General features: G+C 38.3%; 1 protein-coding gene across 1 annotated transcript; it reads left to right on the top strand.

Annotated features, from left to right (window-relative positions):
• Positions 1-18,719: 18,719 nt before the first annotated feature.
• On the top strand, positions 18,720-57,807 carry NOX3 (NADPH oxidase 3). The gene is made up of 13 exons (XM_041423888.1): positions 18,720-18,764; positions 19,433-19,528; positions 19,731-19,841; positions 21,684-21,768; positions 30,295-30,440; positions 33,478-33,659; positions 36,397-36,526; positions 39,673-39,765; positions 40,821-41,074; positions 44,540-44,702; positions 51,818-51,964; positions 55,293-55,417; positions 57,681-57,807. Exons 1-13 carry the CDS (start codon positions 18,720-18,722, stop codon positions 57,805-57,807), a joined length of 1,704 nt encoding a protein of 567 aa, XP_041279822.1.
• The last annotated feature ends 14,282 nt before the right edge of the window (positions 57,808-72,089 follow it).

The raw sequence follows: 72,089 nt of genomic DNA, 5'->3' as shown, positions 1-72,089 counted from the left end.
GCAAGCAGACTCAAGCTGTTTCACAAAAATACTCTTTGCCATAGAAGTGAAACTGCATACTCCAGTCTCTTTTTTTTTTTTTTTTTTTTTCCTAGAGATGGGATTCTGTAACCAGTTGCCCTTTAAACAAATAGACTTAAAGTTTGTAGCAGACACATTATCAGCAAAATTAACCATTTAATTCCACTTCACATAGACTTATTCAAAAGGGCAGATTATCATAACAAATATTAACTTTTGCAGTTAGTGGAAGTGTGCATCTTCCAACAACAGTGATATACCCTTGGGATTCCTTCTCCTTTGGGTATGATGTACCACAGCTTGCTGCCTCCATCACAGGCTGTAGCTACAACCCAGAGGAAGCACAATTCTGGAGGAGTGGTGCTGGATAGAAGTTTCTTCTCCTGATCTGAACCTTTTGAGCAGCATTAGTAATTTATGAGAAACTCTGAGCAGTTCTACCAGCCAATGCAGTCTGTGTGTGCTCCTTTTCTTACCTCATTCTGTTACCACTGCTAATAATTTCTCAAAAGTGCTGATTTCACTTAGAGTGAACAGCTAAAGGCAGAAAGGTTGATGAAAAGCAAAGCAGATGCCTCTCAGCATTTTGTACCTTCTTTTCTGTCAGTATGTAGTTTCTCTGTAAAATGGTTTCACTTTCATGAGGGAAAACATCTTGGAGGTACCCACATAAAACATTTATTTCTAGATCTCAAACACACCATGGCATCTAACTCACAAACTAAAGCTGAGGAGCCCATTTTAACAGAGTCATACAATAGTTTAGGTTGGAAATGAACTTAAAAGGTCTTTCAGAAAAATCTGTTACTTTACAGCAAAGCCCCAGTTTGAAACTTATTTCCTTCTCAAAGTGGCGAACTCTGTTCTGCCAGCAACAGTCCTAAATTGTTATCCTTCCTCCTCTTTTCCCTCCACAAGATGGGAAGCACATCTGAACCTCACTATAGCTTCCCCCAACCATTCCAGAGAGCACAATCAGCACCTGCAGAGCCGATTGTGCTCCTCAAGAACCACATATCCCACCTATTTCCCAGAGAGAGCAGTGTCCCTGTGGAAATTCCCAAAGTGATTCTGCTATTGGAAAACACTTACATCATATTTTTAAATATTGGGACAGCAAAAAAAAGCCATCCTAAACAAATTCTATCAAGTTCCCACTGCTCAGTTCCCGTGAGTTGACATGACAACAACTGGTATGCCCATTCAGACAAATAGCCTAATAGAATTAAGGCTATTAATAATAATAGCCTTAACAGAATAAGGCTATTATAGAATTAATTTAAACATTTGAATATTATCCTAACTGATTTAGATACAGTTAGATGTTTATATTGATTAATATGTTGAAAATATCTAACAAAAAAAGCATACAAAATGCAAAAGTGTTCAGTAACAAGCTCAGTATTGTTGCAATCAATGTTTCCATGCTGCATTAAAGGCAGAATTATAGCTAGAAAAATATCTTTGATTGTTTTGGGTGTCGTAAACAATATTTGTTTTATTTATCTCAGGAGAACATAATTTAATCTAATGATACACTCCCCTTTGGAATACCAGAAATGCCAGACCCAAAGTATAACATGACACACAGTATGAAGCAGAAAGAACATAGGCAGAACCTTATCTACCAGATTTATTCTGTGAAAAAGAATGCAATTTAATTACTTGACTATCAGATTCCAGGAGATGGTCTCAAGTACATTTTAATCTTACTAATGTTACCTATTTTCTTGAAAGAATTTACAATTTGGAAATTAAGAGGCTTAAAAACATTGCTTCTTACATTTTTCTTTTCCTTTATTGCCATTTTTTATAATGGGTAGTGAAATAGTTGCTGTTTTGTATGCAATTTCTTCATTAGTTTTATGTAATTTGATTTTCTCTTAAAGCCCCGATACCTTCATGGCAAGTTGAAAACCACTGCATGATAACTTTGCTCTGCTTGAGTCAATGATAAAGGGAACAGAATTTCAATCCCTGTGCGTAAGGGCATGCTTTTATATTCAATGTTTATACTTAGTAGCTCTCAGAACTACTAGCTAGGTATATAAATCACAGTGATAGAAATTTAATATTACACGTGTCAACGCAGAGTGTGTCTTGAAGGCCCAATTACACATCTAAATTGCTGAAAGGTTGTGAGACAAATTTATGTTCTTTTATACTGATAGAAATAACTTCGAAACTCCAGCTTCAAGTAAATACTTTCTCTTTTCCTATGTGAAAGCTGATTAACTGGAATAGTTGTGTTAGACTAACAATTTGAATCATGTATTTAGACCTTGGTTAATTACAAATCTTTCTCTTACCACTTCATAATGAAGCTAAATCATGAAATAAAGGTATTCTTTTGTTCTTGTATTTCAAAAGTCTCTGAGTTTGAAGCTAACATAGTGAAGTAGGTTTTTGAGTAATTCAGTACCCAAACCACATGAAATTCTGACTGGAAAATGGAGTGCTAAACTGTGCAAATGGTACCAGAAATCAGCCAAGCCAGTAGTGAATACTTGTAGCTTGACTTTGCATCTTGTATATTGTTAGTTCATTAGGGAATTTACCATGAGCTTTTTACCCCAGTGTACAAAGACAGAGAGATCCTTCAATGATTACAAAATCAGATATCACTGGACCAAACCCTTGAAGTTACATATACAGTGTGTGTTCTTTCATATCTGATTTTAGACATCAGAGAATTACATGTTGGTTTCACAGAGATGTTGTGGTGCAGGATTCATTTGGTGTGTTCTGTTGCCCCCTAAAGCTATAATGGTTCGGTCCTGGGATCCCCCTCTCCCCCTCCCCTGGAACCTCTCTCTCTGAGAGTGTCAATTCGTTCTCTCCTCCCCTGTTTCCCTGGTTACCTTCTGTCAATCCCTCCCCAAGTTCCTGTCCATCACCCACTGTCTCCTTCCCATATTCCAGAAAGTTCTCCTTTCTTCGGTGGGTGATTGGATCGGGAACAAGGGTCCCTCCCTGTCACATTCCCTACTGGCTAGCTGGCATGTTTCTCACGAGTTTGTTCACTCCCCAGTTCGCCCTCATTGGTCAATGTGTCGTGTTCCCACCCCCTTTATAAGCTGCTGTATTCCTGACTCGTGGTCCCTGCCCGGCTGGTGCACTTGGAGTAATAAAAGGCTCTGGATTTTACCCCCGGGGAGGGTCCCTCTCTTCATTCTTCTACTTCGCCTGACTGCTGCTCCCTGCTGCCCCTTGCTGAGGCGCTCCCGGGACGCCCCGGCATATCTAGGGAGTGCCCCCCCCGGCTGTCGGCTGCCGTGCCTTCAGCTCAGCCGGCGAAACCTCCTCCCCTGCCTGAGGTAGTAGAGAAACTCGGACAGCAGCACAGCACAGAGAGAGAAATATCTTTGTATTTCTGAATTTTGAATTTATATTACAGAGATTAAAGACCACTTTGAGTGATTTAGCTCAGATAAAGTCAGTCCTGTGCCTATTGTATGACTGACTTCAGAGCTGTCAGCAGCCGAAAAAAAAGCACTGTGGAGAGAAACCTCTTGTGGACATCTTACAGATCCAATGGACTGTTGTGTGGAGTACCAAGACATTCTGTAAGATGTCTTGCGGAATTTTAATATTCCAGGCTTTATTTTGTTTCAGCTGCTGTACAGGACAAAAACTGCCTCAGTAGTACCAAATATTAGTATCATATCAAGGACTAAATTTTCTACTTCCATTTTGTAGACTCTTAGAAAATTGGATGAAATTATTTCATTTATGAGTTCACCAAACATATCCTGTCAAGGTTCTTTTCTGATAAAAACAATATATGAGGTCATATATTACCTATAGATATTTTAAACTGGGCTAAAGCTGAAGAATGGGTTACAAAGATGCCCATTATTACTCACTTGAATATAAAAAGATTACATATTGTCCTTTTAGAAAGAAATCACCAAATTAAAGTCCTTTTATCGCTAACCTAATTGCAAAATGTAATTACGCTTTGTTTTAGATATAATTAATAATCATATAAAAACCTTTAGTTATTTCTATAGTAAGTGGAACTAAGCGAATCAATGTTCTCTTTAGAATTCATTAAAAATAAGAGCTCCTGTACTGTTCTTAAGTGCTGAGAGTTCTGTAATATTTTTCCCTAATACAGAAAAGTTCATTTAATAGTCTTAATCCATCTTTTTTTAAGTTACATCAGCACACTAGGGAGCAGCTCTGACACCTTTCCACCTTCCAGCATACAAGCGATTCCTTGCAAGGAAATAATTTCAGCTCCAGTTGCTGTTATCAAATGGGGCGCACCCTGAGAAGTATCCATGGGCTGTCATCTCCCTCAGGAACATTATGGGGAGAAAGGAGTGACACAGCAGACATTTGCAGCAGTTCAAGGAGCTGATGCAGCTCAGTTTCATCAGTTACAGTGCAGCTGGAATCATCACGCACCTTTGTCTGTGCTTTTGGATGAAGCTCAGGTGAATTTTCTTCTCTCCTCACTTTCTTTACTCCTTTCCCCTGTACATCAAAGAGTTGGAAGCAGGGTACAGTTGTAATCAGTTGTTCCAAAAAAAGGGATGAGTTAAAATGAGTAGCATTGTTCTAGAGCAAACACAGGAAGGGGTCCAGGTTCGTGTCCTGTTGGCAGAGATGCACTCCAGGGCAACTGTTCCTTGCTAGGATTACAAGGCTGGTTTCCCCTCTTTTCTGGAGATGACTTTCAAAGACAGTCAGAGGATAAGCCCTCACTGTGTACTTCTGCCTTAAGTATATTCACTCTATGGAGTCATACATCTTCAATCTTCAAATTAAACTTCTTGATTAGTCTGTTAGTCTTTAAGTCTATGATATGAATTTCATACTCTAAAAGAAATAAGGATTTACTCTTCTGAAGTTAACATAATAGACCATAAATCCGTAAATAACACAAAATATTTTTTTTAATTAAAATTTTTAAACAGAAAAATGCTGACATTCCCTATCTGTATCACTCTGGTGATCTTTCCAAGGTGCCACTTGATATTATGCAGCCAAATTATTTCCAATTGCTCTTACTTCAGAGTTTTGGAGCCTGGAAATAAACTTGAAGAGGGCTCTCTTGTCATTAGCATTCTTGGGTTGTTTTTTTGGGGTTTTTTTTTGGTTTTTTAAAAATATCTTTCTTAGGATGTGCCACTTATTTATGGTGTGCTCTAGTCTTCAGACTTTCTCAAAGACAGATGAAATTTCTGCTATGATCAAAACTTCACCATGTCTGTGATAGTTAGGGAGTGTTCTATTGATTCAGCTTTCATTTCTAATCAATGGAAGTTCACTGGAGAAGTTGTGCCAAACCAGTGTTAATTCCCCCATCATGCACACTGTCAGAAGGTGACGTTTACACTTTGTCCCCTAATTGTGCCTTCAGGCTGCCCCTGCAGCAGCCCTGAGGGTGGGCTGGCAGAGAAATCACACAGGAGCTTGGGTGGAGAGGAGAAGGAGCAGTTCTTTAAAATGCCACTGCTGAATGTACCAGCGAGCAGAATCCTTGCCAAGTCAAAGTCAGGAGGGTTACATGAAGCTAGAAGTATTTGGTCTAGCCCTCTTTCTAAAGTCTTAGAAATCTTCACAGTGAAATGTTTTCTGAATTTGTTTCTTTCTTGTGTGTCTCAGGCTATGAATAAGGATCTTGCTGTTTAGGATAAGAATGTAAAAACCCCCAAAACCAAACCAACCCTTGTAACAGGGGAAAAGAATTGGAAAATAACCTGACTAGTTAGGAGTCTCCATTTTGCTAGTTGTTATTAAAGAAACAGATATAAAATAACCAGAAATGCCTGGGTCCACTCAGACAAGAAAATTATTATATATGGACTTAATTAATTGCCTTTACAGATTGCATGAGAATACTAAAAATATATCACAGGAAAATATACACAAAACATAACTCTGTTTTTCCACCCAGCATGGGTAGTTTTGCAAAACTACTATTTTACCCACCTTTAGATGTAAGACAAAATTTAATTGCAATAGCATCTTGGTAAGTAGAGCAAGATTTTCTGAAAAGACCACAACAATATTAATGTGGGACAGGCTATCAATTTTTCTGCATTATACTATGCTGGTTGCAGCTAAATTAGGAGAGAGCTTTAAAAGCATGATTATTGTATTAAGAGCTTTGTGGAAGCCATTAGAAAAACTATTTTCCAAAAGTAGCAAGTAATATTTTCAGGGTATATTTTCCCTACTTGTTTTTATTTAAAATGAAATACTCCTATGAAAATTTCTGTTGCTTAGGAGTACATTTGTTCCACAGGGATTTTTATTTCAAGTCAGAAAAAAGCAGCACCAGATGATAAATTCCTATGTGCATATTTTTATGCAAATATATCTCGTAATCAATAGGGAAAATGTCATAAAAAAACATATATGCTCTAGAAACAGAATTATTTCTATAGAAAATGTTTCCAGAATTTCCCATGAGAAGACAGTAGTTTTAAAAAGTAAGTTGCAAATGCCATTTTTAATCTGAAAAAAAAAAACAAACCCTATGGCAAGTTTTTCACAATGTATTTATGAAAGGCATAGAAGTAAAGATTAAAGGGTGCAGTCACTGTCAACCTTGGAAACAGTACCCATTAATTAAATATATGCACCATTCTAGCTATTACAATGAAAGCATTCCTTTGTAGGAGAATCTGGCTTAGCACTCCCTGTCAACCAGTTGCCATCAGGGAGAGCAGCTTCTCCATCACTCAAATATTTCAAACTTCAAGAACTTCAACAGAGGCCAAATGCTGTCCATGTTTTACTGCCCCTGCTCATTCTGGGGCTGTTGATGTGCTGGTTAAGGGCCTCTGTGGAGCTTGCCCTCAGGAGACACTTTGTCCCCTTGCTTTGTTCCTAACACATAGTTGTTTTATCACTCTCCACTGTAATACAAATTTGTCCTTTCCCATTACTCCTGTCAAACCCGTGAGCTGACTGATTTCCACTTCAGATCTCTTGAAAGCATGCTATAAACACAGAGAAAATAGAGAAATGAAGATACAGGTAGATACAGATGCACCACAGATTGCCATAATAGATTATATTTGCTTGCATCGTTACTTTTGACTCAGAAAGATAAAGCTGACAGGTCATTCAAAAACAAACCCACCAGCAAGCAGCATAACTTAGGCCATTTTAGCCTTCTCAATTTATCCATTCATATTTTAAAATACGTGTAGGAAATTCATGGTTTTTCTGTCCTGTCTTTGAAGAGAGCTGCACCTTAATACAAACAAAACAAAGATCAAGCTCTTCCTGCATGGCCTGTTCTCCAACTTACTCCATCACCTCGGGACTATTTTTCAAAGTGTTGCATTTAGTTCAACCCAGTCCCTTTGAGGCACCATTTTTGGCCAGATACAAACAGACATCCTTCCATTGCAGGGAGTCAATGAGATGCTTCCAATTTTCTCTAAGGCTTGATGGAGCACTCAGCTCATGGTGGATATTCAGATAGGTGTCTTCATTTGCACAACAAATTTAGGCCCATCAGCTGCATGGTTTTTTGCTCAATTACAAGGCAATCTTGAACCTAAGGTATTCTTCTCTGGCCAAAGAGTAATGGAAGTCAAAATAATTGCATGTAAAAATGAAAGTGGAAGTGCCCCTCCTTTACACAAACACATTTCTTTTGCCACTGCACTTCCCCTGCAGTCTGACTCCAGGCCCCATTGTACTACAGCAGGTAGGTGCTGGGTAAGAAGGATGGTAACGAAAATTCATAAAAGTTGAGCTCCTCCTCTCACAATGACATTTTGGCTCACAGAAGACCTGTGCAGACTAACAGCTCTTAACCTAGGTACCAGATGGCTGTATCTTTCTGATCTTAATTCTTCAGGACAGAAAACTGGTTTTATGTTCAAGTAAAAATGTTGAAAAATTCTTAGCATCAGCCTTAACTCCTAAACTGTTTTTGCAGTTTATCCCAGCAGGCAGCTAAACACCACACAGTCATATGATCACTCCCTCTCAGTAGGATGGGGGAGAGAATTGAAGAAAAGATAAAACCAGTGGGTAGAGATAAAGACAATTTATTAGGACACAAAAAGAAAGAGAAAATAATAATAATAATAATATTAAAAGAATATACAAAACGTTGCTCACCACCTGCTGGCTGATGCCCAGCTAGTCCATGGCCAGTAGGTTTCCACCCCTCCACAGCCAGCTCCCTCCCAGTTTTACTATTCAGCATGACCCCATATGCTGTGGAATATCCATCCCGATGGTCAGCTGGGATCAGCTGTCCTGGCTATGTCCCCTCACAGCTTCTTGTGCCCCTCCCAGCCTAATTGCTGGCAAGGCACTTATGAGAAGCTGGAAAGTCCTAGACTTAGTGCAAGCACTGCTCAGAACCAGCTCAAAGACCACTGTGTTATTTTCATCCTAAATCAAAAACACAGCACTGCCCCAGCTACTAGGAAGAAAATCAACTCCATCCCAGAAAAAAACAGGACATTTCATAGACAGGTTCCTTAAACCATTAAGGAACTTAACCCTGTCCAAGCAGGACACTGATCAGGTCAGGGTGAGGTCAGATTCTCATCCTTCACTGCCAGTTGGGCAAGGAGTAGATAAAGTACAAATCCTCAGCCCATTCTTTTGAAAGAAATCAAATTTTAGACACAAAGTCTAAAGTCAGTTCAATATCAACAGGCAAACAATCAACACCAGACACAAATAACCACCTATCTTCTTGAATGTATTTTTCAAATTACAAAAATCATCAAAATATTTGTAAAATTCATGGATAAAAGCCAAAACTAATAAACAAAAATAGAGTCTCAATTACGAAATCTTTATCAGGCAGATAACTATAGGTGCCACACAGTTTTTAGTGAGAAGCATCATATTTATCAATCATATCAAATAATCAGTTTTCTTTGTATATAAACAGCAGTGCAAAAAAATTCAGACTGTGAAATGTTTAATATTCAAAATGGTGTGAAGAAACAATTTTCCTGAAACTCATCTCCAAAGATTCTTAAGACAGTTAAACTACTTTAATTATACAAAATACAAGCATCTGGGTTTGACAATTTTAATGTAATTCCCGATAGTTTTCTTTTCAAAGAGGAAAATAAAAATGGAAAATTCAAAAAATATAAAACTTTGGTTGGTTTTGAATATAAAATATCAGTGTGAACAAATATTGCCAAACATAATGCCATAATTTTAACCAATACAGATTGGACCAAATATTATTCTCTGGTGGAAAATTGACAATCAATAAATTTTCTAATGGCTTTGAGAACCAAATTTTGGATGAAAGAGAACGAAATAGAAAAAAACAGGTACCATTTAGCATTCAGTGGACATTCAGATAGTGAAATTTACATGTATAGGAGACAGAGGGAAGTCATTAAAGGAAAAGCAAATTATGGGCTGGTGTAAGTCAAAATCTGTTCCTTTAGAACTTTAATTATCTACCCTCATCATTGCTTTTCTCTTCTGCTCCATCTCACTCAATTTACACCAGTCTGGTTCAGCACCTACATTCAGGGATAAATTACATGTGTTAATACTGAGTCCATTCTCTGACAGGCTCACTTGACAGCCTGCCACTCTGTGATGTCACTAAACTTAAGCCAACTGTAATGGAAGATTCACTCACTACCACAGCCCTGACAAATCCATCTTGAAAGCACGATCTGAGGAAAGCTACTTAGGATTTTAGAAATACAGTAAGAATTTTATTCCAAACATTTATTTTTAAGGATTTTCTATTAGATTAAATATAGCAGTACATACTGTTGTGCACAGCATGATTTATATGGTGCGTCTGAAATTACATTTATTGCGTATTGTCCATGCAGTTTCAGTTTCCAATGTACCATAGGCTGTCATTTCTGTGTTTGATAGCTCATTCATATGTGTAGGACACTTCATGTTCTTCAGCAGTCATCCCGTGATGTCTTTAAGGTCTGGAAACCATCACTAGATCAGTTTACTCTTGATTTATATTTTCAAGGCTGTCATCACAACAAGGTCTGGGATGTGGTTCATTTATTTGTCAACTGAAAGCTGACATTCTTGAACACTGTTCCTGGGAAAAAGGTGAAAAAATATTTACAAGTGAAGTTTTTCAAAGGATGGCATTATCTTCAGCCCTGATCTTTGTGGCCATCTTCTCTACTGTTACCAATTTTTCTACATGATTTTTGACTACTGGTTCTGGTGCATTTTTCTCTACTGATTTTACCAATGCTATAAAGCAAGTCATATTCCTACTCCTACTCAGGACTCCCACAACCATTTAGCCATTGTCCTGCCCACTGTAATAGGAACTCAGAATGAGTCAGTTTTCTGCTCAAAACCACAAACTTTTCTCAAGTCTCTGCATGCCAGGAAACAAAGCTTCATGCTGCGCATAGAGTTTTATTCTTACATATATAAACAGACATTCAGAGTGCATTTTGTTTGAAATGGCCCAGGCTGCAGGATTAAACAGCGTGTGAATGTGTCTGGGGTTTCCTCCCCAGGCTGGGCAGGGGATGGACACGCTCCCTACACAGCACATTCTGTCCCAGCCAAAGTTCCCACTCTCCAAAGCCAGTATCAGCCATAATGTCAGGACAGGGAAGCTGAAGCAGCTCTCACAAGCCATGGTAGCAGTTTCTCATTTAAAAAGTATTAATACTACATGGGCTTAAAAATCTTTAGAAGACAAATAATAAATTAAGCAATAAGTCTCTTGTCATCTTCCTTTTTGTTTCTTGCTGTCATTCTTTCAAGTGATCTATCTAATCACATTAAAAACATTTGGGCCTAGTAATAACATATTACCATTTTCTTTACTATAATAACAATTGAGAGTGGAGTTTTTATGTCGCATATGAAAAATGGTTCAGCTTTTTCAAAACAGCATACAAATAGCAAAAAGACTTATGAACTGCTCATGAGTCACAACCTGTTCATAGTTGCTGTTACTCTTCAAAAAGTCACTTAATCTCCCCTTCTGATTTTTCTTTCAATAATAACACATTTTTGTCTTACAGAGTTTGATATTAAGACTAAATAGAAATATTTGAACAGCACTTTAAGCATGGCAAGCGCCACCAAAAATGACTGTATGTTTTGAATGAAAAATACATTATTGTATAATAAAATTATATTGTTATAGGAATTAAAAATATATAATAAAGTACAAAGATTTCAAATAAAATTAAGTGAATATTGAAGTAAATGAAACAGAACTCTTAAACCAAACTGCTGTTAAAACAATTAAAAAATTAGCATGATTTGTAAATAGGCTTCCCTCAAGGTTATATTTCTATAAAATACATTATAAAAATGTTGCTCAACTTTTAAATTAGTAGCAGTTTACTTATAGTCCTTTAAGTGTCTTTTAATTTTTTTATTCTCAAACCACAGGCAGTTGTTAGAACCTTTACAAGATCTGAAATGAGCAATAGCTGAATATAAACCAACTTTAATCTCTTCTGGTTTAAAGCACTATGTTGGGAAAGCCTTTAAAGAAATTGAATTCATTAGCTCAAGTTGCAACCACAGTATAAACAGGCATAGATTAAATACTATAATCACCACGTCCTTGCCATTACCTTTATGTTCATACTTACAATAAGGCAAATTTACAGTTCCACAGAAATTGCAGAGCTTGAAGAACTTGCAACGTTAGTCTAAATTAGGAGCAAAGTGATGTAAGGGGTGACTTCCCGGAATGCTGGTGAGGGGCGATGCCTGTGGAGAGCAGCAGTGGGTGGGGAGAGGTCCTGGGGCCAGGGCAGTGGGGTGGTGCTGGTGGAGGTGCTGCATCAGCAAGGACGCTGCCAGTCACTGACCGGCTGGAGGAGATGGGAGCGGATTCTGCTGCTTGTGTGCTTTCTTAATAAAGCATGGCAGGGGGCCAGCCTGCGTAGGCTGTGGGTAGCGGGAAGAAGTCCCCACACCACACCCAAAGGAGATGGGAGGTGAAAAATGAGCCTGAGCTGGTCCGCTGCTTCGTTTTCCATGCTTAGCCTTATGCCCCCACTGCTCAGGAATTACTCCATTACAGGTGCAAATGAATGAAATCAGGCTCTCATTAGAAGGAGCCACTCACAATTTAAATGCAAGGACCAAATAATGAGATGATTTAAACACGTGCAGCCACTAAGGCTTTTAACCTAAAATTTCATTTGTTTCTTTGTCCACAGCAAGTGAAGTCAAATATACCACAAATTGCAAGGCTTCTTACCTACTTGGCACATTGGCATGAGACATTGGAGAAGTCTGGCATAGGACTAATTATTTTTAGTTGCAAAACCACTGCTTTTAGAATAGATTTAGGATAGGGGAGAAATATGTGGGGAGAAAATGTTGAAAGGAGAAAGGCATCAATTGGAAATCTTTTTTCACAAGAGCCCTGTTGCTTAAACTATGAAAATACTTTTTAAATATGTCATCATCCCATTTTTTCTTTATTCATTGTTTCTTCACCTCTTCTTCATGTATTCAATCCTCATTAGTCACCCCTGCCTATGCCTCTTCATGGCTTCTTCCCACAACTGAGATACTTTATAGACAGTGCCACCGACTTATTTGAATTTCAGGTAATAGAGGCAAATAACATTTTACTGGTAGAGAAATAAGTCCAGAACACTTACAGCTTATGCTTTTATATATTGCTATACTGCAGTGTTAAAAGTGATGGGCTGTAATTACTTTAAAATACAATTTCCACTTTGAACATCCTAGAAAAATGCTTTCAACTAGGTGAACTCTTAGCTCTTGACCTCTGTTCTGTGCACACTTGTGAACAGCCATCTGGAAAGGTTGGACATATTGTTACTCTTCCTGCATGTGCATATGATTACTGACACCAAGGACTACATAGCAGTGACCTTTTAATGCTCCTGTGCTGGGCAACCTGTATTTCATTTTTAATTTAACTTGAAATAGCGTTTAATAATAATCTCAGAATGAATTTAGGAAAAAATATAAAGTCTAAATGAGGAGAAATCATTCACTGAAAACCACCCAGATAACATACCATTTTATCAACTCTGGTAATTTTACTACTATGCAAATAAGGAATTTGCATGATGATGTGTTTTTTTAAAAATTATTTGTAGCACACAGTGATAAAAACACACCTCTACGCAAGTCCTTATATTAATTCAATTGAAGTCTTTATTTGTATCATTGCTATTCATTTTAAAGGTATATGAAGTCTCTTAAATACCTATGTGTCCTTCTTACTATTTTTGGTGTGTCCAGTGAAAAATTTAACAACTAAAATTGCCATAAAATATTCCACTGAAAATACTCAATCTAGCACTCCAAAACATATCCTCCTCATAAAAACGGACGCTAATGAGATCACAAAGTTCTGAATTAGAGCCAGAAATAAAATCAGACTAATCTAATAACTGCTTCATGAAAATTTTAACGAAAGACAAATTAATTTAGTTAAATTAAATATGCACACAGTCTAGGGTAAGAAGGTTCAGAACGCTCCCTTCACTTTGTTCCGGTAAACTAAATGGAAAATTCAGACATCCAAAATGTCTGACATTGAAAGGGACCACTGGAAACCTGTTCAACCCTGTTCACCCTCTCCCCTCAGAGTTCAGAGCTGGGTCCTCTACACCAGTTTGCTTGGGGCTGTGTTCAGATGGTTTTTGAGTATCTCCAAGGAGGGGAAATCCATAACCTCTTTGGGCAATCTGTGCCAGTTACCATCACATTTAGAGTTTCTTGATGTTCAGACAAAACTTCCAGTGTTCTGGTTTGAGCCCATTGCCTCCAGTCCTGAGTATCTCTGAGAACAGTCTGCCTTCCTTTTGTTTGGACCCTCCCATCAGGTATTTATGCATACTAACAAGATCCCCCTGAGTCTGCTGCTCTTTCTCCAGGCTGAACAGTCTCTCAGCTTTTCCCCTCATGAAGGGTTCTCCAGGCTTTTAATAATCTTTGTGGCCCTGAGCGGACTCATTCCAGGAAGTGCGCATCTTTCACACACTGGCTAGCCCAGCTTGTTGTAAAGTCATGCTGACTGTTCCCATCTTGTCTCAAAATGGCTTCCAGGTAGATTCAGACCATCGTCTTCGTCGGGACTGAGCTGAAGCTGCCACTTCAGGTTCTCCAGATGCTCCTTCTCGCAGGAGCAAGTGGTATTTGCTCTCTTCCAGCCCTCAGGAGCTCTGAGGTTTTGACCTTTCAGAGGTGATGGAGAGTGCTCTCACAGTGACACCAGCCAGGTCAGCACTCCTGGAATTCAGATTCAGAATCTAATGGAACACACAGGCCAGTGTGTTCCATTAGCTTCTGAAGACTTGCATATGCCCAGTCAGCTCAGATGTTCCCTAACCTGATTCTCCTCCACCAAAAGTACACCGTCTATACTCTAGAATTTCCAGCTTGCTTCAGGGGCCTGGAATGAAGGAAAATCAGTTTTACCAGTAAAAACTAAAGTGAAAAAGGGTCTGAACTCCTCAGCTTTGCCATGTCCTTTGTCACCAGGCCTCATCTTTAATCTGACCAATGCTGGAGAGCATGTAGAGGATTAGATATGGGCAGTAGTATTAAGAAATTGGTTGTGTGCTGATGTGGAACCTGAACAACCCTTTTATACACATATGGAGTCTCTCTCAATAATTTCTCCATTGTGTTGGTGATGCCCTTGCTCTGGGGGAGGTAAGTTATGGATGCTACTTATCCCTTTTTCCTCCTGCTCCTTGTTCTTCCCTTTTCTACATTCATTCTTAAACTGTTTTCCACAGTATGCTGCCTACAAAATAGCTAAGAGGAAAATTCTTCTGAGTAAGCTGTGGACACATCTATTTGTACAAGATTTCAGCTGCTTTGAAGGATTGTTTCCTGTTATTAAGGTGTAAAACTGCTCTTGTGGGAAAACTAGAATTTTGCACATGTAATTAGGAAAGTATAATACTTTATTTATGGAGATCCACAGTCAAGAGCTGGGAGATTTTGGCGCTTACTGAAACAAACAGCTTTTGAACACCTGAAATTGCTCCTGAATATATTTTTATTACAGTGTGAGCATGGCAATAAAATAGTCCCTTGAGAGAGAAAATATTTGGATTCAAATATATATATTTTTTTTTTTTTTGCTGGGAACTGGTTATCTCCCAAGACAGAACTGTCATGTTTCTCATTGATAAACCTTTCCATTGGCTTGAGGAAAGCACCAGAGTCTGCAAACGTTGCTGAGCCCTGTTTTAGGCAGAAACAATAGTTGGTCCCACACTGGTCAGTGACAAACTCCCTTGTAGCCTCCAACATGATTTTCATCCCAGACCCTTTGCATTTTTGCTATGCTATTGACTCCTACTCTTGACTCTGAAGGCATCACCAGCATCCACTGTGATTCCAAATCCTGGCACTGCCCATCAGGTGAGATATCCCTAATACCAGTACCAGGTCTGCTGACAGAGGGACAGGAGCTCTTTTATTGCACTGGCTTATGGAGTTCAAGAGGAGCTGGATCTACAACCAGGACTCTTTCCTTCTTCTTTTTAATGGGGTTATGAAACTTTGTTCTGCTTTTCTGGTTAGAAACAGGAGTTTTTCTCTCAATTTTGTGCCTTTTGACAAATGACTGAGTTTGTGGATATAGTCAATACTTGCAATACTCTTGATAATTCTGCCAGCTGCATCACAAGTGTTTTGGTAACCGCATTTTTTTTGTTGTTGCTCAAGCCCATGCTTAGGGCCAAGACTTTTAATATTTTATTAAAAAATAAACACACTGTTACTGACAAAAGCTGTAAATGGGAAGCCAGATGCCCTTGAAGTCTCAGTACTGTCCCCCAAACTGCAGGCTCTCTATTTTTTACTTTTATAAATTTTAGATAATTTTGATGATTTTTGAATCTCTGGCACTGACAAGGCTGGAATTACATTAGTCTTTTAGAGCTTTGGGGATTTTATTAATGTTCTCAAACTGCAAAACAGTTCCCCCAACCATAATGTGAGCGCAGTTTATAAAAGAAAAAAAATCCATTAACATTAATGAGGCAGTTAAATATAAAAAATAAAGCCCCGCTATGAGAAAATCTCTAAAAATTATATAGCTGGTTTTTAATGCTACTAGTCACTCAGCCACTGTTTACGGAAAATCAGTGTTCTTTTGTAAAGCTAGAATGAGAGCACTACAGAATAACCAAAGATGAACCTTGGCCTCTGTTCCCTCAAAGTTGTCTTCATAGGGAAAACAAACAAAAGCCGAAAAAACCCCAGCTACACAAACCCCAAACAAAACAAAACAAAAAAAAATAAAATAAATAAAAGGAAAGGGTTTGATCTCTAATTAACTTCAGCAGTTTCTCTATTTACAAAAGTGAATGTTTTATCCAATATATTGCTCATCTTCTTCATTCATCAAAGACAAATCTGCCTTTTGTTTCTTGAACATTTTTAGGAAATATTAAGCCAAGATAATGTAAAAATCAGAAAACACAGCAGTGCCACCACTTTGTACAGACTAACACAAAGCATATTCTCTGATACAGTCAGCAATTAAATGGCTTCAGCTGGTCTGCAAACTCTGAGTCTCAGGATCACTTGTTTACCTAAATCCATCTCTGTAAGTAGCAGAGTGGAGCTTGTAAAGTTCATCCAGGTTACCAACAGACATAAAGTCAAGTGCACAGGAAAACTATGAAAGGGCTAGGGGCAGAGTTCAGAGCCCACTGAAATGATTTTGCCTTTGAGAAACAAGGCAGGCATATCTAATAGTAAAAATAGGATAGCCTAGCAAAATGAAATATGTATAGGTATGTGTGTGCAGTCTCATGCTAACAATTAGTCTTGCAAAGGGTAAGCACTGTTCAAAGTACTTTGAAAAAATTACCAACAATCTTAGATAGAGGTTGCTGTCAAACAGAATAGAACTAACAGTGATTGAGGTCTGTAGCAGTAATTGATACAAACATTGACATTAATGCTGAGATACTTACATGGAGCAATTCAGCACCTCATAAACCTCTTTCCATGCAAAAACTGACCTTTTAAGCTAATGACAGAGTTGTTTGTCTCTTGCATGGGAACTCAGCATGGCCAGCACTGATTTCTATCCCCGTGCTGGAATGAACCCTTTTTAATCCTTTTTCTAGGTCTTTTTTAGGACAGTTGTAGCTCATAATGATAAAACAATAACAAAATGGAATACTGTTACATCTTTAATCAATAAAGTGTCCTTTCCTGAGTTTTGTCTGAATAGTTTGTGCTAGAAATTGGCACAGATCACTGCAAATCAGTATAATAAAATTATGTTGACCAGTTCTTTTGTACAAAATAAAGCAATAAAGAGCTTTTCTGTTAACTTTATGTTTTTATTGAGAGATGCCATACTCAAGACCACACACATTACCATTACATATGAGAAAAGCATAGCTGTTTCAACAGACAAAAGTTAAAGTGCAGTTGATTCATTGTCTCCTTTAAGAGGACTGGCATCTGGAGCACATGCACTTCAAAGTCAAATGCTGTACTGAGATGTGCTGCTTTGAAGTACAGCTGCTGATCCAGACAAATTTTGGAGCCTAAACCAGCATATGAATCTGCTGTACTCTGAAAAAAAAAAAAAAATCTATTTCAGATGCCAGTTTTAACTCAGTTTAGAAAATTGCTGTCTGGATCGGCTGAACTTCAAAGCCGAACATCGCAGTGCTGCATTTCCCTTTGAAGTACAGCTAATCCAGATAGTGGATTTTCTCTCCCTCCTTTTTTTTTTTTTTTTTAAGGTAGTTAAAATTGGCATCTGACCTTACTAGTATTTCTCCTTACCATCTGCACATTCTTCTTCCCTTCTCCCTTATTTCCTCATCTTTTGACCTCTGAAAAACACAGCAAGATTCACTAGCTCGTTAGCCCCTGCACTACCAAAGCTACTCTAAAGGGGGTGGTTGTGGGGACAGCCTATATCGAGTTACATAATGGGCAGTGGCCAATTACTGCACATGGCTTGCCATAAAGTTTGTTAAATAATACTTAATTTTACCATCCAAGGAAAATAAAGCTCAAAGCAAATTCCTTGTAAATGTTTGCATTCAAAGCATTTGTAACAACACTCTCATGGTTCTGCTAACTCATATTAACGGCCATTAGCACTGGTTTAAAAAGTAGCTGAGCTTGATAGCATTTCAGCTTTCAGAAATTTTCAGTTACTTTGTCACAGAAGGGTCTCCTTCACAGGCAAGTCAGGAAAGCCTTAAGGAAATGGTTTTACTAGAGAAAGAACGAGATTACTGCAGGCAGAATTTGCACAGCTTCTGGCAAGGGGAAGCAAGGGTAAACGCAGTGCCCTCACCAGGACACAGTCTCATATTATGCACACATCAGGGATGCTGCTGTTTGCTACTGAATTAAAAGATAAATCACAAAGAAATGTCGCACCCTGTTAGAAGACAAAAAGCAAGAAACCCCCACCCAAATACATGCTAGTACAAGAAGACAATTTAATGACAGCATCTCTCATTTGCTGAGAAATAACTCTGGAGAGAAAAAGGGCTGGACAATGACCAGCATTTTATTTACACAGATCATGAGACAAGTCACTCGAGTGATCTGTTCTTGTCAGGCAGTCTTTAATTAGAAAATTCCTAGAGAGAACTCATGCTCCCACTAGGTGCTTATTAAAAACTAAAGACAAAAGGAGTCAGTAGAAAAACCCAAGGAATGGACAGAGAACTCAGGTTACAGTGAAAGGCAAGCTGCTGCTAGCATAGGGAGAGACACTCAGGATGGGATGCTGGATTTTGAATGAAAAACTCTCAGTGCTGTTATTAGTGAGTATTTTTAGCATTAAAAAGTCTAATTGGATATATATAAATATTTTAAGCTTGTTTAAAAGACATTTTATGGTTTGCTTACAGTAATACTCCCAAGCTTAATGTAAAACTTGCTATAAAATATTCAGCAGCCTTTTTATAACTAGTCTTAAAAACAATTTAAAGTCTTAGTGTTTTATTTTTAATTATTTTTAAGTCAATGTACTTTAATCCTCAGATAAAGGGAGCAGAGGTTTGCAATTATAATTGACATTATAATCTGATTTATTTTCAGACACTTTGGTGATTTGTATATGGGGAGCAGAGAAAGGAATTTCCTTAGCTCTTAATTCCCTCAATTTCTGTAATTTTTCAATTTTGGCATTTATTTCCTTTTTAGAGACCAGGTTAAGGCCTGTGCTTAAAAGCAAGTTTACCATGACACAGTAAACATAATTTATATCCTTTACTCAAGATCTGGGGGTAGGATATAACCCTGAATTTTCTAAAATGTAGCCTCATTCCAGCAGGCATTTTTGATTTCTATCATCTGTGATCAAGAATTGCATTGCACTCTTATTTTGAAACATCTCTCAGATTCTTTTAAAACTATGACCATAACCAGTTTTTTATGCATTTAAAAAAGACTATAAATGTTACTAATCTGTAGCCTCTCTGCTTTGTAGCTGGTGTGGCTGGGACTGAACTTCTATTTGTTTATTGATACCTTCCACTGGTATGAAGATGACAAAGCTTACATTTATACACGGATTATGCTGGGAGTAAGTATGAGTTTGATTGTTGAAGAGCTTCACAAGAAGAATGTATTCATAGTCTGATTTTATTTACATCCTTCATAAAACTTTTGATGTTTCAACAGTAATTTTCCCATATAAGAGCATTATATTAATATAGTATTTTCTTTCTTTTGCTCTTCCTATACCAAGCTTGTAATTTAATTTCTTTATGCTGTTATATATACAGTCAACCCTGGCTTGGGCAAGAGCTTCTGCAACGTGCCTTAATTTTAACTGCATGCTAATCCTGTTACCAGTCTGTAGAAACCTTATTTCATTCTTAAGAGGAGCAAGCATTGTAAGTACCATTTCTCAAATAGCCATATTATTCTCTCTTTTTTTATTTCTGTAGTTCAGCGGTATTATCCCTATCAAACATTTTCCAAGGAATTTTAATTTTTGATAGAGAAGCCTGTACACTATTTCCTAGTTATTACCATTTAAATTGTCAGTATTCATGACTGAAGAGAAACAAATGACTTGTTTAACACAGTGCTCTAAATGCAACACTGATTTTGGCAGCTGCTGCATAGCATGGTGTCATGAAGAGAAAAGTGAGAAGCCACAAAAGAGGGACATAATAATGTCACTTGGCCAAATGGAGAAAATTCATATCCATCATGTGTATTCTCTGTAGCTGCAAAGTGAAAATCAGAGAAATAAAATGTTCAGATAGAAAAGAATGTTCTAAGGATAATAATGAACATGTTTAAATGCTTCTGTCTGAGTGGCCACCATTCAGGTCTTCATTTGTGGTAAATGAAATTTTGTAACAGGCGTTCACACAAACCCTGGAATCACACATAGGAAGTACTTAAGGCTTTAGCTCTACTAGCTTTAACTTCAACTTGCATTGAATTATTACAGTCAGAGCAATCCCAATGACACATGTTTGGGTAAAAAAATCACTGATCACTTCATGACTCCAGGAACAACAGGAATTTAGAAATGGTAAGATACAGTTATTTTATAGTAAGCTGGTTCTTATCTCAGTTCTGCCATTTTTTGTTTCTGTGATTGTTAGGCTTAGATATTAAGCAGTCTTTAGGCTGGGAATCAATGCTTATATTATTGTTTGAGTTCAGAAGTTGAACATTCACAAAAAAAAAAAAAAAAAAAAAAAAAAAAAAAAAAAAAAAAAAAAAAAAAAAAAGAGAGAGAGAAAAGATGTCCCGGCCTTCTGAATCAGTTTGTGAATCAGCACAGAACATATGCATGCCCACTTAGATGCTGAGTAAGAATTCAGAGGACTGGAACTCTTCTCACAGATAATATTTGGCTATTCTGGACAATATTCTGCTCTTGAGGAGCATGTTACAGAGCAACTTGACTGCTCCAGCATGGCCAGCACTGGGCTGGATCCAGTGCCTCTCCAAGGAGGTGCTGTGTATTGACATCACACCCTGTGGTGCTCCAGATTTTTGGAAGACTTATTAGCTGGGAAACAAAATGGATACATGCCAGGATCTTTGGCATGGTGCCATGCCAGGTCATGTGAGCAATCCAGACACCCACACCACCACTCAGAGACTGAATTCTGCCCATGAGTGCTGTCTGGGTTCCAGCAGAGTGTTAGTTTTGGCTCAGTGCAGCCGGCCCCCAGCCCGAGGCTGGCTCCACACCGGGGCACCCAGCTGGCTGTGAGCACACCACTGCCGAGCCCTTGCAGGGATGGCAGCACGGCTCAGTAACACATCAGCATGCAGCCACCTGAGGTCTAGACAGCCTCACCCTCCTGGGGTGTGCATTTCCTGAAAGCAGAGAAAAGGTTTTCATTGCAGGCTGGCTTTGCCAGCACTTCAGCTCTGTTATGCTGAGCTCACAAAGCAGTGGTGGCCCAGCCTGGTGTCCCTACACCTGCAAGTGAGTTAATGACAGCTCAGATAAACCACTCACAAATCACAGCTAAGTGTAGCAGAGCTTTATCAAACCCTTTTTGAGCCCCTATATAGGATTATTAGCTTCAGAAACCCTGGCGTGCCACTCAAGAAAGTTACTTGAGTCCTAAAACTAACTCAAAACTTCCACTGAATTCCTTCAGCATTCCATTTACAAATGTACTGAACTCTTCTCCTTTCCAAAATGTGAGATGTAAACACCAATAGGAATGACATAAAACAAGTTCTGCTTTTTCACCAAGTACTGTGGAGGAGCGCTGAGGAGACAGCTTGGCAAAAACATCACATTTCACAAGATGGTTGCCTATGGAATAGCGTTAAATGCAAGTAAGCTTTTTTGGTTTTATTTTTTTCTTCTTTGCCTTTGAACTATTTTGAATTTCATAGTGATTCTGCCTAATGCTGTAATCCCCATCAGCTCTGAGATGTGATATTTTAGTGCAATCATTTGTTGACTGCAGCTTTAAATGTGTGTAGGAGTCCCATCTGATTAACCATTTGTAGTCTTTTTTGCTTGAGAAGAGTTTGACTGTTAAGGAAAAAAATGTTCAATCCGAATAGTAAACACCAGTTGCCACTTAGTTAATCTGAACAACTTGTGTGCCCTTAAAATTTAGTGTAAATAACTTTTTTTGAATCCCTGAGGGTAGATGTTTGGGGAGATGACATAACATCACTGTCTGATTCTGTAAGGAAATTATGCTTATGAGTCATACCACAAATCTGCCCACCAATACATCTTCACTAATTTTTCAACCAGGTAATAAATTTAATCTGAATTTGAGAGAGGCCGGTGTCTCAAAAAGAATGGATTTCTAGATATTTATTTTTAGCAGGTGATCCACGAAACTAATGGCCCCCTTGAATAGAAAACAGCAACTTGAGATCAAAATTTTTCTATTCTGCTGGTCCTAGTGACATACTGAGGTGCTTGTTCACCTGGTTGGGAAAAAGACATGTCACCTTCCTGTTCTCTTAGTAAAAGGACCCGGAGAAGTTTGAATTCCTATTCAAAGGACATGAGGGGAACCGGAGTTAGCTTGAGAAAAAAGGATGTACAGAGAGGAATGAACAAAAGCCAGTGTGAAGAAGGACAAGAGCACACAGAGATGGAGAGGTATCTATGATAGATAGATAGATTAGATAGATAGATAGATAGATAGATAGATAGATAGATAGATAGATCTCTTAGAAAATGGGAAGGAGACAGAGGAATTAATCAGGGCTATTTGCAAGCATGAGATATTGCAGGGTAACTGTTCTACCCCCAGGCTGTCAGGATGGATTCTGGTCAAAATATCTTTTTTCAGGCTGCATGAGGGAGCTGCTTTTGTGTGTCTAGGCTGTTAATGTCCTCAAGCCGTGAGACAAGAATTTGAAGTTAGGATTGCCAACAGGAACCAATAGCTAAAGTTTGTCTTGTGTATGTCATGCTAAAGAATTCCAAGGGGAAGCCTATGGGATATAAACATTCATCTTACAGTGTATTATGATTAATTACTTATCTGTCATGTCCATTCATTCAGAGTTCAGTTTCACTACAGAACACATTCCTACAGAGTGCAACATTGCTTCTTTAATTAATAAATCAACCCAGGAATATAAATTAACCAACTTGAGTTGGTGTATAATAGGTCATGTTCCAAAAAGAAAGCAAAACTTCACAATCAAACCTCTTATGTTCTTGGTTTTTACACTAATATTAAAATGTTTGCTAGTGCATTAATGTGGACAGTTTGTAAAGTGCAAGTCTATCAGAAAAGTGACTACTTTAATGGTTTCACTGATTTCAAAGAAAAAGACACAGAAGCCAATGTGAAATGACAGAAAGCATGATCATATAATTCTCATTTAAATCACTCTCTAGGAAGAAATCAAAGGTTCATTTTTGGGTTCATATTTAGGTTGATTGGGGATTTTTTTCCTAAATACAAAATGGAAAAATAGTTAATGAGATATTTGAGAAAGAAAACAGAACACAAGGAAGTCTAATAAACAAAGCATGACAACCTATGAATTCCTGCTTCCTTAACAGTCAAGTGAGAAACATTTATCATATTTGCAAAAACACTACATCACTGAATAGTGTTAGACTTGTGTAAAGAATGGCCAGAAACTCAATTTCCTGAAATTCAGTTTTAAGTTCATAGAAAAATAAAGTCTACAGAACACATTGTGACAGAAAAGCAACATTTCAGAGTGGTACCCACAAGTACACTGAATCCTTTTCAATAAAATCTAACAGTGTTAAAATGATGTGTAAATAGATGCCATTTTCCTCTCAACTGACACATTATTTATCCTAGCACTACCTATATTGCCTTTTATTACACAAAAACATAGTCAACTCCTATTAGTCTATTGCAATTTAGTAATTCTCTGTTAAATGGATGTACAATCTTATATGATCAATTGACTAAATGTGGTAGCAAGAAGTTAAACCAATTTGAAGATGAGATCAGTAAGCTTAGCCTCACAATATAAAATTGCAAACACCTTTATTATGAAAGTAACATTATTCATCTTGGCTTGCCAGGTGGTGTTATTCCAGCATATTTATTTAATAGTGTGCTAAAATTAGTCAGTGCAACATTAGTATTGTCTGGCTTCTAACAGGCAGCTAGCTCAGCTGAGGTGTGCCTGGCCATGAAAAGAGTACATCTGTACCTTTAATTTTTCATCATCTCTAATACAAATTCAAGAGCAGGCTTTAATTGGTCAGGTCATAAAGGAATATAATTAGAGACTAGTGGAAGAGGGAAGTTGGAGGAAAGAGAGAGAGTAAACAATGCTATCTATAATCAAGGGCATCATTGAAAATTCAGTAAAGGGAATTCTGCTTAGTTTGGCTTCCTGCATTCTGCATGCCTGTCTGTGATAAGAGCTGTCTGGGAGTTATTCAGCCACTAATAAATCTTCCTTATAGACCAGTAACTCTGCTAGAATAAAATCAGAGTTTCATGCACTCTCAGTTTGATCAGTGCAAATAATTCTGTGCTTTGTACTGGAAAGAGACTTCAGTTGAGACACAGTGACCTGAAACTTAAAGGCACCACAAGAGATAGTAATAACATTTTCTACAAAATCTACTTCTTACTGTACTGTTTTTACCCTCTCAGAAAAGAATATTCATACATTTTCTGAAGTGGGGAGTGTTGGGGGCATTTTTCTTTCTTTACTTTGCTATATTTGGCTTATCTTAAAGAAGAAATTACTTGCATTTTTTTGGTGTTTGCAGAAAGGTCATATGGATATTTTGCTCCATCAATCTTTGAATTATAATATTAATAAAGTTTAAGCAATTAAGGGAAAATAGCCAAAAGACAGAAAGGTTGTTTGGAGTTAGGCTGCTTGAAATAATGATTCCTGCTCCTTAAAAATTCCAGCAATGTGTTCTTCTTTAAAAACAGGCAAAGTGCAGAAAGAGGTATAGTGGTGCCATGTGTGTTTGCCTTCTGACAAGCACCAAAAAATCTATAGCTAAAAATACTAGGAAACCTTTCCATTTTCAACCACTTTTTGGTAAACTATTTGAAGGCTTTTGGTGACCTGAGTCCCATTTTTGTGTAAATTATTAAGTTTTCAGGGAAGCAGATGCCTATCTTCAGAAGAGGTCTAGCTGATACCTCAGTGCTGCACTTCCAGAAATTACAGAAAATCAAACTTCCATTAAATGTCTCTTTTTGTTTTTTTTTAGTCAGATTGCTTAAATCTAGACTTAGTGCAAGTACTAGGATGGAAACAATATTAAATTGAAGACTGTAAGCTTCCAGCTAAGATAAAAAATGGTCCAAGTCATGTTCTTCTTTGATGTGTATAACCATTCTTAAAAACAAAATAAAGTGCAAGCGCGTGTGTGGTCACTATTTTAATTTTTATACAGCCTGCACCTTTTTAGTCCACAAAGGCATCATGAAGTTGAATTAGGGATTCTGAATAACTAGGAATGGCACAATGGGTGGCAATAAAAAACCCAGTCTTGGTCAGGGGCAGAATTCTTCACGCCTGGGTTATCTGCCTGTAGAGCTGCTCTGTTTGTTGTGGGCAGAAAGGCCAGGATTTGACCCTTTGACTTTATCATGATAGACTGGTTAATCAAAGTGTTTAACTGCTAGCAGCAAACTCCAATTTGATTATTATCCTGTACAGGCATGCAGAAAAAGAGAGAGTTAAATCTTGTCCTCAGATAAACACATGAAATTTCTGTTTAGTTCAATGAGAGTTGTGCATGCTTCACTGAAGGCACAATTGGCTGAATAAGAATAACTAAATTGACCATACTTTCAAGATAATTTAATTATATCTCTTTGTATTTAAAGATACGTACAGTAAACACCATGATCTAATAGCAACCCTTTTCCTCCCTTTCTCCTTCCAATAAAGCCTTTTATTTGATCTCAGAGGTGGACTAGAAGAACATCTCAGGGTCAAATACAAATTAATGTATGTTAAGTGCTTCAGAGGTTCTAGATGTCATTAAAAACAACAAAAATCCTTCATTCTGCATAAACTGTTACAAAAAGAGTTTCGTTTAACAGATTGGGTGATTTATTCCATATGTTATATTTGGACATGCAGAATGAGGAGAAAATTGAACCAAAAATTCTGAGATGTGGTCTCTTAAACTTTGTCCTCATGGGTAACTCAGATAAGTGGTGCAGAGGAAAGAAGTACCAATTGTGGAAAGCTCAGATTTCAGAAATCTGCATATGTAATTTTGGAATTGCTTACTACATTCTATACACTGCAGAAGCAAAGGCCTTCAGAAAATGCACTTTAGGGATATAAAATATTTTAGTTAATGGCAATGCATTCCGTGCCAGAATTTTTATTCTGCTACAACTATCATACATTAAATGAACCACACTGAAAATGGAATTAGATCTTTGCATTACTGTTACCATCCAGCTATAATTCACTTTTAGATTGCATCAATTTTTGCTAGAAGCACACAAAAAACCCCATCAGAAGTATTAATCTAATAATACTCCAGGCAATATCTAAGATCATAGGAGACTCAGGTAAACCAACATATTTAGTACATCATTAGTTTGAATGAGTTATTTTTCAATGTATCCTTATTGTCTCTCCATTAACATCTACCACAGAATAGCTTACAGAATATAAAATCAACAAAACTCTCCTGTTCATTCTGGAAGTCTTCTACACTTGTAATATCCTCTACCTATCAGATGAAAGCTGGAGAGAATGTCACCCAGAAGGGAAGGTGTGGTAGATCCCAAAGAATCCATGATGATGTTTCCATTGACAAAAACACAGGGAAACAGAACAATGTGCAGATGGAAAAGACAGTGTCCTCTGGTAGCCTGCAGAAGAACCTTCCTAGGCTAGGTTGCCAGAACTGGATCTCTTCTTCCAGGGGAAAGTTGCAACATGAGTATTCCTCATCAGCTATAGTCTCAAGACCTTCTTGAGGATCTGTATCCATTCAACCCATTTTTCTTCTGTCCAAGACTAGAAATGCTCTGTTAGGAGATGTGGACCTCTGTCTGTCTGGAGAAAACTAGCACATCATCTCACTCTCAACACTCAGCATTTACCAGATAGCATTAGATATCCTGTCACTGCTGACATGACATTGTGCAAATAATGTAGAATCCTGCACTTTGGGGAAAGTACTAGACTTTGTAACTTTCTAAACAACAGAAATGTCATCATTTCATGTGAATATTTTACAGTCTGCAGTATCACTTTAAAAAAATCTATTGTTTTGAAGGTGAAAGGAGAAAGTGCCTTTTGCTATGAACACAGATTCAAACTTCCACAATTAGTCAATGTCACAATTCTAAATGAGCAAAGATAATCCAAAACCTGCAGCTGACAGACTGCAGGCAAGCTCTGGTAAAACAGCACTATGGATCCTAACTGTGTGAAACTCTCCCAGTCCCTAGGCTATGGGGACTATTACATCATACCAGAGTCATAAAGAGCATCCTATATATAGAGGGCAAGAGGCCCAAGTTACAGTAATCACTCAGAGATGCCAAAATAAAACTGCTTAGTACAAGTCCGCTTAGAGACTCACTGTCAGGATTTTCCATCCTTTGAAAGTTTTCTTTCCTCTTTTCCTTAGCCCATACCAGACAATGTGCAGCATGTAACTCCACAACTTACCAAAGACAGAAATCTGTTACCCCACACTCCTGTCCTGCGAGTGAGCTCTTTCAGCTGCCAAAGAAATCAGGTCCTCATCAAGCAGCGACTTGGCTCCCTTCCAGCTGGATCAGATAACATCCTTACCAGGCCAACACATCTGTTCTGAAAGGAGCCCCTTGTAGGAACAGTTCCCCCCTTCCTACTCAGCACTTAAATGTGCTGTTACACTTAAAGATATAAACAGCATTTATTTACTGCTTATGCATCAGTTGTACACTGGGGAACAGATTGTCACAGCCCCCACACAGGTGCCACCTAAACAACCCAGCTCAGAGCTTGGACTCTTGGGTTTTGACAGTCTAAATCCACACATCTCATTCGCTGCTTGTGGTCCAGTGTCACCTTCCTTCCAGGGCTCCCAGCACTGCTGGGGTGCTGGGAGCACACTCTCATGCAGAGGCTCCAGGAAGCATCTTTCACCTGATGCTGGCAAGGCTGTTTCGCATGCAGCACCTAACCCATAACAACATGTGCAGGACACGCCAGGCCACTGAGTCCAGCACCCTCTGATGCTCACAGTCGTGTCATGCACACCATTTCATAAAGTGACCAACCTTTGGCTGAAAGCTGCTTAGATTGCTTGATCCTAATATCCCATTTATTAAAAGGTTATTTTAGAGTCTCATTCCTTTGATGACTTGAATCTGTCTTCTAATTTCCAGGCTCCCTTTATCTCTCTGCAGTTCATACCCATTTGGATTCGGTCTCCATCCTGCAAAGCTATTCCAGCTAGTATAAATAATTTATTATTCATTGGGCCAAAGATTCAGGAGAAATGGGAGGTTGATTTTGCAGTTTGGGTGCTCAGGATATTCACTTGGGATGCCTGTGTCAAGAAATACTGGATTATTTTTATTAAGGGCTTCATCAAGAGACAGCTCAAAAGAGAATAACCAGTCAACCCAACTAGGACGTGTGATTTGGTTTAAAGCCTTACTTTAAATTTAATGTAACAAGGATTTTTAAATAGATCTTTCATGTCCCAGTGAATATCTAAGCATGAGGCAATGAGGTGTCAAGAAGTGGTGGGGGGAGCCCCTAAGTTAACATTACATTTTGAACAAAGTGCATCCTGACAATCAACCAACCACAGTATATCTACTGCTCTAGAAGGATCACCTGAGAAGTACAGAGTGAAAATAGCCTCTCTCCAGTGTGGACACAAGGGATAACTTACTGTTGGGTGGAATGTTTTACCTTCTTGCACTGGCAGCTTTAACCATTTCCATGGCCAGCATCTTACTTTAACTCATGCTCCCATGGACACAGCCGTCCCCAGGTGGACTCCAGCATGTGGAGTGAGTGAACCCACTAAGTGGTTAGGCGCAAAAATGTCCAACAATACCAAATATGCATTTAATCTTGTGTTTACACCTATGATGAAACAGTGACTAGTATAGCAAAACATTATTTTCATCCACATAGTTACAACTTTAAAAAAGGGGAGAAAGAGGAAAGAAGAGGAAAGAAGGAAAAGGAGAGGAGAGGAGAGGAGAGGAGAGGAGAGGAGAGGAGAGGAGAGAAGAGAAGAGAAGAGAAGAGAAGAGAAGAGAAGAGAAGAGAAGAGAAGAGAAGAGAAGAGAAGAGAAGAGAAGAGAAGAGAAGAGAAGAGAAGATTTTTTTGAGACTATTTTTCAGGGAAGAAGATCATATTTGGTTTTCTACAAATACTGCCTTTTTGAATGGTTTTTTAAATGGTCAGGGACAGAAACAGATAACCACTGAAGGAGAGATGATAACAGGAAGCTAATTATAAAAACTAGAAATAGCTGTGCTGTAAACATATAATTATCTTTCATTGTCATTTTTTCATCCTTTGGCATTTAATATGTTGCATTAATTACAACTTGCATGTAATGGATTTGAGAGTCTCTCATATTGAAAAATGAAACTCTGCACCTAGCTTGATTACAACTTTATCTATGCAAGCCAGGAATAAAACAAAGTCCTTCCTTTTCCACTCTTGAAATTATACTATTTCCACCCAAGAAAATAGTTACAGGGGATTTTTTACTTCAATCTAAGGTATTTTGCTAAACTGACCATTTCATATACCTTCTGGGGGCAAGCCAGAAGTAGAGGCAATATATGATACTCTGGACAAATCAGATCTAACACTGTGATTTGCTCTTCTCCCTTTAAATCATTGTTCTTGTGGCTTCTCCAGGCTCCACTTGCTTAAAGTAATGCTACAGCTATTTGTTAATAGGAGACAGATTTTGAAAGCATCTCTAGTGTATGTTGCAAACTGGTCCATGCCTAAACCAGTCAACTTAGTGTCCTTTATAGCAAGGGCAAACCATAACACATCCGAGTACATTAACTAAAAATAGGAATTTTAATGAGTTTACCTAATTTTGAACAATTTAAAGTCAGAGGCATACACTTTATATCAACTCTCAAGATGTCCTCCTTTGATGACACTGGAGACTGCAGGGCACTTGACTGTAAACCTGGGAGGTGAGCCTGCTGCTGTTCCTATCCTCTCTACCGTGAAGCAGTCACTTCATATTAGACATGCAGTTGATAAAATTCTCTTTTTATTGTCAGCTTAATCCATGCAAAACTCTCAATTTACGCCTGAGCTTTTCAAATAGTTCACAGTGTGCATAACGAAGTTCCTTCTGGCACATACAAGTGTGCCTGTAATTTCACACCACTCTTTCTCTCCTGCAGCCATCCACATTGTTGCCCACTCCATCAACATCGAGCGGTATCATTCCAGCCAGTCAAAAGAAGCTGGCGAGTTACGGAATAAACTTTCTGGTCTTGGCAAGAGCCCAAATGAAAGCTACTTGAACCCAATCAGGACCTATGAAACAGTAAGATGTCACTTTTTAGGTTTTCTCATCTAAAAAGGTTTCCTCTGTGGATTCTATTGCCGGTAAAACTGTATTTCAAAGCCTTTTAACCAGAGCGAGAAGGTGCTGCCAAAGGTTAACCTCAATTTCAGCTGAAAACACTTACTCAGAGCTGCAATTTTCAGGTTTCTAAGCTCAAAGAAATGTCTATAGTATTTTAATTAGTTTGTCAGGAGACAGCTGGTGGGGGGAGGCTAAGGAGTGTTGTGAAGAGTAGGCAATTAAATAAACCTGCAAAGAATTTTAAAAACCCCCAAAACTAAACTATCAATACATGGAACAAGCACAACTTCTTTTCAGAAAGAAAAATAACCAAAGAACAATAGCACATCACAGTATTTCTTTCTCATTTGCTATTTGTTTCTCCCCATGGTGGTGCAGCACCTTCCTGATCTGGGGCTGATCCTGCCTTGTTACATGTGGAGTGTGGCTGCTCAGGGAAGAGCACCTTTGAAACCATCCAGGGGGTTGCTACACACAGGAAGCAGTGCAGGGGGAATCTAGAGCTGCTGTGTGCTCTTCAGAGACCAGCAGAGATATAGGATCCTCAACCCATAAAAGGTTCTGCTTGTTTTGGGGAAAAAAGTGACTGTGCCCCCTGCCCACTTTCTTGGATAAGCCACAACATCATCATAAACTCTCCCTTATAATATTCATAACATAAAGAAAAGCTGAGCATGCAGAGAAGGCAGGCAAACCATGCAAAAGTTAATCAGCTTTTTCCCCCTGTATTCCATTATACCACACATCACATTTATGCTAGAGGTTTCCTTGTATATCCTGCTTCAGAGTTACATATGCCAGGGCTGAAATGGCCTTGGTGAGACTCCTATGCATATTATTCTACTCTTTAGAAAATGCCCACACAGTCAGCATGAAATAAGGACTGCCTGAACACCATGGATTGGTGCTCTTTTGAACAGTGATGTGCTCCACTGAAACAAGAACCCAAGTGAGAAGATGGCTGGACAACCATTGATAGGATCCAACAGTGCTTGTCCTGCTTTTCCTTCCTTCCTTTCCAGTTTAGATAGCATGGGGTTTTCATTTTTCAAAATAAACAAGTTTGAAGAAAATCAAGCAAATTGATGCAGTCAGTGGTACGAATGCAAAAGTCTTCATGTTGCTGTTGACAAAGCAGTCAGGTTTATCAGAACAGGACAGCAAGCCAAGGGCTCAGCTTCCCAGTCTTTCAGTACACCCAGTGACCACTTCCATTGCATGGCCATGAGGTGATCCCCTGGAGCAGAACAAAGCTCCCAGCTCTGAATAGAAACTTACCATTATTCAGTAAGCATTTTTTTTTTCTCCACTAAGCATTGCCATAGTAATATAAATGTGAGGTAGGCCTCTAATTAGCATTAAGATCCTAAATACCCTTGAGGAAGAAGGTTAGAATATTTTGAGATTCTTTCTCAGATTTCTCACAGCCATACACTCCACAATTACCTTTCAATTTGCAGCCTAGATTTTACTCTAACCTCTAATATTTATATGTCTTTTATCACTCACTTATGTCTCAGTAGCTAAACTCAGAATTAATAAATTATGAAGGAAAGCAAACAAAAGATTGTTTCTAACTTCAGAGAAGAAAGTTCTGAGATCAACAATTCAGGCTTTCTTTTCAGTGTTGTCCTACTGCCATTGAAGCAATGTACTGTCTTTGACATTTTGCCGTTTTTCATCTCAATATCCAAACTAGCCACTGTAGTGGAAATGTTCAAAATATCACCTAGATAAATCCTGTTAATATGTAACAGGATCTGAACATGCTCTTCACAGGTACCCATTTGAAAATATACTGTTTGCTGTCAAGTGTGAGCATTTGAAAGGATGATTTTACTGTAAAAAGTGACTGTAAAAATGGCATTGTGCAATTTTATCACCTCTAGGATTTCCATATCAAATGAGTGCATTTTACAAATACAATAGAGGGTTGGTTTTTTTCTCCTAGTGTATTAAGCTGTAGAACAAAATCAGGATCCAGAAGATGTGCTGAGCTCTTCATTCCTGTGCATTAGCACTGGGAAAACAGATACACATGCTTTGTAGGCCAAATGGGTACTTCATTTACACTCTGATGGCATATTTAGCTTGATTCTCATCTTGTGTGTGAGATTTTTACTGCTGTTCTTCATGATTTGCACTTTACAACTGCAATCAACATCTGACAGTTGTGTTCAAAATACATCTTCATTCTCAATTCAGTTTATTTTGGTGGGTTTAGACAGATATACCAGACCTGTGCTGACATCTGTGAGTCATGAACAAGAAGGAACATGTTTCAGCCCAGTATATTAATGTTTCTTCATTGACAAGTATAAAAATGTTAATATAAATATGTATTTTTAAAAATAAACCCAAGTAACCCAAGCAACTAAATAAATGTAAGGACCAGGTAAGCAAAATATATTTTTTAGGTAAATGAGAGTATGCCATCCTTGTGTACCATTTCAGGGCTTCTACAGCCCCACAAACTTTGAAGTAAAGTAAGCACAAAAGAGTTCCACACCTTTACAGTTGCAGGTGTCTTTGCACCTCACATTATCACTTCACAAAAATAAGATGGTCTCTAGTGCTGTTTTCTTTATTAGACTTCTAGGTTTAATCTTCTCATTTCTCTAATAATTTTTCTTTATTTGCGACACACTTTCATTAAGTGTGTAAGTAAGTAAAATTGATCAAAGCGCAAATGAGACTGTCTAATTTCTTCCTTTCAATTTCTGAAACAAGTAAGCGGCAGCAAATATTTAAATATCTGTTTGGAATATGCCTGAGTAGAAATGGAGCAGAAGGATGACTTTCATTGCTGTTCTGTGGTAAAATGAAGGATTGCCTTGCCTCCATGTCTTGTTCTGGTTTGGTTCCTGTGCTGAGGATTTTGGCTTCATGTATAATAGCAGAAACAGTAACAATAATAAAAGTAACAGAAATAGTAACAAAAATAACAGTTATAACAACAGTATATATTAATACTAACAATGTATTCTTATTCTAGAACACAACAGGACAAGTACTAACCACAGTAGCTGGAATAACTGGAGTTGTGATAACTGTGGCTTTAATTCTGATCATGACTTCATCCACTGAGCTCATCAGAAGGTCATGCTATGAGGTTTTCTGGTACACCCACCACCTCTTTGTGGTTTTCTTCACTGGTTTAATAATGCATGGTATGGGGTAAGTGTTTGTGTAAACTACATGGGGTATATGTACACAGTTAGACATTAAACACCATCCAAATCTACAATCCCATGCTTTTCTACTAACAAGCTGCTGGGATCTTTGGTGAGATTACAAAATTAAAACATTCTGAAATTAAAATACATTACTTTTCTGAGGAATTAAAGCATCCTTCTGTTTATTCAGCCACATCTTACAACCTGCACCTTATCAATGAATGAACTTTCATGCTTGGGAACTGGGGACATTACAGATCAGGAATCAAAACCTTGTGGTTTCTAATTAGTAAGGGATGGACCTTACGCTCATAGCTCTTGTAAGGCATTTTTTAAGAGACCTTGTAGAAGCTTGAGAAGCTTTCTGCATGTCACCTACCCTGTGGTAGGTGTCTCTGTGGCCATTCTCCTCTGCATTCGTAAATGTAAAGTGATTTTGACCTTTCTCTGCAAGGACCAGAACCCCAAATTTCCTCACCATACCGACATACTGTGTAGTAGTTCTAGGTACTTTATTACAAACCAGGTTTAAATGACTACAGTAACAAACAAGTCAGGCTTATGACTAGCCCAGCCAGATGACTTTTATGGACAGAGATGACTGCCTGTTTGCTGTTTCTCTCCCTGTTCCTCAGCACAAAAGAAAGGTCTGTCCTCTTAGTAGAGAACTCTGATTCTTGCAGTGAGGGACAGAAGATACATGAGACCTTCCCTGAGAAGCTCAGGAACTGATAAATCTTCTGCCAATGCAGAGTGAGAGCAGCAAGGTGCTTATAGAGCTGAAAACATTTCCATCTTCTGTTTCCAGCTCCACTGGCATCATTTGCTTCTCCCTTGTGTGCTATCCTCCACTTCCTTTTCTCATCTCTGTGTGATAGCATTCATGTTAATCTATATTCACATATTAATTCAGGGAGTGCAGTTTTGAGGTAAATCTCATGCTCTTCCTTACCCCCTGGACTTTGGCTCGTACCATGGTACAGTCCCTGGGCTGCACAACCCAGTGTTTGGAGTGGAAATACACTCACAGAAACACATTGCTGTGTTCCAAGAGCTAACAAGTGATCCATTCACAGGACCAAGCCAGACCTACTCCTAAGCCCTAGGTAGCCCTCAGTCATGTCCTGTGAAGGGCCCTCAGCAAAGATTGCTTTGCTCTATAGATCTTTTCCTGCTGCCTAGCTTGTGTGCACACGGCCACAAGCTGTAGTTAAGCTTTTAAGATCTGAGGACAGTCATTTGCTGTTCACAGAATCATATTTGTTGGAAAGAACATTAATGACCATCTAGTTCCAGCTCCCCTGCCATGGGAAGGGACATCTCCCACTAGACCAGGTTGCTAAAAACCGTATCAGCCTGTCCTATCACAGATCATAATACACTTTTTATGTCCATTTCATAAAACATTCAGATGCCCACCACTAAAGTATGTACAAACCACAATTCTTTGGCAGTGGAACTTCCTAGCCCACAGCAGCATGTGCATGTGCCTGTTCTCTGGAGGTACAGGGATGCCTCTTCATGAGGAAGGGAACAGGCCAGCACAATGGTCTGTGCTATGTTACTTCCCCCACCTCTTTCCTTGTGGTTTGAGAGTTGCCACATCCAGTTTGACTTTGAGTGTTCCTGAAGTTGGCCCAGTTAATTATCCCCATTTTACAGAGGCAGAGCTGCAAGCAAACGCTATAGACTTTATCCTGACCTGATTAAAATGCCCCCTGCCCTCTCTGGCAAAACTTTTCCAATCTAAATACAAACAACTATAATGAGCTCTTTAAAACCCCCAGCTTTGTAAACTCCCACTGTGTAGCCAGTTGACCAGCACTACTCAGCCAGAGACTGCCCTGGAACTGGGACACTGGCTGAAGAGCCCTGTCAATACCATTCTGCTCGCTCCAGGCTGGGAGTGCACTGCAACAGAGCTTCCTCCTGCCCCAGAACACCCCTGCTAATGAAAAAGAGTCAAGCCCCAAGGTTTCATCCCCCTTCTGCTTCTTCCCCCTTCCCAGGTGGCTGAACAAATTTCACTCAGAACTAACTTATTTTGTTTCTGACTGAACAGGCGGCAAAGGTAAACTAAGTATGGAAGGGAAAATTCAGAGAAACTGTATGAAACAAACAGGGTTTCGCCATAAAAATCTTCCTTCTCTGCCCATAATCAACACTAGGTGGAACACATTTAAAATGAACGGTCAGGATTGATATATTTTTTAAAATTCACATAATTAACATTCCCAGAAATAAGGAAGCTAGAATTTAGTATATTTAGAGAGTAAACATCTAATTACACTCCTCCAACTTTATTCATAGCTTTTAAAAATACATTTAGAAAGCAGTAAAGGAAAGAGAAGGTCTGTCACTATTAAATTTTATCACTTTACTAAACACTACCAGATGCTCAAATACAGAGGAGGTCAAAGAGCCTACTCCAAAGAACTTGAAAATCAAATTTTGCCACATACAGTAAAATGTACATTTTCTATGCAAGGGCTCTCTCCATTTCAGCTGCACTGACAGGCACCAATACTACAGCACACTTCTTGCCTTTGGTCAAAAATTCACTGCAAAATTATAGGAAAGATAACTTGAATATGAGAGCAGAACAGGTTCAAAATGAAATGGCCAGTTCTCAAACTTTCATTTATCTCAGAATTGGCATTTGATTACTACGGCAAAACCTAGAGAAACACAGAAACCTTGAAAAGAAGCATATCACTGATGAACCTTTTTGTTTTAAGTCAGCTTGTCCGAGGTCAGACACCCCAGAGTCTGCTGCTTCACAATGTCACCTACTGTAAAGATCACTACTGGGAATGGGAGAACGCCACTCAGTGCCCTTTGCCAGAGTTTTCTGGCAACAAACCCGTGGTAAGAGTGATGTTCATCTTCTGCTTTTAACTTACTGTCCTTTCTTGGGAGGTTAAATCTTAGGGAGCAGGGGGCTGGAGCGAGTATGCCAGTGACTGGCACGTAGTATCATGTTTAGAGAGTCATTTCACATTCCTGTTCCAGGGTCTCTCCCTGTGCATTAAGCTAGTGCGCCCAAACTCCTCTGAAATAAGTAACATGTGCAGGTGAAGAGAATTGTATACAATTTTTGTGTCATTAACAGCAATTTTTATTTCTGGAAGATCCTTTAGTTAGAAAACACTAACACACACTCTCTTTGAAGGGTATGAATAACAAAATTGTACTCTCTCTGATTTGTTGTATGCATTTTTTTTAATAATTCAGTATCACCAATATCCTTGATGTGCTCATTGCACAAAGATAGCCTCCAAGTGAAAACTGTATGAGGGTAGAGATACAGAAAATACAATAGACCTGTAAAGCTAGGGATGCAAATTAATATTATTTTAGCTAACAGTATTTTAGTATGGGTAATTTAAATACCAAGGGAGAATAAGGCAGAGAGAAAATCATGTCCTTGCTTTGGGGTACACACTTCATACTGTCCAGTCTTGATGTCTTAAGATAGGTAAAAAGGAGAGAATTTGAAACAATGAATTATGAAAGGGAAAAGCAAAAGGAAAAATGTCCCACGGAACGGTGATTTTGCTAGAACAAGATTGCAAATCCACAGGGGGTAATTAAGTAGCAGACTTGTACAGTATGTCAGATGTCTTGCATACAAACAAAATCATTTAACATTTTCAGCTCAAGATTTAGGTTGCTCATATGCAAGTTTCTGTTGTTTCTTCCAAAAAGAAAAAAAAAACATACCAAAGGAAATCCTAAAGGAGAAAAATTAGCATTCAGTGTCTGGTTGCTCTTTTAATGGCTGACATAGATTTTTCTTAAACTAAACTATTGTTAGCCACTATCCAACCTGCATATTAATGAGAAAATGAATGCCTCTCTAAAAATTTCAGCTACAATGTCACCATAAAAATCAATACATGGCTATGCACCATGAATACAGACACAAGCTTGCTTCCAACAGCATGCCTTGATATTCATTATCATAAAACTAACTGGAAAGAACTTCCACTTCTCTGTGTTAAACCTACTTTGTCACACTTTCCTGCCTACCCAGGGCCATACTTGCAAAGTCACATTACTTTAAATGAATTGTGATAATACCATATGGCATATAGATCATCTATATGAACAGTGCCTTGCTGGATGTGTAATGTGCTATGGTGTGATACCTGCTAGACACCACAGACAGATAGCACAGATTCACTCAGAGGCTGAAAAGCCATGGCGAGGTTTGTGCAGCACTGGCAGGGGCTGGTGCAGGTGGAGCAGGGAGGGGACAGCGTTGTGCACGGCTGGGACACTCTGAAGTGACCAGAGGGCACACCATGCAGGCTATGGCTCCTGGGGAAGGCTATCACAACAGAGACCCTCTCGTGGTCACACCACACCTGCTCCCCTGCCCCATCTTTCAGTAGGTAAGAAGCAGCCCAGTCTGGCTCCTACTGAGGACGATGGAGCACTTCCCTTGCACCTGAGGCATCTGGACTTTTGTCCTCACAGCCTCACCTGAGCCATCACCGCCCTATCTCAGTTCATTCTCATTACAGGAGGAAACACTGCTTGGGCAAGGAAACTGATGTCCTGATTAGCCAGCCAGGAGCTGTGTAGCTTAGGAGCCCGTGGTGGATGCCCCGTTGTCCCAACCCAGCCAAGAGACATTTTGGATTGAATGCTCCATTGCACTGGAGTGATGGCACATTTAAAATCCCAGCTGAGCTCTCGCACAGGGTAGCCTGCAACCTTATCATTCCTGTCACATGCTTTTATTTACAGGTAGCACAAATGGAAGGGAGGAAAAACAGATCTCATCATTATTGTGTCTTGATATATGCAAATGTATTCAAGACATGAGATTACCCACTGCGCAGAGACACCTGTAGTATTTAGGGACAATGGATGTGTTGAGTTTCTGCTTTAGCTGAGAATCTTCTGGCTTATGCTTGTTTCTTCCCATTATTAAATTGTGCCTTTTTTTTTTTTAATTTAATTTTCAAGAATTAACCTTGGGAAATTGCCACTCCATCCTCTTAGCACTTTCTAAGGAAGTCACATAATTTTATGGCTTGCTTCTCATAAAAGATACTTTATAACCCTCGCTACACAGCTTGTGGAGCAAAGTCAATGTTTCAGCAAGTAAAGTTACTCTTTGGCAATTTTAAAAGCCGCATGACTGTGGAGTATTCAGTTTGCTAGAAGAAGCCATGTAATTAACGAAAGTGGAAACAAAACAGTATCTCTTCCTGGGGAAAAAAAAGCCATTCTTTTTAAATCATGATGATTCAATTATATCTAATTATCTTAGCTATCAGCGCAACTCAGTGAAATGATCAGCTCCTATACTTGAATAGCCAGGTATCTCTGATTGCTACAGTGATCAGTACATAGGATTAGCAAGAACAAGCACAGGAATCATCTGCTATACCTAAAAGTATGACCAACTCAGTATCCCAGATCAAAAAACTCCTCATTTATTGATAAAGAGTTGACTAATGGATTAAATGGAAATGTATCACATTTCTCTAACTGAATATTTGGGACATAATGTTTTCTCATGCACCATCAGAAAACTCACAGCTGACAATAACAGCTACTCCTATCTGCCTGCTTTGAAATACTTAAGACTTTGGGCAAAAAAAAAAAAAATAAAGGTAAGTCTGTGGGTAATATTGTATAACTGTAGGCATCTATACAGCTTCAGGTCCAATGACAATTGTATGTAACAACACCTAAACAGATTAATCCTTTTCCTTTTAATAGGAAAACATTTTAAGGGACTCTTCTTGGCCAGAGTACAGATGAATATTAGCACTGCTTTTGGACTGTGTTTGTGAGGGAGTCCCATATGTCTATTCCACAAGAAAGCCAGAACAGCTACAGCAGCAATGCAAATACTCTCTTCAGAAAGACAAACCAAAAATCACAGAAAAACAAGTTATTTAATTTTAGGCTACCTGCTGATTTAAACCAGAAAAGCAAAGTATTTTTGTAGACATTCAAATAAACATTGCTTTTTAATATGGAATTTTCTACAGGCTTGGAAGTGGGTTTTAAGTCCTATGGTGTTGTACATCTGTGAAAGAATTGTTAGGTTTTGGAGATTTCGACAGGAAGTCATAATTACTAAGGTATGTAACACAGCTCACATATCTGCAAAAAAAAACCCCATTATGTCAATTGTTTTTTATTGTTTTTAGGTAACCTCTCTATTGTTTTTTATTGTTTTTAGGTAACCTCTCTATATTAGGGACCTCATTTTTCACTCCTAGCTTCAGCAACTTTTCAATCATTACCATGTTTTCAGCCAAGTATTGATTTTACATTTTGCATTTATTCCAATAGCAAATCCATAAGAATATTCCATATGGGACCAAGCTTGATTAATGAAGTACCAGAACTCACACCACCATAACACAAACATCTGTTGGTGGTCTCCCTTTTCAATGAACTAAAATCATGTTCCACTGCAGTTAATGCCAGGGACTACCTTGACTTCAGTAGCAGCACACAGTTTTTACTTTGAAATCTGGAGTCTTCCAAGGAGATAAAGGGTTATGTGATCAGTTAGTATATATAGTCAAATCTCCACTAATACCACTGTAACAATTTCCCCCAGCTGTGTGCCAAGGGGCTATTTAAATCACACCAGAACAGATTGAGGATGTTGCTACTGAAGCAGCTGAGTCCACGTGTATCAAGGCAGGGATCAGGAGTACCTTGTGTGAGGGGAACAAGATAAGTCTTGCTGCTGATTTCACAGAGTGGCTGAGATCTGAGGATCTCAGAATATAACAGGTGACATACAAAACTGCGGCTTGACTGAGATTACCTCTTTATAAAAGTGTATTAGAATTGAGCTCACTGTGCCTTTTTCTTTGTAATCCCACAGAGTTAGCAGTGTTACATGACAGCAAAACTAGGAATTAAGGAATTATTCTAATCAATTAAGAAATACTTTTGCAGAGGTCATACCAAGAAAATTGACAAATTGTTGAATTGTTTCAGCCTTTCCTCTGCATCTTGCACTCAGAAGTGAAGCTGTCCCACAATACATACTGTACATGCTCTCAAGCCATTGGGCAACAACACTGCAACATGCAGGTTAGGATATTTGTGACCTAATGAAAACAAACATTTACCCTTCTGAATGAAAAATAAAATTTGTCCCTTTATCATTCCTTAGGTGGTGACACATTCCTCTGGAGTCCTTGAGCTCCACATGAAGAAACATGGCTTTAAAATGGGAGCTGGCCAATATATATTTCTACAGTGCCCATCAGTGTCACAGCTGGAGTGGCACCCTTTCACCCTCACCTCAGCTCCCGAGGAGGACTACTTCAGTGTCCACATACGGCTCATCGGGGATTGGACTGCAGCCCTTTTCAAGGCCTTTGGAGCAGAGGAAAAAGCTCTGAAGGAATTGTGGATGTTACCAAGGTTTGAATAAGAGACTGTATATTTTAAAATGTTGTTTCTATGTTTTAAAAGAAATGTTAACATTTTAACTTTAATTAATTTTGCATGTGTTTTTTATGATACATTATTAGATTGTAATTCTGGATTCATAAATACAACATTATGCTAAAAACCACCACAGACAAATAGCCATGAACTATGGGGCCAGAAGCAGCCAAGAGAATGTGATGACTAATCCAAGATTTAAAGTCCATATCAATATCCTTATCTCTGTTGTTGCCATCTGGTTCTCTAACACCTATATCTACACCTAAAGATACCTATTTTGGAAGATGGTTGTTTGATAAATGACTCTGGAAGATATCTGCTAGATTTGTGCCTCTATTCTTATGCTCTGATGGTACCCATCACTTAATATCCAAAATTCCAGTTTTTCCCTTTCAGTTGTTTAGATATTTTGTGGTCCCTGAAACATCTGCCTAAATCTTACTTCTTTCCAACAATCTCCTTTGACCTCGTCTCTATTTTCTAAACCCTGCTCCACTTTATAAAGGTTATTTGTGTTCAAATTGTGTATTTTTGGCATCTTAATACAAGCAAAAAGTTATTTCTCTGTTGTTCCCAGTTAGGTAGGGATCCTCTGAAGTCAAAGGAGCCATCCTGACTTACTCCAGCCAAGAACCTGGCTCTATACTGAATGGATTCAAACCACGTAGCTCTACTTCTGTACTGCTTGCAGGAATAGGAAGACTTTCAGCAAAGAGCCCAGCACAGGATCATTTAAATTCTAGTGGAGTGTGTAGGGCCTGGGTCTGCAGGGACTGATTTCCCCCTGGAAAGCTCATAGACACCACTGAGCTGCAGAGTTTTATTAGAGGTTGGGTGCAGACAGGAAAATCTGGTCCAGTCCTTGCATTGTATCAGTTAACAAGAATTAGAAATGAAATCAGTACCTCTTGTTAACTGATATTCTTGTTAAAGTCAAATGGAATGAGAAGTATGCCACTTCAGCAGAACTGGAGCAAAAATTGTTCAAAGTGATTGACAGCAAGTGTAAAAAATGAGGCAGAGAAAAAAAGTTATCAAATGTTTCTTGCCACAGTGCAGGGTTGAAATTAACACTACTGTCATATACAAACACTCCTCTTTTTAATCTCATTAGGGTGCCTAATGACATCCATCAGTTTCTTTCTTGCAATATTATTTTTAATATTTCAATAGTTAAACTAGCAATAAAGCAAAAAACATGTCTTTTTCACAGTTTCAATATCTAAAGTTATACACCAAATTGGTGACTATATTAAAAAAAAAAACCACATAGCAGAAACTATGCAGAAGACAGAAGATATACCAACTGAATAATAAGGTAGGGTTAAGAATAAAATGTGTGTGTTTTTAATTACTTAAAGAGGATTAAAATAATATGTTCATACATATATATAGGTAGCAAAGACAGTTGTGATTTCTGACAAATTTTGGGAGCTAAAACCATAGAACAGATTATTAATGTGAAAATAATTAAGTTCTATGTTATGTCTCTTTAGGATTTTGGCTGACTTAATTGCTGGTTTAATACATTGCCCCAAAATCTAACTGCTCTCACAGTCAGGAGTACTACACAATCATCAGCAAATGCTCAGATTCTAAAAATAATCACAGAATCTGTTAATGATACTTTTTCAAAATTAAATATTTCCCCATATATCTAATTTCTTTTCTAATGAAATGGATAGGAAGAATATGGACCATCCAAACCACAGCAAGAAATTCCATGGCCCTATTTTCTACATCTCTTCACCAAATGTAAATGTAAATTTTTTTTGGCACTTTGTTTACTCTCTTCCTACCTTCATCCACTCTATCTAGATCAAATGAATGAGTTGCATAGCTCAGTTTCTCCTTCTCCTCTTTCTCCTCCCTGCTTTTCTGAGTTTTTGTATTTGGCTCAGCTGTATAGCTATGGCTGAGTAAAGCGTTCAAACCAATGATGGGATCTCTGTCACCTGAGGATTTAGGAGCAGACTGACAAGACAAATCTCTTCGAGGGATGATTCTGAAATAATTGAACTTGTCTTATAGAACAGCAACAGACTAGAGAATCCTTGAAATTCTTCCAGATCAATTTTTTCTCAATCTACTGACAACAATGAGAATTGCTTCCAGCCTCACATTGAACTACATAGAAAGCTTATCTGAAAGCTGCTCTTAGGCACTATAGTTATATACCATCAATTAACCATATTTTACAGGAATTTTTGAGTGCTCAAAAATACTGGGCTGGGTAATAATCTAAATAATTGTACATATTAAAAAAAAAAAAATCTTTAGGTCAGATTTCTAGCAATTATGCCAGAGTAGCTGTTTTGTTTGCTACTGCACTTGCAGGGCATTTTGCACATTGAAATAAAATGGCAAATGTTTGTTAAGACTTTTTAAAAAGTAATAAAGGGATTTGAGATACATTGTGTCCCTATATTTGTGTGCAGCATTGCTTGGGGATTCCCCTTTCTCTTCCTGTTAAAACACTTCATTTTAATTATGTGTGCCTATTTGTTTGTACTATTTAAGGATAAATTTTAAGGATAATTAATGCAGTAAAGAGCACAAAACCCCAGAAAATGTAAAAGGAAGGAAAACCCTTTTTTTTTTCCTGAGGACTAGGTGTTGGTGAAACCGTCTTCCCAGCATGTATGTTGTACAAAGACAGAGCTGGAAAGAGCACTCCAAAGTACTGTGTGTATTTACATTTCATGTAACTAAAGGAATGAATCTGATTATTCAACAATCTTTTTCATCTCTAATTTTGACCAAAATTAATTTCTTGGCATCAACAACATTGATTACAGGAGGCAGTAATATCAACAAACATGTCTCCTTACACATTTTTGCCTTTACATCAGATACTAAGTACAGTATTATGCCAAAAATGTATTCCTGAAATGTATTCTGCTTTTTCAGAAAGAGCTGAGAAAATAGTAGTTCCCTTGCATATGATGACCTTTTTCTTGCCTTCTCTTTTATTACTTTAACTCAAATGCAGAACTTCTAAAAATGATTAATATAATCTGTTCCTCTTTACTTTGATGTGTACAATATAACAAATAAAGCTCTAAAACAGGATGCTTTTCAGTAATTCATAATTAAATATGCAAATTCCACAGCTAAATTTGGACATGTAATTATATGACTAATCACATTTTAGAAAGCCAGAAAATTGCAATTGCATGCTTAAATAGATGGCCAGGCCCCAAATCCACATGGGTGCTCTTGTTCTCTCATTTCAGAAAAGACAGTTGCTTTGCTATTAAATGGCACTCACTGAAAATTAAATGTATTTGTATGGGCAATTTATGTGCTGCCTTAGACATGTATTTTCTCTTTTATTTTAACAGAAACTCAGTTTTGACAATGTGTAGCCCAACAAATGTTAACCTTTCTGTCACTTTATAAATTGTTGACTCCTGACTAAATGTTTTTTTGCTGTAGACTGGCTGTGGATGGACCATATGGATCTGCAACCACAGACATCTTCCACTACCGAGTCAGTGTGTGCATTGCAGCAGGAATTGGAGTCACACCATTTGCCTCTATTTTAAAATCCATTTGGTACAAATGCTGCAACCCTAACACAGTGCTGGCACTGCAGAAGGTAGGTGGAAAAGTTTATTGCTTCATTAAAAAGTTCCACAAGTGAGCCTACTTAGCCAGGGGAGAGAAGCAATTCAAAGCTAGAGGCTCACTTGAGTGACCCTCTTTAACTTGCTCTGAGAAGCAGCCACTCCCTTTCCAGTTGCCTTAGGAACTGTTGTGGGGTGAATTCTCCTGAGCTCACCATCACTCCCCAAGAAAGAAGGTAGCCCAAACTGCGAAGTTTTTAGTAAAATTTGAAGGATCAGATTTTCAATAGCAAAATGGAGATAACTGTGGAATGTTTTTCATAGCTAGACAGATGATTAGGGAGCTACAAGAGAAACTTAGCCTCTTTTTTTATGAGAAATAAATCCTGCAATGTCATCTCAATCAGAAGTGAAGGGCAACACTTGCTCTTTGTCCAGGTGCAAGTTTCATGAGGGTCCTTCAGCAGCACGTCCTGGTCCAGAAGGCTGCATGCAGCAACCATTTGCTGCTTTTCTCACATTGCAAAGTTGGGATATTAACCAGCACAGAAGGAATATAAAAGGCATTTAAGCTCCGGATGAGATGCATATATCAAGATGCATATTACTCTCTCGAACCACTTTAATTATTTTGTTGAAAAAATATGTTCAGATCTATAAGGCAAAGATGGCACAAAATTAATTAACATACTCTTAATTTTCTGTTATATACCTTCTGCTAATGGCATGTGAGGCTGCACTGGGGACTATAGGTGAAGAAGAGATAAGAGGTGAAGTGGGGTGAGGGCAAGAAGGTAGCATGGAAAAAAAAAATCAGCATTAAACATTCTCTTCCACATCCATCATGGCAGACCTTACAGCTTTTAGGCCATTTTCCAGTTTAAAAGCTGAATCAGGAACTGTTCAACATTTCACATTTAAGGACAAATGTTGAAATTGCATTGGAAGGGACAGATCTCTGAAAGGGTCAATATATATGGAGCTGATTACAGGACCAAGGGGCTGATCTTTTTAAATGAGAGAGTGTTAAAACTGGCATCTTAATGATGAGCTGCCACTGAAAAAGCATCTGGGATTTTTAGTAACTGAGGACTTAAGGACAGGTTCAAATTGCCAGGGGGGATCTTTGAGGCAGAAAAAGCACTGAGAAGGGAGGGAAATAAAAATGGAAATACACACTATTTGAGAAAAGAAGTGTATTTGCAAACACTGCGATTGTACCAGGATGATCTTTTTCACTGGAAGGAGAGCTACGCATATGCATACAAACTTTATATATGTAGATTATGTATATTTTGCATGTATACAAGTAAAAGTATTGTTGTTATTATTGTCACTGCTGCTGTCTTAAGGGGAAAAGAACAGAATTTAACTATGCATCAATAGAGTACTTGAGGGTGTTCATTCATTGGAGAATTAGGGAGAATTTCGGCTAAGTGTGCCTGCAAAGATAAATGCATCGTGCATTCTGCCACAGTTTTCTGCTATGGAAAACTTTTTTTCTATAGTTTTCTATAGTTTTTCTGAATTCCTGTGAAATACAAAATTATCAGGATTTCTACTTGTCTTTTCTTTGTATCTTGGCTTCCTTTTTGGTGCAGTGGGAATAGCGATGTTTATTTTTCACAGGTGTTATGAGGCTTAATTTCATCAGTGCTTGTAAAATATTTTGCAAGTGTGGATGAAAGGTCATGGGGAAGTTCACAGCATTACTTAGAAAAATTTAGCAGTCATTTCAGTGAGAGCGATTAATCTCAGGGTAGCTCCACTTTTTTTTTTCCATTGGTTAAAAGCTTCCACTTGTGGTATAATTACGAATAATTTAATCTTCCTCAAAGTATTCAGCACTCTCTTTTAGCCATGATGAGTACCATAGAAATGTCTATTAAGGAAATAAATAAGAGGTTTTTCTTTTTTTTAACAAGTTCGTTTTGATTTGAGTACAGCTATCATTACAGTTATTGAACTAATATTTCTTAGTGTTGCCCACATATGGTTGAGATATAAATACTCATAGTTTCCATAATGTCTGCAGCTGTATAATTTAAAAAAGCCAACAAATCAAAAGGAGTATATATTTATCTAATTGATTCTTCACAATTAAATATCCTTAGAGCCCTCGTTTCCCCATCATTTTTGCATGTACTACTAGGAATGGCTGGAAAGTTTCTACTGGCTTTAGTTATGCAAAATACGATTTTTTTTTTCATATTAGTGGTCTCATTTTTCAGATCAATTGCTACTGAAATTGATAAAATTGTAGTGATCCATCAGATTCTAGTGTTAGCAAATATCCACTTTCTCTTCCCTACAAAAGACATAAGAAAGGTCCTACTGAGTACCACCAAATATCCATCTAGCTCCATTTCCTATCTCCAATGGTGGCTCTTCAGGAACACCTAGAGAAAAGTATACAGACCAGAAAAATCAGACGGTGATTGGTTTTTACAGGACACTTTCTCACCACTGAGCGACTCATATCTCAGCAATCCCCTTGACACAAGAGCTGTACTTCTGTCTTTAATATCACTTTGTGGCTTTTTCTTCCATGAAGTGGTCTAATTGTTTTTTGAATCCATGTATACCTTAGACAACCATAGCATGTTGTGGCAGTTCTGCTACATACTGAGAGGAAAGCACAATCAGTCTTTTCCATTTGCTTTGGGACTGTCTTCCACACCTGAGGAAAATATCTGCCCCAGTCTCCAGTCCCATGCAAATATCTTGTCTTGAAGACCTAAAAACCTAGGTTCTTTCTTCTGTCAAATGTAACCATGTTTCTGATCTTTTTTGATAATAGTTTAAGCTTTTTGCTTTAAATTTAGGATTATGATTTTTATATTGCCATGCATTTATGGGAAAGGCTGTTTGCTGCCACCCTGTCAGTGCCTCCTGTAGGCTGCCAAACCTCCATTTCCTGCATGACCTCTGGTTTTTTTTTTTTGTTGGGTTTGGGGTTTTTTTGTTTGTTTGTTTGTTTTTGTATGCTACAGACCACAGGTAATGGAGTATACCGAAGAGCATGAAGGACTGGAGGCTTGCAGGGAGGTGCCCACCTGCAGGTGTAAGAGGTTTTGCAGGGATATTCATGCCCAGGAGAGAGCAGCCAGAGTCAGGGAAGAGGGGTGTCCTCCTTGGACAGCCCTTTAGTGAAAAGCTTGCTTTGCCCAGAGCTGAAGCTTCAACTCTGCCCTCAGGGAGCAGGGAGAAACAGATGGATGCTCATCAACAGATAATTATTAATGACTTTCCTCATGACGGAAGCTGATTTACAAAGAGTATTCTTTCACCTTACAGGAAAGAGGTAACACAGCTCTTGCTCTTGTCTGTTGTACAAAATACAGGATGTGGGAAACTGAAGGATAAATATCCATGAATTGCAAGAGCATTACAGAAATAAGCAACTATTCAAACCCCTGCTTTCATCTGATTAATAGCAATACTGCATCTAACTCAATTTGCAAAAAGAGCACTTGGAAAATTTAAGACAGTTTACTTGAGCAAGCCATCAAGCTGAAAAATGCAATTGATGGCAGTATGGTGGGTGGAGACTAATGAAACATAAATCTAAACCAGATTTTTAAGGGTCCTAAATAATTGCAGTCAGTTAATAGTATGAGGCTTACAAGAAAAAAAAGGATTCAAAATAATTTTTAATTATATAAATGCACTGGAGCTACTTTATTCTACTGTTTTAATAAGGATTAATTTTTTGTGCATTTATTGTATTTTAATTATATATGTAATATGTTGTGCTGTGCTATGGGCAGCCAGTGTAAAGAAAGGAAGACTTCTTTGTAAACACCATTTATTTTAACATATTAGACTAGAAGTCCTCTTTGATCTAAGGAAAACTAATTCCTTTTATCCATAGGCCATAATTCTTCGCTATCTCTTTTCTTTCTAAGATTATAATCGCAGCCAAAAATACTTCTTCTAATAATGACAGTCTTTCTTCATCACCAAATGCCTGCCACCTCTTAACGTGAAAATCAGAGGCAATGTGATGGGTGCCGTGGGATGAGCTTAAGGAATTTTTGCAGCTTCAGAAAGCTGCATCCTTTCCTTAGAGGAGCGTGCCAGAGGTGGCTTGTTCCAATCAGTTGGACTGGCTGTTCCTGTGACAGCCAGGCCTGCAAACAGCTAAAAGCATTCCTTCAAGATGCATAGTCTGATGTTCTGAAAACCAGTTCCCCAGTTTGAAGACTGCATTGTCTCAACTCATTGGCTAGCTTGTCTTCCTCCTTCCCTGAATGTGCTTATCTCCCAGTCCTGCCCACATGCTCTCAGCTGCTACCCCATGAGCATTTCTTTACTAATTTAGAAACACACAATATCTCCTCTCCACACATATGTACTAAATATACATTTCCATAAAATGAACTGCTGAAAAAACTTGAGAAATAAGATGATCAAGTAGAGTCTGGGGGAAGAAATTTCTCACTACAAATCAACAGCTATGGTGTGACACAGACTGACAGCACTCAGTGGGCTGATTTTCGAGGTGCTGAGTATATAGAACAAGTGGGGACTTTAGGACTCAGACACAAAAAAGCTACTTACAAGTTAAGGCTATAAACCTTACCTAGTTTTGGTAATTTAAAATAATGATGTTGTTGGCCACTAATATGAAATTCTATAACATCAGTGGGCTTGCTTTTTCCTCATAACCTATGCCAGGGTAAATCAGCAGCAATTCCCCTCCATAGAGTAGCAATAAGGTCATATTTAAGGCAAAATATTGAAACAGAAGGAGAAAAAGCAAACAGCCAAGATGGTTAGCACTAAAGTTCCACAGACAGTCTTATTCTTGGGCTGTAAAAATACCCTACTTAACCCTGAATGCCTTATCTCTGTTTCTGGGATCATACATCATTTATATTTCTTACATAAACCACAGATGGTCTCTTACAGTACACTCAGATCTAGGAAACATCTCAAATTACTGTTAGTGTCTTTCACCAAATCTCCACTGAAGCATGGTATTACCACATTTTTCTCCCACCACCTTACCAGAAGTCTGACAACCTAGTATATTAAATCTTTGGGAAATCTCTTTATAGCTTTCTGGTTTCTTTCTCTGGTTTTTCATTTCAGAAGTGTCCAATACACATTTTTACCTCATTGATCCTGTGGAAAAGACTTAATGATTGCCTTGGGAACATACCTTCCAGATCACTTTTGATATTGCAGTACAATAAAAGACAGAGGGGCTGGTGAGCAGAGAAGGAGATGGGTTAGAGAAAGCTGAAGGATTTTGCAACAAAATAAACATCACAGTCACAATAAAATAAGTTCCAGTCATTCAGGCTTTATAAACTTATACATTGTCCTTCCTGCTGTTCCTTTCACATCTGAAACTGTGTCTTTTTAGACTTCCTCCATGTTTGTGTATTTCTTCTTTGGATAAATTATGAAAATACACAGCCTGCAGAGGTCCATTTGAGGTTTGGCACCATCTGGTCAAAATAATGGTAGAGTGTGTGGCAAGAGCTACAGAATTTGAGTAATAAGAATTGCAATCAGATTTATCTTGTAATTGTGCTTCAGACTGCCACCAGGGTAGTTCCTGGACAGACAGCCTGGGAATTTCAGACATTCATCCTCTGGGTAGTACAGGAACTCACAGTTGATTTGTCTCCACGTCTGTATTGGCTTCATATGAGGCACTGAGCTGAAACCAGGGGATGGACTGGTCCCAGTCCTCTACATAGCATTGCTACAGGAGATTTCCAACTGGGAAATCATGATGGTGCTGAAGACTCCCTAAGGTAATTCCTGATGGGCCTAGGAGTGACTGAGTTTCAGTGCACTGATAAGATCCTGACAAGGGAATTTCATCAGTTCTAAGGCAGTTCCTGTTGCAAACTTTATTAACTTGTACACAGACAAGACATTTGCAAATGGTCACCAGAAACCAGTCCTACAGAGGTGGTCATATAGGACAGCCTTCTAGAAATAGCTCATTAGTTAGAAGACTGCTTTATATGCAGTTAAGACAACAGATCACAATAGATCATGCACATGCAGGAGTGGTCACAATGATCCTTGTAGCCAGCTGGCTACAAAAACTGGGCAGAAAAAGGTTCTTGTGGACTCCCACTGCTCCAGCTGAAGATGCCAGAGTAAGGACTCTTGAAATAGAAACTCATCATCATATGGACAATGACTAACAGTCTTGTTTGAAAGATTTTTTTCACATGCAAGCATTACCTTATGCCAAGATATTAATAAATTAGCTTCTTTGTTTAAAAAAAAAAACCAAAAACCCAACAAACTCTGCTATGTTTTTGATTTACTACAACAGAGTAGGAAAAATAAGCCATAGAAATGATTGCAGGGTGCCTCTCAGTGGCAGTGATCCCAGGAAGATTTGGTTTGCCATAGACACAATTACAGGATGACTTGATCACATCCTCTAATTTCTACCTGTAGAATGAAACTTCAATAACAGGCTCTCCAACCCCATAGACAACAAACCAAAAAGATAAAAAGTGAAACTAGTGAAATCTGTATGAGAGAAATTGTGTCAATTTTTGATAGAATGGAAGGTTTCAAACAATAAAAAACTGATCATGGGATAACAGTTCATTTTACCCCTTTCGCAATTGTAAATTTAGTTTCAGGTTTCTCTAGGAAATAGAAGTTTCAAATTAAACATGAAACACATTTTTTAAAAAGGAATAGGGACTATTTCTCACCTGTTTTATACACGGCATATGACTTGAAGAACATAAGTACCTTTTGGCACATGAAGAGTTACCCTATGACATAACGACTTGAGAAACAAGGAACTCCTTGCTTCAATGCTGAATAAAACTGAAATTAAATGAATCCAAAATTTCAAATAATCATCAAATCATTTGCAAGAAATAAAGGACTAGGTATTACAAGTTAAAGCAGAGATGCACTGGCAAGGCTATATGGGAAGCTTGACCATTTCCTACTTTCACTAGCACATTAATATATTCACTCATTATTTAAGCTGACAATCAAAAGTTTAAAATGTCAAAATAATGTTCAATTATATTTATATAAATTTAGTGTGGAGAAGAATCACACACTACATGGTTAATGAGTTGAGCCAGTAATTATGAAGTTTTATTGAAAGTTTGCTTCTTGTTAAATCTCTTTATTTATTTGGCAGGTTTATTTTTACTGGATTTGTCGAGACCCATCAGCATTTGAATGGTTTGCTGATCTTCTGTTCCATTTGGAAACAAAAATGGCTGAAAAATGGAAAAATGATTTTCTAAGCTATCATATATTTCTTACTGGCTGGGATGAAAGTCAGGTAATAATGAAACTGTTAGAAGCCAGAGTAAATGTACCTTGCTTTTCCAGTATGGTAACATGTAGAACAGGAACAGCTGAATAAATGATGGATGAAGCAGAGAGACAAAGAACTGTAAATATAAAGATCCTAAGATGTCTGTTACATCTCACATTTAGGAAAACAGGAATGGAGAAATCAAGCCAGAGATTCCTCCAATCTTGCATCTTGTCTTGGGCAAAGATAGTTACCAGGTGTCTCACAGAAAAGTGCATAGAGCTTTCAGGAGCTCATAAAGGGATATTTTGTCTATGTCTTAGGAACAGTCTTTCATTAGATTCTGTCATTTTTGTGCTGAAATGTTGAGGACTGTCTAAAAAATGTAGGCTTCATTTACTCTTATTATTTAATACAACTTCTGTTGTAGCAGTTAATATATCTATATATACATAAATATATATACATATACATATATATATTGTATATATATATACAATGCATTTTTGGAAAGTACTGCACTTAGAAAATTTTGGCAACCAACTTCATGGTCTAATTCACGTTGTTCAAAAAGACATTTTCTCTGATTGACTTTCAATTTGCCATCTCATAATTTCACTGGATCATACCACCTCAAGCACTTAATCCTTAGACTGGGTCAATATTATTCAACCTCTTTAGTCTTTACCTAAACACAAATGTGTTGATTTTCTCTCTCTCTCTCTCTCTCTCTCTCTCTCTCTTCCCTTTTTAATGGATCACTCAGATCATGCAGTGATAAGTCAGGCACCTGCCAGAAAAACTCTAACAGGGAAGTCTTTGCTCTACCGTTTTATTTCCTGCTGCCTCTGTTGAATGAAGGACTGCCTAGTAGAGATGCAAAAAATACAGATTGCATAGAGCTTTTCCTTTTCTGCCTCTGCTGAAACAAACCCCCCATTGTTTCATTGTTTCTTTCTGCTTTCCTCAGAGTTTCTGTCAAGTAATGAGGTATGTGCATATAGCTGTATTCAGAAAAATCTACTCCCATTGTGAAGTTATGGCAGTTATAGAAACTACTGCTCTGCATTAGCAAAATCACAGGCTATTACCTAAAATCTACTGTTAAAGAAGCTATTGGGGAACCTAAAAACCACAAAGCTGCCCTCATCTTTCAACTATCACCTCACTTCCCTCTTGGGCAAACATCAGGCCAGAAGTCAGGTAGGGTGACAATGGTTCTTGACAATGGCGGGCGTTTGTCTCTCTTCACTCGAGTGCCCTGCACCTTTCTGAAGGGACTTCTTCCTCTCTTCAACCCCATAATCTCTCTTGATTCCTGTCAGAGGAAGGTTCTTAAGTGTCTATTTCTCCCACTCTGACCTGGGCACTGTGCTCAGTAACATCATCTTCTTCAGATACACAAAAAGCCCCCTAATCTTATAGGCCTTTATTTTCAGTAAATTCCTGTTCATCATTCCTCAAAATTTGAGCTTCTGCACTAGTAATATTTAAATGATATTTTACTTCTCCCCTAGCAAAAACCAAAACAATATTCTCAATGTTCTCTCTCTGTCTCACCATATAGATAAGCAATAGTCAAGTGAAGTTGAACCCAAGGAGGATGGGCATTTTAAACCTTCTAGTACACCCTCCTTCACTGACACATGTCTGCTCCTCAGACAGGTTTGCTCAATGCTTTGAGCTCTTTGCAGATTCCATGTTGTCCACAGATGGTCAAGCAGGTAAGGCACATGGTCTGCCTCTGCTTGGCCAAGCTCCCTGCAATACCCCTGGGACTCCTAGGCAACCTTAGCACTCTGAGCTATTGCAAAGGCTAATATCAAAACTCCTGGGAAACTTCCATTTAATGAGAACATTGATGAGAACAGCTCATCTTCTCAATGGGACAATTTTGCCACAAGCAATTCAAAAATTCCACAATTTTTTACCTCCCACTCTTACCAAACACTTTAAGTTCTTTCTTAGACTATTCCAAATCCTTCATGACAGTGGCTCAAACTAACAAGAAGAAGCTTTCAGAAACATGACCTCTTGTGACAACTTTGCTTGACAAGAATAATTGTGTTGGTAAGGAACATGGAAGGCTCATTAGAAGAAGAAATATATAGCATTCCTATGAAATGGATCTAAATTTCAACAACCACTTCTGCAAAAGATGATTATGATACTTAGTTCATGCTAGAGCCTGGACTAAATGCAAAGTCCATTATAAACTTACTTTCCTCTGTTAATTTCTTGATAGTGACAGCAGTGATGATAGTCTGTAGTGGAAACAAGCATATTACTCCTACACAAGATCAGTACAGTTAGGAGTGACTGTGGTTTTTGTTTTTAAATGCACCTGGGAAGTACCCAGATAGCACAGTAATGGGTGCAGTACAGGAGCTGAAGGACAGTAAATGCCCATGAAAATAAGGATTTTTTTTCCTGGCACCTGGGAGCTGAGAAGCTCACTTGGTTCAGTGCTTTACCTGAGGTGATCCACTTTCTGCACCTGCCTCTACCTGAGGAGAAAATTCAAAATATTGAGGGTTTTACACAGAGTCACAGAATAGTAAGGGATGGAAGAGACGTCTGGAGATCCCCCAGTCCAACCCCCCTGCCAAGGCAGGGTCACCTAGAGCAGGTTAGACAGGGACTTGCCCAGGTAGGTTTTGAATGCCTCCAGAAAGAGACTCCACACCCTCCCTGGGCAGCCTTTTCCAGTGCTCTGCCGCCCTCAGTGTAAAGGTCTTCCTCATGTTGAGATGAAACTTCTTGTGTTTTATTTTATGGTCATTGCTCCTCATCCTGCCAACGGACACCACCGAAAATAGTCTGGCACCATCCTCCTGACAGCTGCCTTTGAGATATTTACATGCATTAATGAGATCCCCTCTCAGTCTTCTTCTGGCTAAACAGGCCCAGCTCCCACAGTCTCTTCTCATAAGAGAGGTGTTCCAGACCCCTCATCATCTTTGTGGTCCTCCACTGGACCCCTGTTTTTACCCCTGCTGAGCTGGTATATCCACTGTGTTTTCCATCAGCACCAGAATGGACTCTGGACTTGGCTCTTAGGTACTTTTGGAAATGCTTTTTACAATTCTAGTAATATTGTGAACTCTCAAATATTAGTGAATAATACTGAACTCTCAAATGCTCATCTTCTTCTCTGTCCCTCTCCCTCTCTCTCTTCCTCTCCTCTCCTCTCCTCTCCTCTCCTCTCCTCTCCTCTCCTCCCATTTGATAATTGTCCAGTTTTCTTTCCCTCATTCCATCTTTCCCAGCAAAGAAGAATTATTGCTTTTGCCTCTTACTTGGAATATATGTTTTCGACTCTAAAATTATTGTCCTGTAATTTTGCCTTTAGGCTACTCACATAGCCCTACATTGTGATGACAAGATGGATGTAATTACTGGTTTGAGACAGAAAACCTGTTATGGAAGGCCAAACTGGGACAATGAGTTCAAGAAACTAGCTGAAAACCATCCTAGGTAAGGCAGGCTGGTTTCTAACCTTGTTGGTAACTCTTCTCTCAGCATAAACAGTGGGAGGAGGGGAGAGCAAACCTTTCCAAATGACCCTTTTAAAATAATTTCTTCTTTTTTGCTGTGTGGAAAGAAGATTTATGCTTAATGAAGATTTTAATGAAGAAATCTCGGAAAGAGAATGCCAATAAAATCTAATTTTTGGACAAGAAAATCTAATATTTAGAAGTATTTCAATATCCTGGCCTTTGTCCAGATATAATTGAAACACACAATCCAATTACTGTTCTGCACAAAGGACAAAGTAGCATTAATTTCCCTTGAAGATGGTTATTAAAGAGATAAACTGTGATTTTTTTCTTATGATGTCAAGGATATGTTTGTTCCCCTAACATATTTGGCCACTCTTGCAAGACTATGCTGTTCTGTTATTAGTTCATCTCTGCTGGCAAAGACAGTTCATTTGAACTTGGTGGATTTGCTAGTGGTCTAAGAAAAGCTTCTTTGTTCCTGAAAGCCTTTGAAGCAAGAATTTGAAATATTTTGTGTTCAGCAGTACTAAATTCCAGAATCTTTGTGACTTTCTGATTTCCAAACATTTACCTGCTAAGGCAAAATAAAGGCTTGCACTTGGAAGACAGAGATACGAAAAGAAAAAGGAGAAAACTTCTTTTAAAAGATGAAAAAGACCCAAGAAAAAGCTGAAAGGGAGGAGATCAAAGAGAATACAGTAAGCTACAAGAATACCATAAAATTGCAAAAATAACAGTAATAGAGAATTCACTTGATGGAGGTCAAAATAAATACAATCAGGAAATATGAAAGATTAAAAGCATAAAAAGGCCAAGAATAGGAAATATGACTTTTGAAAGACCTTTCATAGGGATTCTACTATATAAACAGAGCTTTTAAAGTTATAGTTGAAACATTACTTTTTAACATTAGTTACTTCTGCAACTGTAAGTACAGATGAGATAAAAATGTTTTTCTGCTGCTCAAGGGGGATATGGGCATTAGCTTTCTCTGGTGGATCTTGAGATAGTTCCATAGAAAGCCAGTCCTAAACTGCCAGAAAAATCTCAATTTTTTTGGTGAGCCTAGATATCCATGTTTATGGTCAATGTTGAACATTTTAAAGAAAACCTTGCATGAAATAAGGATTCCTTATGAGAAAAGAATACCCTGTTTTTTCTTGCTCTAAATTATAGAAGATTCAAGAGTCAAACAGAAGATTCTACTGTGTGATGAAACAATCAGCTTTTAGGATCTGACTAAATTTCGGGTCTCTGTGCCTAGGTTGACAGAGTTCTCCCTGGCTGCAACAGTGTCTTTGAGCAGATTAGCAGGAATACACCACTTCAGGTTAAACCTGGTGCAATTGAACACCAGAGCAATTTGGCCACGACTTCTGGAGGCTGTGGCTTGAGCACCAAAATCATATCCACAGCCTCTCCTTTACAGGAACAAACTTTTTTAAGCTCATTCTATCACTTGTCACTTCCTCTGCATTTCTGCAGATTGAGCTTTCCCCAGCAGCACAGCACATGTGTGAATCTGTGTGTGCATACATGTTTTAAAGCAATATGTGTAGTGTTCTTGGAGGAAACCCTTTAGGCAGTTTCTAGCAGGCAGCCAGGTTACCAGCTCCCTACATGTTTGTGCACGCATGAACGCAATTGTTTGTTACATTTGTCATGTCCTTATTTATAAGAAGTACCTGTTTACAAATGTTGCTATTAAATCAGCCATTTTAAAATTGTCTGTGGGCAGAAGAGAGTTAGACTAGGCAGCAGGGGGGCTGGGGTGGGGGGACGGACAGGAGAAAAAAATTAGAAAAAAATTAGAAAAAAATAGGAAAAATGCTCAGAAGTAACTGAGCATTTTATATAATTTTTTAGGAAAAAAATTAACTCAGCTGGAGAAAAAGCACTTAAAATTTTCAGTGCAAGCAGTATGTTTGTCCCTCTGATTGAAAAAACTATGAAGATCAAAACCAAAGAGTTACCATTCAAAACATTTTGTGACCTCTAATATAGCAATAAATAATGTAATGAGACACAATAAACATGAAAGTGTTAAAATTATTATACTCTAACATAGCAACACTAATTATACAGTACATGACACAAAGTTTACAGTAACACAAGATTTTTCAAATGTATTTCTCAAAAAGTCATTTGAAAAGATGCAAAGCTGCAGGCAGCCAAAAAGTACAGTGTATCCATTTCATCTGCTACTCTTATGTTTGTTGTTGTTATTGTGATTCCAGCAACAGTATTGGTGTATTCTTCTGTGGACCCAAGGCTCTCTCTAAAATCCTGCAGAAGACATGCAACTCATATTCATCAGTTGATCCAAGAGGAGTTCAGTTTCACTATAACAAAGAAAGTTTCTAGGCTGTACTTCTTAACTGTACAATAGATATGACCAGACTGTGTATTTTTTTCCCCATCTTCTCCCATCCTCTACTCATTCTGCAGCATTCAGGCCGGATATTAAGAGTTGCAAATTGAAACAGATGCATTGACTTCAGTAGAAAAATGCCATCCTATGGCAGCTAAAGATTTTGACCCCCTCCTCAGCCTTTTCATTGCTTACTTAATGATGCTGTGAATCCCTCTACACCTGTGTGAAAACACACACAAACCCTAACCTTTGAAGAAAAAGGCATGAGTAAAATGGATATTCAGAGCTGTACTTTGTTGTTGTGTATGATTGCAGGCAATACATTCCTGCTGTTTAAGTCATGCCCATTGAAAGCATTTCCTTCCCGGTTTTCTGATTTTACACTCCCACTGCACATACATCCATATCCACATTACATTTTGTACCACAGCAACATCATTTCTATACACTCTGTCAAATTCCAAAGGAGTAAATTTGTTTTGCCCCACCAAGCTATGCACCATTTAAACCTGACATTTCCATGGGAATGGTGTCTGTGTATCTCATGGACTAATATGTACTTAGGTTTAATAGGCTAAGGGAACTCTGGAATTTTTTTGCACTCTGCAAATGGATCTCGTGAGACATGCAACTGAAACTGTGGAAAAAAGTTTCATGATGACTGAGGTAGGAAGGGACCCCTGGCTTCTACTCCAAACCTCTTGCTTAGAGCTGTTTCTGTGAAGAGAGGAGAGACATCAGCATTCTTCCATTCCTCAGGAACCTTCTCCTACCACCATGACTATTCAAAAATAAAGAATAGCAAGTTCCCTCAGCACTTGTGGATGCATCCCGTCAGTTTCCATGGACTTGCTTAAAATATCCCTAACCTGATTTTTCTTCACTGGGGGTAAGAATGAATTTTTTTTCAGATCTTCCCATTTGCCTGAGAAGACAGGGTTCTCTGAATGTCAGCCTTATCTGTAAAGACTGAAGCAAAGCATGAATTGAGTACCTCTACCTTTCTCCATGGCCTTGGGCACCAAGTTCCCTCCCCATTCAGCAGCAAAGAAACATTTTCCTGGCCTTCCTTTTGCTACTGATGCATGCACAGCAGCTCTTCTTCTTCCCCTTCACTTCCCTCACCAGATTTAACTCCCAATGGGCTTTGGCTTTCCTGATCCCATCCCTGCACACTCATTGTCCCTATATTCCCTTCATCATCTGTCCTTGCTTCCACCTCTTGCATGCCTCCTTTTGTACTTCAGTTCTGTCAGGAGGGATTTTTCAACCATATGGATCTCCTACCAACTTTGGCTTAGTCTACAGCAAGAGGGATCATATTTGAACTTACAGAAGGTGATTCTTGAAAATCCTCCAGTTCCCCTGGACCCCTCTTCTCTCTAGGACCACACTGCATGGGAAACTTCTAGGCATTGAATTCCTCCTGTGTCCTCTCCATGCCATGTGTATTAGTGTACACACACTTTAGAAAGGCATCCAGTCATGTGAGTTTTCCAAAAGAGGTGTTAGATCTTTCCCCACCCTGCTTTTCTATAGGCACTTTCTAGTTTGTGTGGATACGTAGGAGTAGAACCCTTCTGCCCTGATTTTTTGGTTGTGACATCTCTCCTGTTCACATTATCCTGTACACTTTATTTGTTGCTCCAGTCCATCACCTCCTCATTTGATTGTTGGTCATCCACTCCCTCCCCATCACACAACATTCCCATAAGTTACAAAAGGGAGAAAAACCATTTCCCTCTATCCCAGCACAGAGAGTAAAAACACTCCATATTTGAGTTGGACTGAGATGTAACAGTTCACTAGGATCACACAATGCATTTATCCAGCCACGTGATAAAAATGGGAGATAGGAAACATCCTGTATATGTCAGCATTTGAATGACAAACAGATGATAGCATTATTTACGTATCCTTGCCCACAGACAAAAAAATGCCCACTAGAGGGGACATAACTGTATAGACAAAAGAAACAGAACAATAAAAATTATGACAGAGAAGACTCCAATATTGTTTTATACGTCTTCTACTAGGGGATATAGTATGTGTGAACTGGAATTGTTCCTCAATATACAGCTCTATTAAGTTTAAGTTTAGGGCAACGCATCTTTGTTTTAAAATAGTTGAAGTTTTTTTAAATGCCTGCCTATGTGAAATGATTAATGCAGACCATACTGTGTTAGCAGTAGAGTGAGGAGAGAAATAGAGCCTCTGCCAGTTCACCTAGAGGCATTTATCTTTTATTTTTTCCCCTGGTGCCCATGCTGAGCCTCAGGGTAAGCTGACACATTTTCTAATATAAATTAAGCTCTTTTTTTTTATGTGTGTTGAAAATCTTGAAGGAAATGAGAAATGTGTGTAGGCACCAATACCAGCTGCCATTGCATGAAAGAAAGAGGTGACAATTTCCTGCAGATTCTGAATGATTGTCTTAATGGGGTTGGATCGGAGGTAACAAGCACAAAGATACTGTGCTGCCAGAAAAACAGGATCTGTTCTCCCCCCAGCCTCATGCAACAAGATGTAACATTTAGCTTCTGGCTCAACATGGCATCTCTTCACTGCTTTGATTTATTCCCACTTTTGCAAATCACTGTGGTATGCTACAGGAGATGCATTTAGAGCCCTTGTTATAGTTCATTGAGTAGCACTGCTGTTATCACCACCAGAGGAGAATTTCTCTTGCATCAAGACTGAGTGACCTAGAATAAAGGAAAAATAATAATAATAATAAAAAAAAGTGGGGAGGTTTGTTGGACGAGGATGAAACTGCATTTAGGTTGAATGAAAATCCCTTTATTACAAATACAATTTGAATCAAAATGGGAACTAGGAAAATTTGGCTTCCTGCCTTGTTTTGAACAACACTGAGCACACAGCAGCTATGATAATGTGAGTCCATATGTAACGACTCTATTATTATGTTTATATATGGAAACATCATTCACTGTCAGGGAAAATGAAAGATATCTTCATGGATTTGTCCATTCAGCTGCTTCAGCAGGAAGTGTTCAGCACTGTGTAGAAAATATTATTAAATAAAATATAGTCATAACAGCACAGACTCACCACATCCTGTGACAGAAAACTAATCATAGACAAGGATCATAAATATACAGATTAATTACTTTGGCTCTTACAATAAAAAGAGTGCTATTATAATGATTGAAGTTTTGTTATGATAATTTAAGTTTATTCACTAGGAATCGTAAATTGAAATCCATGGGCTTATATGTTCTGGCTTTCCCCCCTCTCCCCCTTCTCCTAAGTTGTATGCAGTAGAAACTATTTTAGTCAATTTGTTCCTTAGTTTACACTAAAATATTGAAGAGAAACTGCCACTCTTAACAGAAAATCCATCATAGGATGTCTGTGCCATATCAACACTATTACAAGGACTCTCCTGCTTCTTTCTTGCTTTTAGGTATAATCAAATGGCTTAGTGGAAATACTGTTAACTGCAAAAAGGTGACAAACTTTTCAAAGGTTTGAGTGCTTCTGATTAGCAGGAGATTTTATAAGAACTGCCTTAAAGGCAGCTTAGTTGCCTTCAGAAAACTAAATTATATGGTAGATTTATAATCTCAACTGGTTAACAATTTCAGTGATTTTTCTTTTCTTGATGGAAAATTACCTGAATTTCTTCAGCAACAGAGAAAAGAAAAAGAAGAAAGTGACAATGCTTCCACCCAGCTCACTCTATAAACACAAAAAGCTTAAATGAAACATGCATAGTCAACCAAGTAATAACTTTTGAGAGCCATAGCAGCATAGCAGGTGATGGGCTGGAAGGTGCAATACTTCATTGCGTCTCCTGACACTTCTCAGGCAATCACATACCACACGTGAAGTCACCTTGGTGACCACAAACAAGGTGCAGGACACGCTATCAAGGACTGGCTAACCCTTCCTAGTGCTGTAACCTGGCTGAGTTGAAGCTTTCCCACCTCAGTCAGATCCTCTATTCTGCAGCAGCAACTCTGATTCCTCCTCTGTGATCACTTAATTGTGTGAGAAATTCTGCATTTCTGCAGAATAAAACTGGGTGTCCATTTCATTAAAGCTGCAGCCACATTTTTCAAGAATGTCTACTTACATGTTACTGAATATGTTCAAATGAGAGTGGGCTGATGATTTGCAATTTAAAACTCTAACCAGTTAGGTCTATTTAATAAGAGTCTACTTGTCCTTCAACAAGTCATTTTGTGCAGTGAAAAAAAATCTCAATTACACAATGGGTCTCAATATATGGGAACAAATGTGTTAGTTGACATGGAAACACAGTTTTTCTCAAAAGCAAGAAAGGACAAAAAAAGCTTAAACTCTTTAAAAGATACATTAGCATCCTTTCAGAATACACAGAAGGAAACAAAAGTTGTATAGTATAACGAACCACTCAAACCAGCATATTTTTTCAAAGGCTATCTGCTTCAAATATTTGCATCTATTATCTCTAAACAATAATGACTTCTAACATGGTAAGACATTTGTATTCATTGAGGATAAAAGCCCTGAGCCTGCCAATACTTACACATGTGCTTTACTAACTTCAAACAATCTTTTTACTATCCTGGAGGACTAAATATGGTTTCCTTTGAAGCTCATGCACAAAGGACTGATGTCAGGCTCAAGGCTGGGTCCTGAAGGCTGATCTCTATTATTCAGCTATTGCACTACCAGGCTTGATACTTGTCTAGAGACCAATTCTCTGGTACAGTAATTCTGAATATGAAAGATAACTTACAATCACGCTTGCCTTAAGGTACACAGATAAGATTGCACTTATACACTCTAATAAAAGATCTAGTTTTTAATGGTCTTGCAGCTTTTACTAAGAAAAAAAAAAAAAAGTGGGCTTGGGGAGAGAGCTTTTTATCTTCTTTTATTTTGGCCAAATGATGAATATGCAGATCTGAACATTTTATTCTGTGGATATATGCAAATAAGGATGAGAGAGGGCAAATAAGAGCCTGTTCTCTGAGACAAAATTCTCAGAGGTACTGCTCTGGTACTGCTGACCATTCCCCTCAAACGCTGAACCTCCCGTGCCCTTGCTTGAGACAGGCTCTTTGAACAAAAGCAACAGTTTTCCTCCTGCTGCTGTCTAAGGCTGCAAAATCCTTCACAGAAATCATTACTGCCAAAAAACTGAACTAAATGGGACTTTGTGAGCAAAGATAAGGATGTGTGCACAAGCCCAAGCTAACACACAGTAGTTGCAGCGTGGATGCACACAGGAAATTTGCAGATACCTATCTGCTTTAGATATCACACACACAATTCCCTCTTACTGTAACAAGCACAATGTATTTGTTCTCATGTTTCTAGGAATTCATCAAGGTTAAAAAAATGAAAGACAAATTCAAAAGGTCTCAGGCACATATCACACTCATTAATTATACATTACCATACAATTACATTACATTTAGATAAAAATGTTTAGATTGAAGAATGCCCACTATTTTCTCATTAATATTAGTAAAATATCCATGTAATTTTCTGAGGTTTTGTGCTGCTAAGAAAATTCAGAGGGCTATGCAGAATGCATACCAATGCAGAGTTAGCCATTTAAGATCACGCTTTTTTAGATTCCTTACCACACTGGCAAGAGGAAGATAGTTAAGAGGCACAGTTGGACAACTTTGAATTTAATATCAAAGGTTTGAGGACTAAACAAACAAATGTATGCTGTGATACTGGTCAACACTGAAGTTACTTCAAATACAAATCATGGGGAGAACAGATAGGTTTGATTGAACTGGACTTTGTGTAATACAAACATGCCCAAGTACAATTTCTCTGACAGGAATGTACATCAACCATTTTATTATGTGTTTGGCGTTACAAAGACATATCTATAGTAAGAAACATCAAGCATAATAACAAATTCTGGCCACCCAACATCTATCTAAGCAAGTCCATCATCTTTCTAGAACATTGTGCTTTCATAAAGGAGTCTGAAAATGCTTTAAAAATGGTCTGCTGCTGGGAGGTGCTGAACCGAAAGAGCTTTTACCAAAATTAAAACAAACTGTATCTGCTCAGCATTATGCAGAATCAAAACTTTGGAGTCCAGACAACAAAATTAACCAGAGTTTTTGCCAAAATGAGGACAGTAGAATTTGCATGTTAGTCAATACCGGTGCTGAATGATATATTGCAAATATTGAACACTGAACTTCAAAGAAAAAAAATTAATTCTAAACTGTCTGACTTTTTTTATAAGGAAATAGCCATTGCTTTGTTACATGTTGATTGTCGTATTGCTATACATATAGATAGCCAGGAATAAAGTCTAAATGGAGTTCAAAATGCTTTGAATATATGTTTTCTCACAATGTCACTACCAGGTGGAAAATTTATTACTTCCAGTATTAGTTGAGGAACTGACTCACAGAAATGCTAAGTGGTTTGCCTCAAGCTCTCAAAAGAATCTCAGGACAAGGATTAAACAGGCTTTCAGGGCAAAGACCATAGCTTGAACTGTTACAGCAATCTCCTTCTCCTATAGACTGAATTACATATATTTGACATGACCCTTAAAAATATCTGCGAGCTTTCTGAATGAACAAAACTGATTTGAATTATTTTGTGATCTATTGTTATTTGAGCAGTATGGTTTGAAAGGCAAGTGTTTTGATTCTCAGGACCAGTATGATTCATACTTGCTTACTCATAGAATTCTATCTATGATATAAAGCATGCACTTGAAAAGTAGATCCTCTGGCAGACAATGAAAGATTTCTGTGTTAAAATAGGAGATCTAAAACAAATTAAAAAATATTTATCAGAAAAGAAACAAGATCTGGGGTTATTACTAAGAAATATTATTAAATATCTGAACATAGATTTTGATGCTGGACTCAAGCCTGATCCTACTTCTGAGCAAAGAACACAGGAAAATGCTTGTTGCCTCCCATAATGGGATCCAGCTAAATATCAGTCAGCACAGTATTGTGCTGCCAGGAAAGCCAATATTTCATTTTCAGGTAGGGAAGATCAGAAAATTTTCAACTATTAAACCTCCTCTTTAAACAATTCTTGTCAAGAATATACAATAAAATTAATAAAGGTAGGTGAATAAGCAACATTCTGCTTCAGCTTCCTGGGATACACTGATCGTCTTTATGTCTTTTATGACCAACACCACATTTGCTTGCTTTCTGATTTCTGTCACCTTGGCTGTACTTTACTATTTTTCTAAGATTGCAAAGGGGTACCCAGTTATTTCTTATGAAAATCCTGTATTAACAGCTTAAAATAAATTATAACCAGATATGAAGTCTTCATCATGACTCTTTATCACTTCACTTATTGGCTCCATGGTCACCCAGACTAATGTATTTGGTTATTGCCCAACTTAAAGGTATATTAAAGCTGTGTCTGCAATAATGCTATTTACAAGAGTAAATTCATTCCTTCTCATTCTATTCTCTAGTATTTTCTATTATATTAATGCTAAGGAAGGAAGGATTTAGAACACTTCACCCTCTGCAGAAGTAGTCAGAAAACATTTATGAATGTTTGCAGTTGTGATGGGAAGAACAGAAGGCATTTTATTATGCTGACTTTATTCTATTTCTTTTGATTGGTGTTAACTAGCATACAAATATCCAAAACTCATCAGAGGAAAGGGATCTATGCATTTTCAAAATTCGCTTTTAATAAAACACATTTGAGGGGGGGGGAAATGTCATTCATACCTTACATAGTAAGTTCAACACGGCTAGCTGCCAGCACCACAAAGCACTGGAGCATACTGTTAAGATGAGGAATGAAAACTATTCTAAAAGACAATATCAATCTAGAAATTCAGTCATTGAAAGCCTGCTTCATGAACTGAAGCTAATTAATGCTTGCATGTAGGGTTGAACCCAAACCATCAGAATTATAGCAGCTCCACAGCTGAATTACTTTTTTAGTATGCTGCCACTTAAAATTCCACCCAGTCACTTTAAAAGGATGGAGCACATGATTAAACTGTGATATGGGAAGGGAAAAAATGAACAATTAAAGTAAAAATCTCCCTAAACCCAGGCATTACCTAAGATATTTAAATACAGAATGACTTTATATTGCAAAAATGCTTTCTGTAAAAAAACATCCTTTAATTATCTTCACAGAGTTACTCCTTGTACATCCCTGTTTAGAAGATCTAGAAAAGGTATTTTTGTCAGCTCAGTCTGAGCTGCTTCAGTAAAGGACTTGAATATCCAAGTATCAAAGTCCAACAACAGCATTGACAGTGTGAACTATGCCATTTTTTAAAGCAGAATAATTTTTGTGTGCAGATTTCTGGAAAAATATAAAGATGAAAATATGAAAATAAAAACCAAGGCTAAACTAGGCATACCCCTTCACCTTAGGAGTAGGAAAAAGCATAGACCATTCTGAAGACAACTATGAATCTACAGTATTTGCAAGACACTTAGCAACATGACTTTAACTCAGTACATTGTCCATGACAGTGCTTTCACAAGCCTTTATGTTTCTTTTGCATTCCTCGATGCTCTTGTTTGGATACTTTGCTTTGTGAAATAGACAAGAGTAAGATTTCAGTGTGTGTTTAGACTAGGAGAAGATGATTGGATGAATACGGCTATAAAAACCACATCTGCTAATGTCTCTAAATGATGCTACAGCTGCTGAAAATCATAACATTTAGTTGTCTAGGTTATCAACTACATCAAAATTATATTTAGAACTGGATTTTTCATCAAATGCATGGGATCATCAAAGGTAACATTTCAAAAGGAATTGAGTTAAGAGACTAAATCACATTGACTTTCAATACGATGCAGGCATCCATGTGACATAAATATGTGACATATATAGATTCGTATTTTCAATACTAAGCCATGTCAAAGGCATGAGGGCTTTTGCAGTGTTGGTAACCAGCACACTGTAATTGGGAAGATGTCAAATCAAAGGGAGAGACAGAGGAAGTGCAAGAGAGGGCACAGCGCTTCTAGAGACCAATGTTCATTGAAGCATAATTCTTCCTTCTACCAGGAGTAGCTGGAAATCTTACTCAGGCTGCCTTGCGGGATTATTGTCTGCTTCCTGGTGTTTGCATTTGTTGTGACATGCAAACTGAGCCAACTTAAGAGATTCAAACCAGTATGGCTTTGGCAATCCTCTGTCATAATCAAAAGAGATGAAGATCAGTCCCTTAGTGGAGCAAACACAGACAACAAGGCCTTGCTCAGTGGCAGAATGGGAGGTAGGGCAACATGAGCTGCAATAGGCTGTAAAGTAGGTGGAGGCCCTAGCAATAATTCTTTTTCAAGTATGTCACACAAAGAGAGGGAGTATTAACATGGTAGCAGCTCTTTTACAGATGTTTCAGAGTGATCCCTGAGGCTCATAAATGTCCCAGATGTAAATGAGTTGTTTTTCTGCACAGCACAGGACATAGAGCTGCCATGCCTGGCTGTAGAAAAGTGATTGCAGATGTCCACTGGTAATTTAAGCAGGGAACAGCCTTTCAGACTCATATTCAGGACAACATCATCACTGCAGCTCAGGAGTTTGTACAGCTCACTCAGAAATGTGTTCCCCTGGTGAATCATTGATTTTGAAATAGCTTTCTATCTGGTGTCACACAAAGGAAAGTTTTGCTTCTGGCAATGCCTTTAGTTCTGGAAAATTTGCATAACATGTAGAAAACTGATAGGAATTTTGAGTTGGGCTTCAAAACAACCAAAGGAGTCAAAAGCCTAAAGTCTTGAGCTCTTCAGTTTGTCAACTCCTCTTGAACTTCTAGGCTGCCCCTCCTTCTGAGGTGGATCTAGTTTTCTCTGTCCGTAGATACTAAGAATCATGGTAGATAACAGAAATTATTTAGGAGAGGTGACCACCTTGGCAGAAGGGGGCGGTTCTTAACTGATTTTGCTGTGAGCAGTCAAAAACTAATGTCTATGGATCCTCATAACTGTATCTCAAAGGTTGATGGAGAGCTTCTAGAACTACAGTGGAAGTACACAGGTAGCATACAAGTCAGAACTCTGATACTGAAGCCAGATAAAGTGATGGTGATAACAGCTGTGACCCTACTGCATGTAGGCTTAGACTTGAGAAAGTCTACCTAGAGCCTGTCTGTTATGGATCAACAATCAAGTTATGTGCACTTGTGCAGCTGCCTAGAAGAAAATGTACTTTCTTTCTACCAGTTCAAAACAATGAAAATCAAGTCCAGAATGGAGGACCATGGTGTATCCTGGAAGTCTCTTCAGGCTGGCTTGGAAACCACCTGTGTTTCTGGGGCAGGCAAAATTCCAAGAGCTTAGTTCACATTGCTTAGTTCACTCTACAGATGACCCGCAAACAAGATGCCAGTTTATTCCCTATAGGAATCCCAGTAAAAGGCAGATGTCCTGAGAATAGCAGAGAATGAGGTGATCAGAACTTCCAAACACCAGGTCTTGATTCAATTAAAACAGGACCATTCAATTGCAATAGCCTCTGGGCCAGCATTCAGAAGAGCAGGTTGAGGGAGGTGATCCTTCCCCTCTACTCGGCACCAGGTGAGACACATCTGGAGTGGTGGGTCCAGGGCTGCGCTACCCAGAATGGGGCAGATACAGACTTACCACACTGAATCCAGCACAGGACCACTAAAATAATTATTGATCTGGAGCATGAGAGAACAGGCCGAAAGAGCCTGGAGAAGAAAAGGCTCAGAGGGATCTTATCTGTCTTTAGCACCTGATAAGAGAAAATGAAGAAAACGAGATACAGACTCTTCTCAGCAGTTCCTAGTGTCAGGGCAAGAGGAAAAGGACACAAACTGAAACACAGGTCTAGATTATCTCAACAGTTTCCTTCCAACCTAAACGATTCTGTGATACTATAAAGACATTGCTGTATTTCCTGTTTGCAATTTTACAAGTCTCAGGGACATTTATGTAAGTTTCTGCCTTTTCAAAATTATACATGAAGTAGCACTAGGGAATATTGTACCTGCAGAGAAAAAAAACAGGGACCAAAAGTAAAAATGTAATCTGATTTATACTCAGTCTGATGGAGAAGTTACACAGAGCTGGAGCCTTTGCCACTAACCTCCATCCCACACAGTATTCTCAATGGTGTAATTCAGTGTTGAGCTACTTACCAAAAATAAGATTTTTGCTCTCTGATGAAAAACAACACTCTAGTGTCAGTAATTGTCACGTCTCATTTGAGATACCAAGGTCACTGTATAAGCTGGAAATGTCATTTGTTTAGTGGGGAAATGGGGCCATGATAATCTACGGTAACTTTGGAAAACAAGGAAGATGTGTTAAATTCAAGGTTGTGCTGACCAAACTAACCTTAGCCATTCAAATATGGGTCTTGGCAGAGGACCTACATGACTCCTCAGAGAAAACCTATTATAGATCTCAAAGAGGAAGCTTGTGTACCTCCTCTCAAAGAGGAAATGATGGCTAAGGATAAGACATTGTCAGATGTGCTTATAACCATGTCAGCTGAGTGCCTTTCTAACTATATGAAATAATTAATATACACACTGCCTTAGAGTAAGAAAAGACTTTGTGAGGTAGTTATCAAAGAAAATCAAGAAACAGTTGCAGAATATAGTTTTTTCAAGATATTTGAAAAGTACCAATTGTTTTAGCTTGTAGTATCTGCATTTTGTACTGATTACTAGAAAGGTAATAAAAAAAGAAGTAGCTAAATTTGACCCACTCTGATACTTGGACTCATAAAATGCAAGAGACATGGAGAACAGTCGTTAAAAAAACCAGCCTGGAGTTAATGAATGGATATTGGCAAGCTCTATTATTCCTGAAAAATAAAAGTTACATTAAATGCCTTTCTAACCCCTCAATCAGCTGTATCTGTTCCATATCATGCTGATATGACTAGGCAGAACTTGCAGATGAGGTACTTTGATATTATTGACATTCAGACATATATCTTGATACACCACCTCGCAAACTGAGTCCTAGGACAAAGGTCTCCTCAAGTCTCTAAGGACTTCTTTCCCAGCAGTGTTACATAATTGACTGCAGGCTTCAGTAATGTATACAAAGGTATTTAGACCCTGCGCAGCCTAGTTACTGTGTGTTTAATCACAAGTAGTTTCCATTTCTCTCATACCAAATATAAGCCACTTATCTTCACCCCAAAGTCTCCTGATGTCCAATTTCCACTCTTCTTATGACGTCTTGGTTTACTGCTGTGATGTTACAAGTCAGTGAGCTACTTACCCAGGTAAAACTATGTCCTGGGCTCCTGCTGATTTTAATTCCTGTTTAAGGTCTTTTATTTGACAACAAAACCAACATTTCCAAGGTACTTAGAGCAATAAACCTTCAGTCTTGGCTTGATCTTCTCCAATACGCAGCTGTCCTTCTAAATCACAGCCAGATCCAAGCTTTAATATGCTCCTCATTTTACAGCTTCAGTCCTAGTAAACTCCTCCTTTCCTTCAAATGCTTTCCAAATTCTTTCTGCTATCAAATATATGGGGTCTTTTGCAAGTGATTTCACTTTACTCTTAGCAGACCGGGGAGCAAGAGCTAAAGCTTCCAGTGCGCGGAACCTCTGTGCCCAGAATGAGGCCTGGGATAGTATGGCCTGGACAAAAACCTCTTTACAATTTTTTTCTCTTAGCAATACTTTTTTCTGATCACTGTGCTTCCATCTACTCTTATAATCAGATTATCATTATCACCTTGGACATCTAATTGGGCCTCATCTCCAACCTTTGTTTTGCAGATCTGTCTCCACAAAATCTCTAAGTTACTTTTTCATGAATACAGCTAATCCAATTCTCAACTCTTCATATTTTGCAAAATTAAACAACCTTCCTTCTGGCTTTTATAAATATATTTGCACCACTTGTCATATCCATCCTTCAAGACATACCTCCCTCCCTCTTGCTTTGGCCTAATCCCTCCTCTCTTTACATCTTCCACTGCTTCGCCTTTTATATTGCAACATATGCCACAAACTCACATTCACTGGCCTCTGTACAAACATTTCTGAGGCTGCCTCCTGGAAACTTAGTTTTTATGAGAGACCATGGCTCATGAGAGCACCCCATGTTTCAAAGAAGCACCTTGATGTTTCTTCCCCTCTGCCCTCCCTGTAAACATCAGCAGAGTTCTGTCACTGTACCCTTCTTTTGTGATTCTATAGGAAAAAAGCTGCCTTCCTGAGACCACAGCTTGTCATGCTGACCAGTGCTAACTCCATACCTTCTTATTCTCTTAATCTGTCAGCATCCACTTCCAATTGTTCTTTTGGACTCACATGGCAAGGTCTCCCTGACAGAGGTCACATCTTCTGCTGTGCTAGTACAATTTTCGATGCGCTAGAGTTCAGCTGGGGGCCTTTGGGTGTAACTACAGTACAAAAAAATCCATTCTAAGATTTGAATACAACATTAAATAGTCTGTACTTAATACACAGGGCTAAACATATGCATTCATTAGCAGCCCAAGAGGAGGTGTGGCTCCAAATAAATTTCAAACAAGAATTTCACAAGTGAAGAGACAGAAAGAAATCCATCTCAATCCATCTCCATTTTCAGATCACAGTATGACAGAATATGTCTGGAAGTGAGCAGTTCATCACTGCATTTTTGAAGACATTAGAGAATTTTGATTTAAAATCAAATCAAATCAAAATAACAAGACAAAAGAATTAAAGAGTATTCACACCTTTTAGGAATCAGTGCTGTCACCACAACTTTAACAGAACTGTAGCAATTTATGCCAGGTAAAGCCTCAGAAAAACATATTTATTTAAAAACATCATGCTGTTGATTAGGGGAGCAATGTCTTGCTCATGATTTTTTTATTTCTGTTTAGCACTTCTCTTAGTCTGGACAGAGAAATCATTGCAGTTAGCTTTACCCTTCCATACGCAGTACTACAGCAGTGGTGGTGGTCTGTCCCCTTAGAAAAGTATGATCAGAATGCTGTGGTTGTTACAGCATCCTAATGATAGAAATAGGTTCTGTTATAGATCCATAGAATGGATCAAACAGAGGTGCTACGTTTTATCTTGCCAGTGGTGTTAGATGCAAAAAAGCTGACTTAAAATCTGATCATTATTTTATTTTAAAAACAGATTTTTAAATCAGTTTCTTCACCCTTTTCTTAGGAATATACAAATTCTGACATTGACGTCTTAGGAGCTCACAACTATGATTAACAACCTACCCTTACAAGTGGTACATTCAGCAGACCTGAACTTCCAGGTTTTACTGCTTGGATTTTGCTTACTGAATCTTCCTTTCTTGCTTACCGTAAGCGTC

This window comes from Onychostruthus taczanowskii, unplaced genomic scaffold (assembly GCF_017590055.1).
Source record: "Onychostruthus taczanowskii isolate IOZ18803 unplaced genomic scaffold, ASM1759005v1 scaffold8, whole genome shotgun sequence".
Classification (NCBI taxonomy): Eukaryota; Metazoa; Chordata; class Aves; order Passeriformes; family Passeridae; genus Onychostruthus; species Onychostruthus taczanowskii.
Note: the sequence above shows the minus strand (reverse complement) of the source record. Positions and strands in the feature narration are given on the sequence as shown.

Coding starts and splice junctions, on each gene's coding strand:
- NOX3 (XM_041423888.1), top strand. CDS start 18,720: ATGGGATGCTGGATTTTGAATGAAAAACTCTCAGTGCTGTTATTA. Junction 19,529..19,730: donor ATACACGGATTATGCTGGGA/GTAAGTATGAGT, acceptor TTATATATACAG/TCAACCCTGGCTTGGGCAAG. Junction 41,075..44,539: donor GAATTGTGGATGTTACCAAG/GTTTGAATAAGA, acceptor TTTTTGCTGTAG/ACTGGCTGTGGATGGACCAT.